The 72,089-nt window shown below is 40.4% G+C and overlaps 5 protein-coding genes and 1 long non-coding RNA gene across 7 annotated transcripts in view; 2 read left to right on the top strand and 4 right to left on the bottom strand.

The window, feature by feature from the left end:
* LOC130242007 (trichohyalin) overlaps positions 1 to 2,207 on the bottom strand; it is a 6,983-nt gene extending 4,776 nt beyond the window's left edge. The window contains exons 1-4 of the mRNA XM_056474029.1: positions 2,198 to 2,207; positions 2,092 to 2,120; positions 1,937 to 1,997; positions 1,772 to 1,843 (exon numbers count right to left, since the gene is read on the bottom strand). Coding sequence (XP_056330004.1) covers positions 1,772 to 1,843; positions 1,937 to 1,997; positions 2,092 to 2,120; positions 2,198 to 2,207 — 172 coding nt within the window. The remainder of the gene's footprint in view (positions 1 to 1,771; positions 1,844 to 1,936; positions 1,998 to 2,091; positions 2,121 to 2,197) is intronic.
* Positions 2,208 to 7,358: 5,151 nt separating this feature from the next.
* Positions 7,359 to 26,960, bottom strand: LOC130241599 (protein Smaug homolog 2). 2 transcript variants are annotated; one of them, XM_056473475.1, is made up of 13 exons: positions 26,864 to 26,960; positions 19,846 to 20,285; positions 19,284 to 19,751; positions 18,634 to 18,876; positions 18,236 to 18,345; positions 16,528 to 16,614; positions 16,176 to 16,446; positions 15,643 to 15,728; positions 13,641 to 13,753; positions 13,000 to 13,207; positions 12,693 to 12,819; positions 11,985 to 12,068; positions 7,359 to 10,985 (listed from the first exon to the last, which is right to left on the bottom strand). In XM_056473475.1, exons 2-13 carry the CDS (start codon positions 20,039 to 20,041, stop codon positions 10,957 to 10,959), a joined length of 2,022 nt encoding a protein of 673 aa, XP_056329450.1. In that variant the 5' UTR covers positions 20,042 to 20,285; positions 26,864 to 26,960; the 3' UTR covers positions 7,359 to 10,956. The 2 variants fall into 2 exon arrangements, with proteins under 2 accessions (XP_056329450.1, XP_056329449.1); XM_056473474.1 differs by lacking the exon at positions 26,864 to 26,960 and adding an exon at positions 26,666 to 26,768.
* A 10,552-nt stretch (positions 26,961 to 37,512) lies between these two features.
* gmfg (glia maturation factor, gamma) lies at positions 37,513 to 39,840 on the top strand. Its single transcript, XM_056473818.1, is given in 8 exon segments — positions 37,513 to 37,637; positions 37,820 to 37,916; positions 38,109 to 38,158; positions 38,238 to 38,287; positions 38,396 to 38,478; positions 38,565 to 38,599; positions 38,601 to 38,639; positions 39,654 to 39,840. Coding segments are annotated over 8 exon segments (429 nt in total). The 5' UTR covers positions 37,513 to 37,634; the 3' UTR covers positions 39,726 to 39,840.
* A 58-nt stretch (positions 39,841 to 39,898) lies between these two features.
* On the bottom strand, positions 39,899 to 53,314 carry paf1 (PAF1 homolog, Paf1/RNA polymerase II complex component). Its single transcript, XM_056473885.1, has 14 exons — positions 53,138 to 53,314; positions 52,941 to 52,970; positions 49,722 to 49,814; positions 49,526 to 49,647; positions 48,992 to 49,058; positions 45,056 to 45,157; positions 44,861 to 44,966; positions 44,712 to 44,780; positions 43,480 to 43,583; positions 42,955 to 43,071; positions 42,608 to 42,736; positions 42,386 to 42,491; positions 42,184 to 42,271; positions 39,899 to 41,705 (listed from the first exon to the last, which is right to left on the bottom strand). The coding sequence occupies exons 1-14, from the start codon at positions 53,182 to 53,184 to the stop codon at positions 41,371 to 41,373; spliced, it is 1,515 nt and encodes a 504-aa protein (XP_056329860.1). The 5' UTR covers positions 53,185 to 53,314; the 3' UTR covers positions 39,899 to 41,370.
* Positions 53,315 to 54,910: 1,596 nt separating this feature from the next.
* Positions 54,911 to 62,540, bottom strand: LOC130242453 (uncharacterized). Its single transcript, XR_008838978.1, has 4 exons — positions 62,347 to 62,540; positions 58,683 to 58,811; positions 57,794 to 57,838; positions 54,911 to 55,293 (listed from the first exon to the last, which is right to left on the bottom strand). It is a non-coding gene; the product is annotated as an uncharacterized LOC130242453 (long non-coding RNA).
* Positions 62,541 to 62,762: 222 nt separating this feature from the next.
* Positions 62,763 to 67,661, top strand: socs9 (suppressor of cytokine signaling 9). The gene is given in 3 exon segments (XM_056473659.1): positions 62,763 to 62,930; positions 65,684 to 65,973; positions 65,975 to 67,661. Coding segments are annotated over 2 exon segments (1,476 nt in total). The 5' UTR covers positions 62,763 to 62,930; positions 65,684 to 65,731; the 3' UTR covers positions 67,209 to 67,661.
* Positions 67,662 to 72,089: the final 4,428 nt, after the last annotated feature.

The raw sequence follows: 72,089 nt of genomic DNA, 5'->3' as shown, positions 1-72,089 counted from the left end.
CAACACTGAACTAAACAGTATTAACACTAAACTGAACAGAATCAACATTAAAGTGAACAGAATCAACACTGAACTGAACAGAATTAACACTAAACTAAACAGAATCAACATTAAACTGAACAGAATCAACACTGAATTGAACAGAATCAACACTGAACTGAACAGAATCAACACTGAACTGAACAGAATCAACACTAAACTGAACAGAATCAACACTGAACTGAACAGAATCAACACTGAACTGAACAGAATCGACACTAAACTGAACAGAATCAACATTAAACTGAACAGTTTTAACACTAAACTGAACAGAATCAACATTAAACTGAACAGAATCAACACTCAACCAAATCAACACTGAACTAAACAGAATCAACACTGAACTGAACAGAATCAACACTGAACTAAACAGAATCAACACTCAACCGAATCAAGACTCAACCGAATCAACACTGAACTAAACAGAATCAACACTCAACCGAATCAACACTGAGCTGAACAGAATTAACACTCAACACTGAACTGAACAGAATCAACACTCAACCGAATCAACACTGAACTAAACAGAATCAACACTCAACCGAATCAACACTGAACTGAACAGAATCAACACTGAACTAAACAGAATCAACACTCAACCGAATCAAGACTCAACCGAATCAACACTGAACTAAACAGAATCAACACTCAACCGAATCAACACTGAACTAAACAGAATCAACACTCAACACTGAACTAAACAGAAACAACACTCAACCGAATCAACACTGAACTAAACAGAATCAACACTCAACCGAATTAACACTGAACTAAACAGAATCAACACTCAACACTGAACTAAACAGAAACAACACTCAACCGAATCAACACTGAACTAAACAGAAACAACACTCAACCGAATCAACATGGAACTAAACTGAATCAACACTCAACCGAATCAACACTGAACTAAACAGAATCAACACTCAACCGAATCAACACTGAACTAAACTGAATCAACACTCAACCGAATCAACACTGAACTAAACAGAAACAACACTCAACCGAATCAACACTGAACTAAACTGAATCAACACTCAACCGAATCAACACTGAACTAAACAGAATCAAGACTCAACCAAATCAACACTGAACTAAACAGAATCAACACTCAACCGAATCAACACTGAGCTGAACAGAATCAGCACTCGACTGTATCAACTCTTAAATAATTCAACACTCAACTAAACTGAACAGAATCAACACTTAACTGAATCAACACTCAGCTGAATTAACACTGAATTGAATCAACGGTAAATAGAACTGAACAAAAACTGGACCAAAATCAACTGACTCAACAATCAACTGAACCAACACAACTAAACTGAATAAACACTGAATCAGCACTACACTGAACTGAAGAGAATCAACACTCCACTGTATGAACTGTTAAATGAATCAACACTCAACTAAACTGAACAGGATCAACAATCAACTGAATCAAGACTGAACTGAATCAAGACTGAATTGAACTCAATCAACAACACTGACTCAACACTTGACTGAATCATCACAACTCAACCGATTCAAAACTGAACTGAACAGAATCAACAATCGATGAATCAAGACTGAACTGAATCTTGAATTGAATGAAAATGAGTAGAAGTGGAGTAATAAAATCAGCACTGTAATATTCACAATTACTGCGAATGATTCATTCACTGCATCCAGAGACAGCAGGCTATGTGTGTGTGTGTGTGTGTGTGTGTGTGTGTGTGTGTGTGTGTCTGACCGTGCTCTGCCAGCTCTTGTAATTCTCTCAGCAGACCCTCATGTCTCTCTCGAGCGTCCACAACATCCTCATCTGAACACAAAAGCAGAACACACACCTCATTATAGAGGAGAAACATTATCACACACCTTCTGATATTGACATAAGTGTGTGTGTGTGACTCACCCGTCTTCTGTCTGTCACAGTCGGCTGCAGTGCCAGAGGCATCAGCACAGTCAGTAGTGGGCTGGTGGACACACACACACACACACGGGTTACTACACACATACACACACACCTCATCATGACAACAGAAAGCTGATGATGAACAGCAGTCTGACCTTCTCATCCGGCAGAGGGAGGCATTGCACTGTAGACAAGAGAAACCATCAGACACTCAAGTAAATCCATGATGATGTCATAAATCAATCAATACTATATCAATACTGATGCTCATATAGTCTCGTGCGCTCTTATTTCCACCATAGAATTAAATCAGCGCTGCAACATTTATCTTGGCGTCTTGGAATAATTTGCGATGTGGGCGTGGCTCTCAAGTGTGGCTTAGAAGACTATGATGACTTGAGAAGAAGTGCACACATACTAACACATGCAGATATCCCAAACTCGCTGAAGATTAACACATTAAAATATACTATAGTACATGCAGGGAGTTCACTGTTCACATTATTATATTAGACTATATTATAATTACATATTAATATGTTTATGCTGAATAAATCAATCAGAAAACAATCAAAGCATTACATACATATAAAAAAGCTAAATAGACTGTTTGTTACTCGCTGCTGGGCAATTCAGAAACTCCACATTAAAAATACTGTAATGTACACTACATCGAGTTTTTGAAGCATACTGTAGTAACGTGCCTGAATTAATCTGCTGTGGTGATTCTACAGTTGCTATGGTAACACAACAACTCTAGTAATTAATCTGCTGTGGTGATTCTATAGTTGCTATGGTAACACAACAACTCTAGTAATTAATCTGCTGTGGTGTTTCTACAGTTGCTATGGTAACAACAACTAAGGTAACTATTCTGCTGAGGTGATTCTTCTGTTGCTACGGTAACACATCAACTAAAGTCATCTGCTGTGGTGGTTCTATAGATGCTATAGTAAACAACAACAACAGTAATCTGCTGTGGTGATTCTACAGCTGCTATGGTAACAACAATTATAGTAATTAATCTGCTGTGGTGATTCTACAGCTGCTACAGTAACAACAACAACAGTAATCTGCTGTGGCGATTCTATGGTTGCTATAGTAACACAAAAGCTGTATTAATTAATGTGCTGTGGTGATCCTACAGCTGCTATGGTAACAACAACAACAACAATCTGCTGTGGTGATTTTACAGTTGCTATGGTAACACAACAACTAAAGTAATTACTCGTTAATAATTATAGTTTTATATGAAGTAATTATTATAACTATTAAAACTAACAGTTGATAATACATAAACAAAGAGTTGTAAATATTATAATATATACAGTGTTTTACATGTTACTGGTTCAAGAACCCTAAAGGTATTTTACTATAAATTACTATAGTGTTTTTCTCATGTCAGATGCTTCAAGAGTGTGAAAAGTGGAAGCCGTTTTTGATTAAATTAAACTCGTTTTCAAGATAATGCGCCTGTTGAATATTAATGAAGATGCTCATCAGTGAAATATGAATATTAATGAGGCCGCTCTGCTGCTGTCTGTAGGGCGTTTATGGGCTCATGTTGTCTTGTGGTTTAATAAAAAGCGTTTTTTCAACGCTCTCATTATACTCGCTATTAAAATTATCATTAGAGATTTCGATGATTTTATACAAATGCGCGTGCATTGGGCAAATGCGCGCACCCGCGGCTCGTTCACGGAGGCCAATAATCCCGCAGATTAACGCAAACAGCGGCTATTCCTGTCTCACCTGTCGAGCTCAGCGCACACACACACACACACACACACAGAGCGTTATATAACAGTCAGATCAATAATAAAAGATGCTGTTTTTACAGTTTACAGACATAAACACACATCAGTGGCGACATCTGCACGAACAGCAGTGCGCATAAACATCAGCAAATTACCATAAATGAACCAGAGTAATTCACATTATTCAGACTGACACTCACCTCCAGCGGAGATAACACACACCGCCGTGCAGAAGAGCAGCACACGCATCATACACACACACTAGAGAGATGATGATGATGATGATGATGATGGTGGTGGAAGATTCAGATCGTCAGATTGAGGAGAGACTACAGGGAGATCCACCTGGAGGACATGATGAGCTCTGCGCGCTCCCGACGCGTGCACGTGTACAGCTAAAACCGGCGTGTGTGCGGGCGCGTGTCCGTGTGATGAGATTAGCCTTTTTTACAAATAAAAGAATCTGAAAAGACCATTTAATTTCACACTGCAACATTTTCTAGGTTAAATATGCAATAATTTATTAGCGAGAAATTATGATTATACGTCCTGACGCATCATTATTTATGAGTAGTGCTTATTTACATTATTTACAATTAATTAGTTAAAGTAATGAAAGCAGATCTGATTTAATTAGCTATAGCAGTCTATAGACCACAGTATAGCAGCAACACTAATATAATAACAACGCACAACAGTAAATATATTTTAAGGCAGTCAATAATCTCTTAAAATATCAAAATATTACAATAAGGTTGAATAACTGGTGCAGGTTTATTTAAAATATTATATTGGGTATACACTGCATTACTGTTATTGGTGTTCTTGATAAGTCTCATACTCGTTAATGTCTACAAATGAATTCTTTCTGTAAATAAACGACGCCGAAGCACAGAGAAGTGTTTATTACTGACAATATTTGATTATTTCCTAATGCATTCATACTTTCATATTTTTATTTCAAGTTAATTCATAGTAATAGTGCATTGTTTATAATGTTCTTATTAATTGTAGATTATTTTATGACAATGAGCTGAAATAAACAGATCTTTTGAGAAATAATCTGAGCATCTGATGTTCACAGCAGACAGTGAGGCACCTGAGGCGATCTCAAACACACAGACATTATCATTATTAATGCACACACACACACACACGCACACACACACACACACACACGCACGCACGCACGCACGCACGCACGCACACCTACCTGCTGGTTAGCTGCTGAAAAGATACACACCCTGAGGAGAAACACACGTTAACAGATCATCACAGCTGACTTCTGCTTCCACATCTCTTTCTAAAATAATTCCCATCACATTTATTCAGTCTAAACACCAGTCACCATTCACTGCCATTATATGAAGCACCACAGATTCAGCTCGAAACATCCAGTCAGCGCAACAGCCTAGAGGTTATTGCGTTGACACATGGTGCAGTAGCACGTCAGGGCGTCACAAGTTCAAATCCCGGCTCGAGGACATTTCCAAACCTACTCCCCCGCTCTCTCTCTCTCTCCAACTTCACTTCCTGTCCAAATACTGTCCTAATTAAGGCAAAACGGGCAAAAATAAAACTCCTCTATTGTTCTACTGAGGGGAAAAACGTGCATAAAAGCTGATAAACTCATGGTGTGGCCTACACCCTGCCCTAACCTCAACCCTATTGAGAACATTTGGAGTTTTAACTTGTCGTTTTAAGATATTTTTGATTAAAATAGTTTTGATTTCAGTAAATTTGATGCTGCAAATCATCAGTTTAGTTCATTCAGAACAGCACATTTAGAGATTTTTAATGTTAAATGAATAATGTTATCACTGGGATGTTCAATACAGCCTTTAACTGTTCTAATGCTGGATGACTAGAAAATCATACTGAGTGTCATTTGCTTCGACTAATTAGGAAAACCTGTATATAATAACATAATTTACATAATAATTAGTAACAGAGCGATTAAACACACTGATGATCCACTAGCAGTGCAGTGGTGTCGCACGGTGGCCTCACAGCAAGAAGGTCTCTGGTTCGAGTCCCGGCTGGGTCAGTGTGCGTTTCTGTGTGGAGTTTGCATGTTCTCCCCGTGTTGGTGTGGGTTTCCTCCGGGTGCTCCGGTTTCCCCCACAGTCCAAACACATGTGCTATAGGGGAACTGATCAACTAAACTGGCCGTAGTGTATGAGTGTGTGTGTGTGTGTGTGAATGAGTGTGTATGGGTGTTTCCCAGTACAGTGTTGCAGCTGGAAGGGCATCCGCTGTGTAAAACATATGGTGGAATAGTTGGTGGTTCATTCCGCTGTGGGGACCCCAGATTAATAAACTAAGCTGAAGAAAATTAATTTAAATTTCATTTTAAATATAATGTCCATATCTGACCCAACATTGGGTTAAAACAACCCAGCATTTTGTGTGTGTAAGCAAGGCATTGGGTTAATTAATAATACACAATCTGAAGCAGAAAGTTCTTGCAAAACAAACTCCACTAATGAGAAATGAAAGCATGCTCTATTAAATGCTGGGTTGTTTTAACCCAACGTTGGGTCAAATATGGAAAAACCCAACACTTTGGGTTTATAAAAAAATCTATTTTCAATGTAATGTGAAAACAATAACCCAATGCAGAGCCTGTCCATATTTAACCCAACATCAAGTTAAAACAACCCAGCATTTTTAGAGTGCAGATTTCTCCAGATTTACAAAATACTGATATTACACGTGGCTAAAGGGGAGGCACAGTGGCTCAGTGGTTAGCACGGTGGCCTCACAGCAAGAAGGTCTCTGGTTCGAGTCCCGGCTGGGTCAGTTGGTGTTTCTGTGTGGAGTTTGCATGTTCTCCCCGTGTTGGTGTGGGTTTCCTCCGGGTGCTCCGGTTTCCCCCACAGTCCAAACACATGCACTATAGGGGAACTGATCAACTAAACTGGCCGTAGTGTATGAGTGTGTGTGAATGAGTGTGTATGGGTGTTTCCCAGTACTGGGTTGCAGCTGGAAGGGCATCGGCTGTGTAAAACACATGCTGGAATAGTTGGCGGTTCATTCCACTGTGGTGACTCCTGATTAATAAAGGGACTAAGCTGAAGGAGAATGAATGAATGAATAATCTATAATTTATATAATAATTAGTAAGACAGTGTAATTAAACACACCAATGACCCACTCAATGACCCCAGAACCCAATCAGAAAAGCTGACCTGGGCTCAAGCGTGCAGCAAGACAACACTGAAAACACTACAGGAATAAAAGAAATCATCATCATAATCAGCACAAGAGTCGAGAACTGCAAAACATGAACAATTTATTACCATCCTGATGTCCATTCAGTTAAGCATGACACAGATATTAGAAGAATTGAACCAAACAGAGCAACACACACAAGTCCCATCACTCCAGATGTCAGTAATAATAATAATATTAATAATAATAATATCTCATGCCAAGCGCCTTTCATCTGTGTCTGATCTCAAGTAGTTGCCCTGCAGACGGCCTGCACCGAGGTTCACAGTCAGAGGTCTCAACGCCAGAGAGAGAGAGAGAGAGAGAGAGAGAGAGAGAGAGAGAGAGAGAGAGAGAGAGAGAGAGAGAGAGAGAGAGAGAGAGAGAGAGAGGAGAGAGAGAGAGAGGAGAGAGAGAGAGAGTGAGAGAGAGAGAGAGAGAGAGAGAGAGTGAGAGAGAGAGAGAGTGAGAGAGAGAGAGAGAGAGAGAGAGAGAGTTCAAGTTGCTTTATTGACAAATGAGAGAGCTACTCAGACATATGGAGAGATATCAGCTGAACTAGGCACAGATACATGTACACATCCTCATAATGAATGATTAATGCACTGCAATTATTTATTAAAATAATCTACAGTGTTTATAATCGTGATTATTCTTATTAATATCAGAGCTATGGTCTGCTTTGGTTCCTTTATTTCTGTGCTTTACTCAATGTTTTATAAGTGCGAGTATATTCCTTATTTCTCTAATAAACATTTAAAATGCTTTGGTGATGCTGTGAATAATAATGCAGCGACAATAAAGCAAAGAGAACCTGGAGAGAGAGAGAGAGAGACATGCAGACACACAGACGGAGAGAGAGAGAGACATGCAGACACACAGACGGAGAGAGAGACGGAGAGATGGCGAGAGAGACAAAAGAGAAAAAGAGTGACAAAACAGATGAAGAGGAAACAAAAAGAAGAGCAAGAGATGGAGAGAGACAGACGGATAGACAAAGACAGACAGATGGAGAGAAAGAAAGACAGACAGACAAAAAGAGAGTAAGACAGAAAAAATAAAGACAGACAGAAAAACAAGAGAAAGAAAGATGGACAGAAAGAAAGAGACAGACAGACAGACTAAGAGAGAGATGGAGAGAAAGACAGATGGATAGACAGACAGATAGATGGATAGACAGATGGAGAGAGAAAAACTGAGACCGACGGACAGACAGATAAAAAGAGATTAAGACTCAATTCAACAGACAGCCACAGAAAAAGAGGGAAGGACAGACACACAGACGAAGAGAAAGAAAAAGAGAGAGAGAGACAGATATCCAGACGTGCAGACAGACAGGTAAACCAGAGGCCAGCGCGTCTGCTGTTAAAGCACATCTTTGGAATGGTTTCCTCCATTAATCAGGAAGCTGCAGTGAGCGTTTCCTCTTCAGGGTCCCGGACCCCGAAAACCAGCCAATGGGGAACCACAGAGACTGAAGGATGAAGCAGCACCAGGCTGATCCACACACACACACACACACACACACACACACACCAGCGACGCCTCTCTTGGTTTGGTCTGCTATCAGCAATGATCCACATCTGAGCCAACGGAAAAACAGGAAACTCTGAGCTGTTGCATAGTGTGATGATGATCCTGAGTGAACACACACACACACACACACGCACGCACACACACACACACACACGCACACACGCACACGCACACACGCACACCAGAACTAACGTCTGACACACCACTAAAAACATGACCATCAAGCACATTACCAGATAAAAACACAGCATCCGCATCTTTAGATTTGATGACTTAAAGTTATTCATCAAATAAATATTATAATGATAATAAATCTGATCTGGAGTTTGCATCAAAGTTATTTTAGTTACTATAATTATTAAACAAAAATATCTACAAAATAACAAAGAAATTCCCGTCTGAATACTACATCTGCACTACTCATGTTCCATTTATCAAATAAAAATACTACTAATAATAAATTAAATCTGGACATTGCATCAGCTTCATTTGTGTTCGAGTTTAGTTCATTTTTAGTCTATAATTATTAAAAAAACAATAATAATTCATCAATATTGGTCTGAATATTGCATCTGCATTATTTATTATAGATTTTAGTCATAATTATTTATCAAAAAATGAATAAATCTGATCTGGACTTTGCATCAGCATTATCTATGTTAGATTTTAGTTACTATAATTATTAAATATATATATATATAATAACAAACAAATTCCCGTCTGAATATTGCATCTGCATTATTTATGTTCGATTTATCAAATAAAAATACTAATATTAATAATGAATCTGATCTGGACATAGAATCAGTATTATGTGTTAGGGTTTAGTAAATGTTTAGTCTATAATTATACAAAATAAATCTTCATTAATTAAAATATTGCATCTGCCTTACTCATGTTAGATCTTAGTCTTTATAATTATTCATCAATAAATAATAGTACAAATAAATCTGATCTGGACAGCATCAGCATTATTTGTGTTAGAGTTTATTATTTTAGCTTATAATTATTAGAAAAAAAACAATAATAATTAATCAATATTGGTCAAAATATTGCATCTGCATTACTCATGTTAGATTTTAGTTATAATTATTCACCCAATATATATATATAGAAAATAAATCTGATCTGGACTTTGCATCAGAATGATCTGTTAGATATTATTGAATATAATTATAAACACTAAAATTAATGAATAAATTCCACTCTAAATACTGCATCTGCATTACTTCTTAGATTTAATTTCATTTATTTAACAAAAATAATAATAATAATAATAATAATAATAATAATAATCATCATATTCTCATCACTGTAGTCAACTTTTAAAAATTAAAAATCTAAATTCAGTGTGTTTTTGCCAATGGAATGTGCTTTACAGTCTCATATATAAATATAAATATCAGGTGTGCATTAATGAAATGACTTGATTACATTATAGAACACAATTTCTCACAGAGTCAATGAAGCCGGTCATTTACCTCTGTGAAAAACGTCTCCTACTGTTGATTTAGTGGCGTTTGGGACGTGTTCTGCACACACACACACACACACACACGGCAGTGACCTGACACACGGACTGAACCATTACACCAATGAAGCAAACAAGCTGGATATCAGTCAATAAAGATTTACTAGACACAGAGCAGCCTCTGAGAGACGTATAAAACAGAAACACACACGCACACACACACACACACACACACACACACACACACACACACACACACACGTACGCGCCGCTCTGATGCTCCGTAAGGCCGAATGGAGATTTCACAGACTGTACCATTCCAGGACAAACACAACAACACAAGTGACGGATCTGAAGCACCGCTCGAACCTCTGGCATGAGAAGGAATCTGATTGGTGGGTTTTTGCATCAGTGAGTCTGTGATTGGCCGTCAGTCGCGGAGGGGAGGGGGGGTTAGGGCGGAGCAAACGCAGCGGATGAGCACAGCTCGATCTCTCTCACACTCTTGGCTTCATAGATCTGCGCATATATAAAAATCATCTGGATAAAGTCTGATTTGCTGCTGTATTTACAGACGCTGGCGGCCGGTAAACATCTGTACGTGGAGATATAAGTGCTAAGAACATCTCTTGTACCTGGACAGAGACAAGAAACCAACCAAAGCCACAGGAGGAAGTCCGTCACCAGAGTTCATGCAGGCAGATGGACACAGGAAGTGATGTAAACGCACATCTAGATGAACGGCCAGGCCCCGGAGCCCTTAATCAGCACCATTCCTCCTCACGGCCAATCAGAACGCTCGCTCGCTCACTCCACTTCCTGCTCTCCCTTCCGTAATATAATAGTTTTCTGTATTTCCTTTATAATAAACTTAGTTAAGTACAATAAAGTAGAAAAATATTAGAGAACATATACACAGTTAGTGGTGTGTGTGTGTGTGTGATCTGTAGTGACTGCTGTGTGTGTGTGTGTGTGTGTGTGCTGGGCTACTGGAGCACGGCCGGATGACGCAGACATCCAGAATCCTCTTCAGCTCTCCATGTTCATATCGTTGACGTTCGGTCCATGCCGTCTGCAGACAGAGGACGAGACCTGTTAATGCTGCGCTCTGATTGGACAATGTGTGCTGTATGGTGATGTGATTGGCTGTGGCAGATGTTCTGTGATTGGCTGTATTGTGTTGTATTGTGATGTGATTGGCCACTGTCTGCTGTGTTATGATTGGCTGCTGATTGCTGAGCTGTGATTGGCCACTGAATGATGTGCTTGGCTCTTGGTACTGAGCTATGATTGGCTGCTGCATGCTGTGCTGGGAATGGCCACCAATTCTTGTGCTGTGATTGGCTGCCGCATGATGTGCTGTGATTAGATGCAGCGTGCTGTGCTGTGATTGGCTGTTGGTGTTGTACTGTGATTTGATTGGCCAATATGTGCTGTGTTGTTGGCTACTGCATGATGTGATTGGCCACTGAATGTTATGTTGTGGTTGTCTGTTGGTGTTGCGCTGTGATTGGATGCTGTGTGCTGTGATTGGCCACTGAATGTTGTGCTGTGATTGGCTGTTGGTGTTGTACTGTGATTTGATTGGCCAATATGTGTTGTGTTGTGATTGGCTGTTAGTGATGTCCTGTGATTAGCCACTGTGAGTTGTGCTGTGATTCGCCAGTGAATGATGAGCTGTGATTGGATGCTGCGTGCTGTGATTGGCTGTTGGCGTTGTACTGTGATTTGATTGGCTGCTGTGTGCTGTGCTGTGATTGGCTACGATGTGTTGTGCTGTGATTGGCTATACCATGCTGTACCGTTATTGGTTTTTGGTGGTGTGCTGGGATTAGCTGCTGCAGGGTTTGTTGTGACTGGTCACTGTATTCTGTGTCGGGGTCACTGCTGTGATTGGCCTCTGCATGCTATGCTGTGCTGTGCTGTGATTGGCTGCTGCATTATGTGGTGTGATTGGCCACTCTGTCATGCTGTGATTGGTCAATGCATTTCATGCTGTGCTGTGATTGGCTGCAGCACCCTGTTGTGTGATTGGCCGCTGTGTGCCATGCTGTGCTGTGATTGGTCGTACCTCCTAAGGCGTGCTCTGTCATGCTGAGGCACAGAGACTCCAGCGTGGGGTTGATCTCCAGATCAGTCCCTGGAACTTGGCATTCTGGGAATGAAAACACGAGCACAGAAATCAGTGGAGAGAGACAGACATTTAGGGACTGCGTCTAATAACACACTAACACACACCCGTCCTGAGGGTCCAAACACACTCCACATTTACATTCAGTCGTTTAGTAGACGCTTTTATCCAAAGCAATTCTTATGTGCATATCATATTTGACACAAATGAGACGATGTGGGGCGGCACTGTGGCTCAGTGGTTAGCACTGTGGCCCCACAGCAAGAAGGTCGCTGGTTTGAGTCCCGGCTGGGTCAGTGTGTGTTTCTGTGTGGAGTTTGCATGTTCTCCCCGTGTTGGTGTGGGTTTCCTCCGGGTGCTCCGGTTTCCCCCACAGTCCAAACACATGCGCTATAGGGGAACTGATCAACTAAACTGGCCGTAGTGTATGAGTGTGTGTGTGAACGAGTGTGTATGGGTGTTTCCCAGTACTGGGTTGCAGCTGGAGGGGGCATCTGCTGTGTAAAACATATGCTGAAATAGCTGGTGGTTCATTCCGCTGTGGTGACCCTGATGAATAAAGGACTAAACTGAAGGAAAATTAATCAATAAATGAGATGCAATGCATGTGTGTGTGTGTGTGTGTGTGTGTGTGTGTGTGTGGGGCACCTTGCTGCTGGAACAGGAGCATGGTCTGAGGAGACGTGTGAACAGGAAGTGAGTGAGTTCTCTGGACTGAACTTCTGCTCTGACTCGGCATGCTGTTGCTGCCGCCGGGATTCCCAAACCACAGGTTCTGAAACACACACACACACACACACACACATATATATATGTATAAGCTGCGTGACACACTTGTCTAAATCTGTCATCTGTAATCATGAGCCCGTTAGAGTCTGTAACAACATACTGAAGTCCTCTAGATGATCAACACGATCGGTTAAATCAGACATGTGTGTGTGTGTGTGTGTCTGACCTGTCGTCCCTGCGTGCTGACAGCAGAGGGGTTGGCGAGTGTGTGTCGCGGGGACGCTCCGCTCAGAGCTCCAGCAGTCATCAGACTGATGCGTCCCGATGGAGGAGCTCCTCGTGGGGGGATCTGGAAGGCTCTTTGCCCTCGCCGGCCCAAACCCGCACTCACAGATCCAGCTGTGGGCAGAGAGTTAGAGCCGTACGCCGGCCACCTGCGCACACACACACACACACACACAGAGCATGTGTTCAATATTTTCTAACAGTATAATCACTCAGTATTCAATCACTACCCTTCATCATAATCAACACAAACATCCTCATATCTGTGTGAACTCCTAACACCAGTGATTTTAATACAATATCCTTCAGCTAAACAGAGCAAACTGAAGTCACATGGGAGCAGAGCTGAGCTGAGCTTCTCCAGGTGAAGGTGTACCCTGGCTCTAGGGGTCAAACAACAGACAACAAGGTCAAGAGTCTCGGGGTGATTCTGGAGTCAGATCTGAGTCTCAGCAGCCTTTTAAAGTCAAAGTGACCGTCGTGATGTGGTCATGTATGCTGACCCATACTCAGAGCTTGTGCTCTGTGTTTAACCCATCCAAGAGCACACACACACACACACACAGCAGTGAGCACACTCACCCTCTCCGGTACACTGCGCTGTCCATCATGGGTTTCCTGGGAAACAGACGGAGCAGCTTCAGCACCTGCTGCTTCCACGACAACAGACGCTTCTTCTGCGTCTCTGTAAACGCCTACAAACACACACACACACACACAGTTACTCAACTATACGGTGTGTGCATGTTTGTGTACCTGTATGAGTTAACTAGTGTATGTTTATGTGTGTGTGTCTGTGTAAATGTGTGTCAGTTTCTGTGTGAGAGTGAGGTAGTGCGTGTGTGTGTGTGTGTGTGTGTGTGTGCGTGTGAAAGAGACAGAGAGAGAGTGTGTCTGTCTCTATATGTATGGTGAAGCCTGGTTTATACTCGACGTATCCACTAGTTCGCTTGAGTGTACGCCACATGTGTCAAAGCCAGTTCCTGGAGGGCCGCAACTCTGCACAGTTTAGTTCCAACCCTAATTAAACACACCTGATCAGACTAATTGAGTGCTTTAGGCTTGTTTGATTCCTACAGATAGGTGTGTGTTGAAGCAGGGCTGGAGCTAAACTCTGCAGGACTCCGGCCCTCCAGGAATTGACTTTGACACCCCTGGTGTACGCGGTGGATGTGACGTCATTGCGGTGTTTGCTGATGTTCGTTTTGGGTGTGCGCGACATGATTTCGGCTGGTAGAGAGTATGTTTTTTTGAGACTCGAGTGAACAGTTCACGCGGCGCACGTTTGAGTTGAGATGAATATGAAACACTCTGAAGAGATTTTGTCTGAAACAGTGCGCCTGGACACACACCTTTATAATCCGTCATCATAGAGATGAACAATAATTCTGGGCTAGAAATGGCAACAGCTGTGGGAAAATATGAGAGATTTTGTTAAAAAGTTTAGAAAACCCTGAGGGATGAGTTTGTTAAAGCCAAAAGAGGCCATGGCAAAAGTGGAGACTCAGGTACACAATTACAGAAATGTGCTTTTCCACCATTTATAGGTTTTACACTGATCTATATGTTATTATTTAGAATTGTTTATAAAACTATTTAATAGTTACAAAACTAAAATTATTTCTTTAATAACTGGAAAAGAATAGATGAACCTATCAGTTTACTGATAGCCTGTTTCTCTGGGCTTTATTGGTCATAATGGTCAGGAATGTTGGATTATTATTGCTTTTTTTGCTTAGGACAGAAACTAGCCAGACAGTGATGTGTGAACTGTGGAGCAGACTTAATCTAATAAAACAAACATCAGTGTAATGAAGTTTACGGCATTCTGGCCGCCTGGAAGGAGGAGGTGGAGAACTGACGACGTTTTAAAATATTTATTAATAAAAGGGACAGCAGGTCCTCACGGAGCCTGCCGTCAAACTGAAAACAAAAGCAAAACAATATGTCTGGGTCCGGTCCCCTCTCTCTCGTCCGGTCTCCCCGGCCCAATCACTAGAGAAAACAGGTGTTATTAATTATTTCTGATTGGGCCACTGACCAGCGGCCGGTGTCTCCACTCGCTCTCACAACTTTCTGGGTGTTCGGCAACGCTCCCTCCACCACAATCGGTATTTTTCTGTAAGTGTACTTTTCTTGTCATAATAAAAAACATATTTGTAGAGCAACTCATGTTCTGCTGTCATTAATATTTTAATACACTTTAATAGGTGAAACTGTCTGAGATATGGACAAAAGCAAGTGATGCATCAAAGTTTGATTAAATAAAATCTTGAATGGTTATAAAAATCCACATAATCATTAAAATAATTAGTTTAAAAATATTGAATGATATGACGTCGTTCCAGAAACTTCCTACTTCTGTTTATTCGTCTGATTTTAAGCTCAGTTTTGAGCGCCCCCTGTCGTTTAAAAAAATATCACAATGGCGAACGCAGCGAGTATAAAAGCCTCGTCTGTTTCGTGAGGTGCGCGCAGTCAGCGGAGGTGCGTGATGCAGCGCCAGGGGAAAGTATAAATCCAACTTGCGTGAGTTTGTGTGTGTGTGTGTGTGTGTGTGTGTGTGTGAGTGTGAGTAAGTCACCTCGTGTGTCAGACATTTCTCTATGAGCTGCAGGTAACAGCTGATGTTCTCCTCATCCGGCCTGGACACCAACAGCTGCGTACACACTGTCCACATACACAAACACACACAAACAGACATGCGCGCACACAAACACACACACACACACACACACAAAAATATCCCAGTTTGAATCTGACCTGCACATATAGTCTAAGACAGCAGTCCTCAAGCTGGAATATGGATCTGATGTTTAAATCTTTATCAAATAGCTTCATTCCTTCAACACTTCCATCATAATAGTTTAGATCCCTGCTTTACTCTGTCTTTGTGATGATGACAGCTCAGAATATTAACTATTTACTAACAGTGACATGTAATGGTGCAGTGTGTATGTTCGCCTAGCGGTTGAAATAGGCATTGCAGTAAAATTATTCATATTAATGAGGTTTCCCCCCCGGCCCCTCCTCTGACAACTCCACACAGGTTTCCAGATTGACAACACAAACAATGAGAGTGTGTGTGTGTGTGTGTGTGTGTGTGTGTGTGTGTACCTTTCCCCATCACGCGTGTGAACTGTCCTGTGATGTCTCCGTCAGCGATGGGTGGAGATGAAGATTCTCCGTCACAAGCTGGGGGATTGTGGGTCTGAAAGCTCTCCGTTTCCTTCTCTTCACCGGGATTGGCTGCCTTCTCCAAAGGTGTAACTCCAGGCTCCACCTCCTTCTGGGCAGCAGTGGGCGGGGCATAGACTTTGATTGGCGTGATGATGATCTGTTGAAGCTCCTGTAAAGCATTCCGGACGTTCCCGCCTTCCAGAATATCCTGAAAGCAACAGAAGCACTGAGTTCAGAGACGTGTGAAGCCACGGCGGAGTTTCAATCCAGCAGAGCCATCAATATTCACCTTTTCTAGAGACCTCAGGACGCTCTGCCGCTCTCGTAGCTTCTGTATGCTCAGAGCGATCTTATGCCGAGCTCCCTTTGTCACGTTCTGCAGAAAACACCAAGCACACAAACAATAAATGCTCTGCTCTGATTGGTCGATGGCATAAAATGATATTTTAGCAATGTTTTTTCCCTAAGAGGGCGGAGCTTTGAAGTGAAACGGGCCAACTAGGGTTGCGTTTAAATGAGCCAATCAGGTGTCAATGAAGGCGGAGTTTAAATTAGCCAATCAGGTGTCATTGAGGGTGGAGCTTTGAGCACAAATGAGCCAATCATTATCAATGAGGGCAAAGTTTAAATGAACTAATCAGGTGTCAATGATGGCGGAGCTTTATATTTGCCAAACAGGTGTTGATGAGGGTGGAGTTTAAATGAACCAATCAGATCTCAAAGAGGGTAGAACACTGAGGTGAAATGAGCTAATCAGATATCAACGAGGGCGGATTTCAAATGAGCCAATCATGTGTCATTGAGGGTGGAACTTTCAGGGCAAATGAGCCAATCAAGTATCAATGAAGGCGGAGCTTTGAGGACAAAAGCCAATTAGGTGTCTATGAAGGCTGAGCTTTGAAGTGAAATGAGCCAATCAGGTATCGATGGGGGTGGGGTTTAAATGAGCCAATAAGATATTGATGAGGGCAGAGCTTTGAGGACAAATGAACAAATCAGGTGTCAATGAAGGCGGAGCGTAAATTAGCCAATCAGGTGTCATTGAGGGTGGAGCTTTGGGGGCAAATTAGCCAATCAGGGCAAAGCTTAAATGAACCAATCAGGTGTCAATGATGGCGATGCTTTAAATGAGTCAATCAGGTGTTGATGAGGGCGGCGCGTTGAAGTGAAATGAGCTAATCAGATGTCAATCAGGGCAGATTTTAAATAGGTCAATCAGGTGTCATTGAGGGTGGAGCTTTGAGGTGAAATATGCTAACCAGGTATCAATGAGGGCGGAGTTTAAATGAACCAATCAGCTATCAGTTGAGGGTGGAACTTTCAAGGCAAGTGAGTAAATTAGGTGTCAATGAGAGCAAAGCTTTAAAGTGAAATGAGCCAATTAGGTATCGATGGGGGTGGGTTTAAATGAGCCAATAAGATGTTGATGAGGGCAGAGCTTTAAGGACAAATTAGCAAATCAGGTGTCAATGAGGGAGGAGTTTAAATGAGCCAATTTGGTTTTGATGAGGGTGGAGCTTAGAGGGCAAATAAGCCAATCAGGTGTCAATGAAAGCAGATTTTTAAATGAACCAATCCGGTGTCATTGAGGGTGGAGCTGAGGAAAAATGAGCAAATCAGGTGTCAATGAGGGCAGATTTTAAATGAACCAATTAGGTGTCATTGAGGGTGGAGCTTTGAGGCCAATCAGATGTGGATGAGGGTGGAATGTTGAGGTGAAATTAGCTAATCATATATCAATGAGGGCGGACTTTTAAATGAGCCAATCAAGTATCATTGAAGGTGGAGCTTTTAGGGCAAATGAGCCAATCAGGTGACAACGAAGGCAGAGCTTTGAAGACAAATGAGCCAATTAGGTGATTATGATGGAGTTTTGAAGTGAAATGAGCCAATCAGGTGTTGATGGGGTGTGGCTTAAATGAGCCAATAAGATGTTGATGAGGGCAGAGCTTTGAGGACAAATGAGCCAATCAGGTGTCAATGAAGTAGGAGCTTACCTGCGACTCCAGGTGCTGCTCTGTGAGAATCATCATTTCTTCGTACGTCATCTGAGAAAAGAGCGATGCATATTTATGCAGACGAAGACTCTTCAGCCAGGCCGGCACATCTGGAAGAACAACACACACAGCGATAAAGAAACATAAACTGATCCATACACAGAGAGCCTTCATGACTGAATGAATGAAATACACTGTATTCTCCACCATGGCAACCTGGTGTACTGAAATATGATTGGCTAAACTGGCAGTGGGCGGAGCTACAAAGATCAAAACAAAGACTTCAGGGTGAGTAATTTATGGGATAATTAAATTTGTGTGTGAACTACTCTGAGTACAGATATCCACTAGCGCACAGCTAAACATCTTAAATATTATAAATATAGTGTGATCTCCACCTTTCATGCCGCTGCCGTCCTCCTGGAAAGTGTTGCGCATGTTGGACTGCTCCTCCGTCTGCTCGCTGCCGGACGACGCCACGCTGCTCTGCGGAGAGAGGGGGGCGTGTTCAGCCCCAGACATGCCCTGACAGACCACGCCCTCATCCTGATTCAGCCAATCAGAGCTGCAGGCTGTTTGATTGGCAGGCGTGAGTGACATCGAGGGCTTCAGCGGGCTCGGCTGCACCTGACCAGGCAGTCCTGTGGAGCAGATATTAACAATTAGTAACAACAAACTGACGAATGTCATCGTCAGATCGTCGAACTCACAAATTATTCACCTGTTTTAATGAACATTTTGGAATATCACATTAAAAATATGCTTAATGATGCACATAATTATAGAAAAGACATTTAGTGAAGACATTTAGCGACTAAAGTCTGTGTATGTGCTTCATCAATTATAATTATCAGTGTGTACTTGGCCTAAAAGACTGAATATATTACTTTACAAACTATATTGTAAATAACTCCTATAAACATCTGCATATTATTCAATAACATTACTGAAATGACTGAATAAATGTCTGCATAAGTAAATAAATAGAGTCAACGATGGGCTAAATCTGTACCTGCTGCACTCCTACAGGTCATGATCAGTGGTTTACCTGTGCTGCTGTTGACAGGTGAGCTGACTCCACCTGCTGTAGGGAAAGGCATGTGTCCGTTGTGTGCGGCCGGCGAGCTGCATGTGGACGGCAGCTTCTCCTGCCAGCTGTAGCCGCTCTCCAGAGCCTCGGCGGAGCAGGGCCACTCGTCCGACCCCTGCCGGCAGTGATGGTATGGCCCGGGGGGCGGCGGCCGCGCAGACAGCTGCTCCTCCAGGTGGTTGAGCCACATGGCCAGCGAGGTGCGGTCCTCCAGCGTGGTGGCCGGGTGGATGAGGGCGTAGGACAGCAGCTGCCGGCTCTCCTCCACAAACAGGCTGCTCTCGATGGTGTGGCTCAGCACCTTCTGCAGCAGATGCATGTACTCGCACTTGGCTTCGCTGTTGCGCGGCTGCAGCAGGGGCAGATGCGACAGCAGCAGAGACACCACCTTCTCCTTGGGCTCCTGCTGCCACTGGCTGACGATGGCTGCATGCAGAAGAGCAACCTTATTATGGGATTTCTGCATAACAGGTCGCCATTAAGCAATAATCAAGTGTTCACATTAGTGTGCTGCTTTTACCTGCATTGTTGGCTTCGGCCTCCAGTATGTGTATCTCTGTGCAGTCGGCCAGCCAGTGGTCCAGACAGATGTGCAGAAACCGGGCCTGGGTCCGAGAAACCCGCTTCAGCAGCGACAGCAGAGCCACCGTCTGCTCGCACTCGTTCCAGCCCTTAAACCAGTCCGTCAAAATGCCCACCTGATCCCGGAACATCATGGCGAGTCTCTTCACGCTCGGGGGCGGGGCTGAAGGGAGGGGCGGGCCTTGTAAAAACTGGGGCGGGGTTACAGGCAGTGCTCCAGTCCACTCACAGATGCATCGGAAAGCCCTCACATGGTTCTGGAGCACAGCGGACACCACCGGGGTTTGGGCTCAGGGTTCGACAGTACAGCGAGACGGTGGTCCCGTGAGGAACACAGGCGTCTCTAATGCATCTTCACTCATACACGGACACCGGCAGCTGTAGACACAGACACACACACACTTCAGATAAACACTAGAGCGGTCTGACACACACACACACACACACACACACACACACACATCTGTCTCAGATTATCACAGAGCCGCACATAATCAGATTCACACCATCCTGCAGACCACAGCAACTCTCAGCGGCGGATTACAGCCATCGCTACAGCTGACCTACACACACACACACACACACACACACACACACACACATCACTGTGCCTTCAGATGATTGCAGATGTAAGGGAAATAAAGTTAGACAGAGGTAAACACAGTCAGAAGGCTGAACGATATTGGGAAAAATCTGACATTGCTATATCTTGTTTTTCCGTGATCTATCTATCTATCCATCCATCCATCCATCTATATATACATATATATATATATATATATATACACACAGTTGAAGTCAGAATTATTAGCCCCCCTGTTTATTTTTTCCCCAATTTCTGTTTAACTGAGAGCAGATTTCTCCAACACATTTCTAATCATAATAGTGTTAATAACTCATTTCTAATGAATTATTTTCTCTTCATCATGATGACAGTAAATAATATTAAACTAGATATTCTTCAAGACACTTCTATACAGCTTAAAGACACATTTAAAGGCTTAACTAGGTTAATTAGGTTAACTAGGCAGGTTAGGGTAATTAGGCAAGTTATTCTATAACAGTGGTTTATTCTGTAGAATATTGAAAACAAATATAGCTTAAAGGGGCTAATAATATTGACCTTAAATGGTGTTTAAAACAATTAAAAACTGCTTTTATTCTAGCCCAAATAAAACAAATAAGACTTTCTCCAGAAGAAAAAATATTATCAGACATACTGTGAATATTTCCTTGCTCTGTTAAGCATAATTTGGGAAATATTTAAAAAGGGGCTAATAATTCTGACTTCCACTGTATATATACACTCATTGCGATATTAATAAAATAACTTGTCGGCGCCAATAGCCTAGTGGTTAAGTGCACCAACATATAGCACCATGGTGCTCACGGCGACCCAAGTTCGATTCCCGGCTCGAAGTCTTATGCCGACCTTTCCCCTCTCTCTGCTCCAAATACTTTCCTGTCTGTCCTCTACTATTCTATCCTAACAAAAGCTAAAAATAATGGATAAATAATTATAAATGGAAACTTAATTCATTTAGATAGATCTGTTTCTATGTAGTCTGTTTAATTATAAATTATAAGCATAAATACAACAGAGATAAAAGTGAAATATGGGTTATTAGGGTTTTCTGGAGAGTCTAACAATATTCATATACAGAAATTGAACACTCGACCATAAAATGACCTGGTCATCGTTGTATAAATTATTTAAAAATAATAATATCTTTATCTTTAATAAATAACTCAATCCTGCGATTATTGCAGATTCACACATTGCCATGTCGATGTTTAAACGATATATTGTGCAGATCTACAGAGAGACGTCACACAAGAGATTACAGTTTTTTACAGACGCTAGGACTCACTTCTCAACACTCAGGTCACTTTTGCAAAACTCTTCACACACTTCTCCTAACCGACTTTCAGCTTGGCAAAGCAGTTCATTTCACATTCAGAATGCACTACAGCTACCAAAACACTTTATTCAGCTCTCCAATAAACTCATTCTTCCAGAACACTAGCAAAGGTTGACAGCCCACAAACACACTTCATCACCACAAAACAATGAAGCTAAACACACTAACAACATGCAGCATTACACTGTGTTTTCTTGTGTAAAACAAGGACACATCTCTGTTTAGAATTGCAATTTATATTATTTATAACTGCAGCATGTGTTACTGGAATGAATCAGACATGATGTAGAATTCCTCAATATTTTATGTCCTTTATTTCGTTTATTTTCTTGCACTAAGTAATTCCAAAACACAAGAATTTGTAAACACACCATCCACTGATTCAGATACAATAGTGATGCTGAGAGATGTAGTCACTGAATGCATTTTGAGCCAAAACAATGAGAATTGATCCAGAGTTTAGCCCAAATAGACCTTTGTTGAGCTCACTGTGTCAAGAGTTTAGTGACCCAAGTACTGAGAAATGTGTCCTAGCATCTGTAACAAAAACTGTAATGCAGTCAGATGAGGATAAATTACAGTCAAAGGATATACAGAATACAATCAGCTGAGTAGTAATAGTCAGATCAGCTGTAAAATCAGTCAAATGAAGGTAAATACAGTCAGATGAGATGTAAATACAGTCAGATAAGGTGTTAAAATCATAGGATGGTATATATAGTCAGATGAGAATACTGTAGGAGTAATTACAGTTTAAAGATATACAGGCTACAATCAGCTAAGGAGTAAAGTCGGATGAGGTGTAAAATCAAACAGTAAAAACAGTCAGGTGAGGTTGAAACGGGAGTGATTACAGTTAAGAGAGGTGTAAAATTAGTCAGAGGAGGGTAAACAGTCAAACAAGGAGTAATACAGTCAGATGAGGAGTAACACAGGCAGAGGGGTAAATACAGTCAGATGAGGATTACTACCTGAGAAGCACTTACATTGAAAAAAGATATACGGAACACAATCAGCTGAAGAGTAATACAGTTAGATGAGTTGTAAAATCAGGAAACTGTAAAAACAGTCAGATGAGGTTTGAAAACGGGAGTGATAACAGCCAAGAGAGGTGTAAAATCAGTCAGAAGAGTGTAAATACAGTCAAACGAGAATACAGGCAGATGAGGTGTAAAAAAAAACACAGAATGGTAAATACAGTCAAATGAGGTGTAAAACAACCTAATACAGTCAGATGAGGATGAATATGAGAGTAATTACAGTCAAAATGAGTCAAAAGAGGTCACAATCAGACAAGGGAAAGAGTCAGACAAGAGTGAGAAATATAGAGAAAGAGGAGTGATTTCAGTCAAAAAAAGATGTAAAATCAGTAAGAGGGAGGGTAATTACAGTCAAACGAGGAGTAATACAATCAGATGAGGTGTAAAATCAGAAAACCGTAAATACAGTCAAATGAGGACAAATACAGGAGGAGTCATTAATTAGTCAAAAGAGACATAAAAATATTAATCTAAGGGTAATTACAGTCAGACGAGGAGTAATTCGTATTCAGATGAAGATACTTATAGTGAGAGAAACTAGTCAAAAGAGGTCAAATCAGACAAGGGAAATACAGTCAGACAAGGTGTAAAATCAGTCAGACGTAGGTAAACACAGCAAGATAGCAAAATCAGAGGATGGTAAATACAGTCAGATGAGGATATAGGTGGAGGAATTACAGTCAAAAGAGGTGGAATAATCAGTCAGAGGGTAAATACAGTCAAACCAGGAGTACTACAGTCAGATTAGGATAAATACAGGAGCAATTACAGTGCAAAGATATGTAAAATCAGTCAGAGAAGAGGAAATACAGTCAGATGAGGATAAATACAGGTGTAATTACAGTCAAAAGATATTTAAAATCAGTCAGAAAAAGGGAAATACAATCAGATGAGGGGTAAATACAGTCGGATCAGATGTAAAATTAGAAGACAGTGAATACAGTCAGATGAGAATAAATATAGGTGAAGGAATTAGTGTCAAAAGAGGTGTAAAAATCAAACGAGAAGTACTACAGTCCAATGAGGATAAATATAGGTGGAGTAATTACAGTTGAAAGACATGTAAAAATCATTCAGAGGAGGGTAAACACAGTCAGATGAGAATAAATATAGGTGAAGGAATTACAGTCAAAAGAGGTGTAAAAATCAGTCAGAGAAGGGTAAATACAGTCAGATGAGAATAAATATAGATGAAGGAATTACAGTCAAAAGAGGTGTAAAAATCTGTCAGATGGTAAATACAGTCAAATGAGGAGTACTACAGTCCAATGAGGATAATATAGGTGAAAGTAATTACAGTTGAAAGACATGTAAAAATCATTCAGAGGAGGGTAAACAGTCAAATGCCGAGTACTACAGGCAGATGAGAATAAATATAGTCAGATGAGGATTATTACATGAGTAATTAGTCCAAATATATGTAAATCAGTCAGAGGAGGAGAAATACAGTCATTCGAAGGGTTATTACAGTCAGATGAGACTAAATATAGGAGTGATTATAGTCAAAGAGGTGTAAAAATCAGTCAGAGGAGGGTAAATACAGTCAGATGAGGGGTAATTACAGTTGGATAAGGTTGTAAAATTAGAGGACCTTAAATACAGTCAGATGACAACAAATATAGATGAAGGAATTACAGTCAAAAGAGGTGTACAAATCAGTCAGAGGAGGGTAAATACAGTCAGATGAGGGGTAATTACAGTCGGATAAGGTGTAAAATTAGGATGGTAAATACAGTCAAACGAGGAGTACAGTCAGATGAGGATAAATATAGGTGGAATAATTACAGTCCAAAGAGGTGTAAAAATCCGTCAGAGAAGGCAAAATACAATCAAACAAAGAATACTACAGTCAGAGTAGTATAAATACAGTCAGATGATGATAAATATAGGTGGAGAAATTATAGTCGAAAGACATGTAAAATAATTTAGAGAAGTGTAAATACAGTCTAACAATGAGTACTAATTACCTTCCAAAGATATGTAAAATCAGCCAGAGGGGAAATACAGTCAGATGAGGGATAATTACAGTCAGATGAGGTTAAACATAGGAGTAATTACATTCCAAAGATATGTAAAATCAGTCAGAGGAGGGAAAATACAGTAAGATGAGGGGTAATTACAGTTGGATGAGGTGTAAAATCAGAGGTCGGTAAATACAATCAGATGAGAATAAATATAGGTGAAGGAATTACAGTCAAAAGAGGTGTAAAAATCAGTCAGATGGTAAATACAGTCAAATGAGGAGTACTACAGTCCAATGAGGATAAATATAGGAGTAATTACAATCCATATATTTTTAAAATCAGGAGAAATAGTCAGTTGAGGGGTAATACAGTCAGATGAGGATAAACATAGGAGTGATTACAGTCAGAGGTATAAAAATCAGTCAGACAAGGGTAAATATATGAGAATATAGGAGTTATTACAGTCAAAAGAGGTGTAAAAATCAACCAAAGAAGGGTAAATACAATAGCAATTATAGTCCAAAGATATGTACAATTTTTCAGAGGGGTAATTACAGTCAGACGAGGACAAATATACAAGCATAAAGTAAAAAGAGGTGTAAAATCAGAAAGGGTAAATAAATCAAAGGAGGGTAAATACAGTCAGACGAGGAGTAATTACAGTCAGAAGAGGTGTACAATCAAATGAGGCTGAATAAAGTTTGTAAAAGTTGTAAAATCAGTTTGTCATGGGTAAATACAGATAGATATGAGGTAAATCAGAGGAAGGCAGATACAGTGAGAGGATACTGAATCAGAAGAGTAGAATAGAGACAGTCAGTAGAAGGTAAATACAGTGAAAAGAGGCTAAAGACAGTGTTAAAATCAGTAAATGATGCCATTGATAAAGAGTCAGGATAAAATCTGCAAGAGAAAGTCCTCAATAGCAATTAAAAAACTATATAATAAACAGGCAGACAAGTGTTAAATCAGGGTAGAATAACTAATGGAGTAAACTCAGATGAGGGTCAAGTCATAAAGAAAACTGAGGTGAAACTCCAGACACAATCTGAACTAAGTCATAATGGAGTAAATCAGTCAGATGTTGGAGTAACATATAAAACACATGAGTAAACAGAAGACGAGTGCATTCTGTCAGATGGAGTAAAATCATTATATATACACAATTAAACCTCTGGACAAATGAACTGTATACAGCCAGAGGAAGAGTCCATTCAGTCAGATCATGGCTAAGTTGAAGCGGAATTCACCAACATGAATGGAAAACAGAGTAAGAATGAGGTAAACCCGTCAGAGGTGTAGAAATCATACAGATGGGGCGTGAATTCAAACAAACCGAGTAAATCAGCAAGACAGAGGAACATTCCGGTAGATTAGGGGTAAAAGCAGACACACAATGGAGAAATCAGACATGTGAAGGCTAAAAGTGGAATCAGCACAGTGTGAGGTGAACATAATTAATAACGTTATATGGATGTGAGGCGGCGGAGTAATCGGTAGCCGCTGCTAGCTTTAAACCACACACACAACACGCACATATATTAACGCCAATACACTATAAAACACACATATAATGAATATAAGTGTTATATAATAACCAGTGGTTTAAAGATAATGATTAAAAACCCCTCAATTAAAGCAGAAATGAAATAAAATGAACACTGACGCGCGGCTAACAGGCCTGATGCTAAAGCTAATGCTAACAGCAATCTGACTGAACACAACAACATACACGCACTCATACATACACACATTCTCTTTCTTTCACACACACATTCATGCGATCTCTCTCTCACACACACCGAATGCAAGGTACATCAATAACAACACACCTGATTCCGCAATAACGCAGAGTTTAAGAGGAGAGCATCGCAAAACACTTACTACAGCACAAGCCCGGCGCTAACACACACACACACACACACACACAGAAGAAACCCATTCACACGCTCTCTCTCTCTCTCTCTCTCTCTCTCTCTCTCTCTCTCTCTCTCTCTCTCTCTCTCTCTCTCTCTCGCACACACACTTACTGATGGTCAGGCGTGTGTAGAGTGTGTAAACCGGCGGTGATGAAGAACAGGCTGGAGTTCAGTGAACAGTGCAGTTCTACAGAAGAACACACACATGGGGAGAGATGACAGACAGGCAGAGGAGAGAGAGAGAGAGAGAGAGAGAGAGAAGAGAGAGATTCACTGAGCTCATCTACCAGTTCAGTTCAGTTATTCAACTCAAATTCAACTAACATTAATTGAATTGAACTGATCATAAATGAAATTAGAATGATTTAAATAAGTGGTGTGTGTGCGTGTGTGTGGTGTGAATGGGAGATTATGTTTAATTCAGTTGTGGTCATTTCATTTTCAATGTGTTTTTGGTTTAGTTCTAGTCACTCACTATCCTCCAGCTTAGTCCCTTTATTCATCACTATTCCAACATATGTTTTACACAGCGGATGCCCTTCCAGCTGCAAACCCATCACAGGGAAAACACCCATACACACTCATTCACATACACACACTACGAATAATTTAGCTTACCCAATTCCCCTATAGCGCATGTGTTTGGAACTGTGAGGGAAACCGGAGCACCCGGAGGAAACCCACACCAACACGGGGAGAACATGCAAACTCCACACAGGAAACACACACACGACCCAGCTGAGGCTTGAACCAGAGACCTGAGTGCTGGTGAGGCGATCATGCTACCCACTGCGGCCACCTATTTACATATCTATACATGTATATATCTATGGTTCAATTCTATTTCAGCTCATTAAGTCCAGTTTAATTAAGTTTGGTTTGGTTAAATGCCATTATTTAAGTTCTGTTAACATCAGTGTACGGTCGATATATTCACTTCAATTCATTTCAGACTGGTTCACGGATGTTTGGTTCTATTCACAATCAGATCAATTAAATCTAATCTATTGGGCCCTTGGTTCAGTCTATTATAAGCTTTGGTTAGGTCAGGTGTGTGTTCAAATCCATTCTGCACTCAGTTCAGTTTAGTTTAGTAAAACCCAATCTCCATTCATATCAATTAAAATATAATTCTGTTCATGTCAGTCTAATTCAGTAATTCCCCCACAGTCCAAACACTGCGCTATAGGGGGAATTGATCAACTAAACTGGCCTTAGTGTATGAGTGTGGTGTGTGAATGAGTGTGTATGGGTGTTTCCCAGTACAAGGTTGCGGCTGGAAGGGCATCCGCTGTGTAAAAACATATGCTGGAATAGTTGGCGGTTCATTGCACTGTTGTGATCCCTGATGAATAAGCTGAAGGAGCATGAATTAATTGAAAAGAACATGACAATGTATGAACTTTATTATATATATGACTATAAAATGAAGCAAGGTTATAGACCATGAGGACTGTTACAGCAGAACGCTGCAGTGCTAAGACCTCAGCTCTGCTGTATTTCTGAACTGTGTGTGTTTATAGATTATCTGCACTGCCACAAAATGTTCTGCAGGTTATCTCAGTGTTATTAACAAAAATTACTCTTAAAATATGAAATTACTTTTCATTTCAGAGTCGCCTGCTCCTGACTGAATTAACATTTCAGTTCAGTTCAGGTCACCTTTATTTGTATAGCGCGTTACAATGTAGATTATGTCAAAGCAGCTTCACATAGAAGATCATAGTGAACTGAATCAGTGTCAGTTCAGTGTTCAGAGTTCAGTTCAGTTCAGTTTTAGTTCAGTTCAGAGTGGTTTAATAATCACTACTGAGAGTCCAAACACTGAAGAGCAAATCCAACGATGAGCAGCTCTACAGATCCTGAACCATGCAAGCCAGTTGGCGACCAGCAGAGAGGGAATAAAGATAAAGAGATAGGCCACGCACTGTATATACTGGTCTTTAGATGATCAGCAGTACAGCAGTGCTTGCCCCCTGCTGGAGGAACAAACACTGCAGATCACACAATAGGATCTGGATGCAGGCACAATACACTCAGCAAGCCAAATCCACATACTCTATCACTCCAGAACTGTGGGGACATTTCAAAGAATTTTCCTTTCATTTACTCTACACTAGAATGATAAACAACACATGTATAATTTACAGTTAAATGAACAATTAAAAATGAAAAATAATGCAAAATGCTTGAATCTTGTGATTAACTGTTATTTAACGTATTGTTAAACTTTTTCAGCTACAAAACAGAGTTGAGGATAACAGAGTTGATGATAACAGAGTTGAGGATAACAGAGTTGAAGATAACAGAGTTGATGATAACAGAGTTGAAGATAAACAGAGTTGATGATAACAGAGTTGATGATAACAGGAGTTGATGGTAACAGAGTTGATGATAACAGAGTTGAAGATAACAGAGTTGAGGATAACAGAGTTGAAGATAACAGAGTTGAGGATAACAGAGTTGATGATAACAGAGTTGAGGATAACAGAGTTGAAGATAACAGAGTTGAAGATAACAGAGTTGATGATAACGGAGTTGATGGTAACAGAGTTGAAGATAACAGAGTTGAGGATAACAGAGTTGAGAATAACAGAGTTGAGGATAACAGAGTTGAAGATAACAGAGTTGATGATAACAGAGTTGAGGATAACAGAGTTGATGATAACAGAGTTGAAGATAACAGAGTTGATGATAACAGAGTTGAGGATAACAGAGTTGATGATAACAGAGTTGAAGATAACAGAGTTGAGGATAACAGAGTCGAGGATAACAGAGTTGAGGATAACAGAGTTGAGGATAACAGAGTTGATGATAACAGGTTGATGGTAACAGAGTTGAAGATAACAGAGTTGAGGATAACAGAGTTGATGATCACAGAGTTGAGGATAAACAGAGTTGAGGATAACAGAGTTGAGGATAACAGAGTTGATGATAACAGAGTTGAAGATAAACAGAGTTGAGGATAACAGAGTTGAGATAACAGAGTGAGGATAACAGAGTTGATGATAACAGAGTGACGCATACCAAGAGTTGACGGAAACAGAGTTGAGGATAACAGAGTTGAAGATAACAGAGTTGAGATTAACAGAGTTGAGGATACAGAGTTGAGGATAACAGATTTGAGGATAACAGAGTTGCGATACAGAGTGAGGATAACAGAGTTGAGGATAACAGGAGTTGAAGATAACAGAGTTGAGGATAACAGAGTTGAGGATAACAGAGTTGAGGATAACAGAGTTGAGGATAACAGAGTTGAAGAAAACAAGTTTGAGGATAACAGAGTGAGGATAACAGAGTGAAGATACAAGAGTTGAGGATAACAGAGTTGAAGATAACAGAGTTGAGGATAACAGAGTTGAGGATAACAGAGTTGAGGATAACAGAGTTGATGATAACAGAGTTGAGGATAACAGAGTTGACGATAACAGAGTTGACGGAAACAGAGTTAGAGATAACAGAGTTGAGGATAACAGAGTTGACGATAACAGAGTGAGGATAACAGAGTTGAGGATAACAGAGTTGAAGATAACAGAGTTGAGGATAACAGAAGTTGAGGAAAACAGAGTTGAGGATAACAGAGTTGAGGATAACAGAGTTGAAGATAACAGAGTTGAGGATAACAGAGTTGAGGATACAGAGTTGAAGATAACAGAGTTGACGATAACAGAGTTGACGGAAAACATAGTTGAAGATAACAGAGTTGAAGATAAACAGAGTTGAAGATAACAGAGTTGAGGATAACAGAGTTGAAGATAACAGAGTGAGGATAACAGAGTTGAGATAACAGAGTTGATGATAACAGAGTTGAAGATAACAAGTTGAGGATAACAGAGTTGAAGATAACAGAGTTGAGGATAACAGAGTTGATGATAACAGAGTTGACGATAACAGAGTTGACGGAAAACATAGTTGAAGATAACAGAGTTGAGGATAACAGAGTTGATGATAACAGAGTTGACGATAACAGAGTTGACGGAAAACAGAGTTGAGGATAACAGAGTTGAAGATAACAGAGTTGAAGATAACAGAGTTGAAGATAACAGAGTTGAGGATAACAGAGTTGAAGATAACAGAGGTTGAGGATAACCGAGTTGAGGATAACAGAGTTGAAGATAACAGAGTTGAGGATAACAGAGTTGAGGATAACAGAGGTTGAGGATAACAGAGTTGACGATAACAGAGTTGAAGATAACAGAGTTGAGGGATAACAGAGTTGAGGATAACCAGAGGTTGACGATAACAGAGTTGAGGATAACAGAGTTGAGGATACAGAGTTGAGGATAACAGAGTTGAGGATAACAGAGTTGACGATAACAGAGTTGAAGATAACAGAGTTGAGGATAACAGAGTTGAGGATAACAGAGTTGACGATAACAGAGTTGACGATAACAGAGTTGAAGATAACAGAGTTGAGGATAACAGAGTTGAGGATAACAGAGTTGAAGATAACAGAGTTGAGATAACAGAGTTGAGGATAACAGAGTTGAGGATAACAGAGTTGAGGATAACAGAGTTGAAGATAACAGAGTTGAGGATAACAGAGTTGAGGATAACAGAGTTGAGGATAACAGAGTTGATGATAACAGAGTTGAAGATAACAGAGTTGAGGATAACAGAGTTGAAGATAACAGAGTTGAGGATAACAGAGTTGAGGATAACAGAGTTGAGGATAACAGAGTTGATGATAACAGAGTTGAAGATAACAGAGTTGAGGAAACAGAGTTGAGGATAACAGAGTGAGGATAACAGAGTTGATGATAACAGAGTTGAAGATAACAGAGTTGATGATAACAGAGTTGAAGATAACAGAGTTGAAGATAACAGAGTTGATTGATAACGGAGTTGATGGTAACAGAGTTGAAGATAACAGAGTTGAGGGTACCAGAGTTGAAGATAACAGAGTTGAGGATAACAGAGTTGAAGATAACAGAGTTGGAGGATAACAGAGTTGAAGATAACAGAGTGCGGATAACAGAGTTGATGATAACGAGGTTGAGGATAACAGAGTTGAGATAACAGAGTTGAGGATAACAGAGTTGAGGATAACAGAGTTGATGATAACAGAGTTGAGGATAACAGAGTGATGATAACAGAGTATGTGGTAACAGAGTTGAAGATAACAGAGGTTGAGGATAACAGAGTTGATGATCACAGAGTTGAGGATAACAAGAGTTGAAGATAACAGAGTTGAGGATAACAGAGTTGATTGATAACAGAGTTGATGGTAACAGAGTTGATGATAACAGAGTTGATGGTAACAGAGTTGAAGATAACAGAGTTGAGGATAACAGATTGGATGATAACAGAGTTGATGGTAACAGAGTTGAAGATAACAGAGTTGAGGATACAGAGTTGATGATCACAGAGTTGAGGATAACAGAGTTGAGGATAACAGAGTTGATGATAACAGAGTTGAAGATACCAGAGTTGAGGATAACAGAGGTTGATGATAACAGAGTTGATGGTAACAGAGTTGAAGATAACAGAGTTGAGGATAACAGAGTTGATGATCACAGAGTTGAGGATAACAGAGTTGAGGATAACAGAGTTGAGGATAACAGAGTTGATGATAACAGAGTTGAAGATAACAGAGTTGAGGATACAGAGTCGAGGATAACAGAGTTGAGGATAACAGAGTTGAGGATAACAGAGTTGATGATAACAGAGTTGACGATACAGAGTTGAGGATAACAGAGTTGAAGATAACAGAGTTGAGGATAACAGAGTTGATGATAACAGAGTTGATGGTAACAGAGTTGTAAGATAACAGAGTTGAGGATAACAGAGTTTGATGATCACAGAGTTGAGGATAACAGAGTTGAAGATAACGAGTTGAGGATAACAGAGTCGAGGATAACAGAGTTGAGGATAACAGAGTTGAGGATAACAGAGTTGATGATAACAGAGTTGACGATAACAGAGTTGACGGAAAACAGAGTTGAAGATAACAGAGTTGAGGATAACAGAGTTGATGATAACAGAGTTTGACGATAACAGAGTTGACGGAAAACAGAGTTGAGATAACAGAGTTGAAGATAACAGAGTTGAAGATAACAGTAGTTGAGGATAACAGAGTTGAGGATAACAGAGTTGAGGATAACCACAGTTGACGATAACAGAGTTGAGGATAACAGAGTTGAGGATAACAGAGTTGAAGATAACAGAGTTGAGGATAAACAGAGTTGAGGATAACAGAGTTGAAGATAACAGAGTTGATGATAACAGAGTTGAAGATAACAGAGTTGAGGATAACAGAGTTGAGGATAACAGAGTTGATGATAACAGAGTTGAAGATAACAGAGTTGAGGATAACAGAGTTGAAGATAACAGAGTTGAGGATAACAGAGTTGAGGATAACAGAGTTGAGGATAACAGAGTTGATGATAACAGAGTTGAGGATAACAGAGTTGACGATAACAGAGATGACGGAAAACAGAGTTAGAGATACAGAGTTGAGGATAACAGAGTTGAGGATAACAGAGTTGAAGATAACAGAGTTTGAAGATAACAGAGTTGAGGATAACAGAGTTGAGGATAACAGAGTTGATGATAACAGAGTTGAAGATAACAGAGTTGAGGATAACAGAGTTGAAGATAACAGAGTTGAGGATAACAGAGTTGAGGATAAACAGGATTGATGATAACAGAGTTGAGGATAACAGAGTTGACGATAACAGAGTTGACGGAAAACAGAGTTAGAGATAACAGAGTTGAGGATAACAGAGTTGAGGATAACAGAGTTGAAGATAACAGAGTTGAGGATAACAGAGTTGAGGATAACAGAGTTGAAGATAACAGAGTTGAGGATAACAGAGTTGAAGATAACAGAGTTGATGATAACAGAGTTGAAGATAACAGAGTTGAGGATAACAGAGTTGAAGATAACAGAGTTGAGGATAACAGAATTGAAGATAACAGAGTTGAGGATAACAGAGTTGAGGATAACAGAGTTGAAGATAACAGAGTTGAGGATAACAGAGTTGAAGATAACAGAGTTGAAGATAACAGAGTTGAGGATAACAGAGTTGAGGATAACAGAGTTGAGGATAACAGAGTTGAAGATAACAGAGTTGAAGATAACATAGTTGAGGATAACAGAGTTGAGGATAACAGAGTTGAGGATAACAGAGTTGAGAATAACATAGTTGAGGATAACATAGTTGAGGATAACATAGTTGATGATAACAGAGTTGAGGATAACAGAGTTGATGATAACAGAGTTGAGGATAACAGAGTTGATGATAACAGAGTTGATGATAACAGAGTTGAAGATAACAGAGTTGAGGATAACAGAGTTGATGATCACAGAGTTGAGGATAACAGAGTTGAGGATAACAGAGTTGATGATAACAGAGTTGAGGATAACAGAGTTGATGATAACAGAGTTGAGGATAACATAGTTGATGATAACAGAGTTGAAGATAACGAGTTTGAGGATAACAGAGTTGAGGATAACAGAGTTGAGGATAACAGAGTTGAGGATAACAGAGTTGAGGATAACAGAGTTGAGGATAACAGAGTTGAGGATAACAGAGTTGAGGATAACAGAGTTGAGGATAACAGAGTTGAAGATAACAGAGTTGAGGATAACAGAGTTGAAGATAACAGAGTTGAGGATAACAGAGTTGAGGATAACAGAGTTGAAGATAACAGAGTTGAGGATAACAGAGTTGAGGATAACAGAGTTGAAGATAACAGAGTTGAAGATAACAGAGTTGAGGATAACAGAGTTGAGGATAACAGAGTTGAGGATAACAGAGTTGAAGATAACAGAGTTGAGGATAACAGAGTTGATGATAACAGAGTTGAGGATAACAGAGTTGAAGATAACAGAGTTGAGGATAACAGAGTTGAGGATAACAGAGTTGAGGATAACAGAGTTGAGGATAACAGAGTTGAGGATAACAGAGTTGAAGATAACAGAGTTGAAGATAACAGAGTTGATGATAACAGAGTTGAGGATAACAGAGTTGAGGATAACAGAGGTTGAGGATAACAGAAGTTGAAGATAACAGAGTTGAGGGATAACAGAGTTGATGATAACAGAGTTGAAGATAACAGAGTTGAAGATAACAGAGTTGAAGAGAACAGAGTCGAGGATAACAGAGTTGAGGATAACAGAGTTGAAGATAACAGAGTTGAAGATAACAGAGTGATGATAAACAGAGTTGAGGATAACAGAGTTGAGGATAACAGAGTTGAGGATAACAGAGTTGAAGATAACAGAGTTGAAGATAACAGAGTTGAAGAGAACAGAGTCGAGGATAACAGAGTTGAGGATAACAGAGTTGAAGATAACAGAGTTTGAAGATAACAGAGTTTGATGATAACAGAGTTTGAGGATAACAGAGTTGAGGATAACAGAGTTGAAGATAACAGAGTTGAAGATAACAGAGTTTGATGATAACAGAGTCGAAGATAACAGAGTAGAGGATAACAGAGTTGAAGATAACAGAGTTGAGGATAACAGAGTTGAAGATAACAGAGTCGAAGATAACAGAGTCGAAGATAACAGAGTCGAGGATAACAGAGTTGAGGATAACAGAGTTGACGATAAACAGAGTTGAGGATAACAGAGTTGAAGATAACAGAGTTGAGGATAACAGAGTTGAGGATAACAGAGTTGAAGATAACAGAGTTGACGATAACAGAGTCGAAGATAACAGAGTCGAAGAGAACAGAGTCGAGGATAACAGAGTTGAGGATAACAGAGTTGACGATAACAGAGTTGAGGATAACAGAGTTTGAAGATAACAGAGTTGAGGATAACAGAGTGAGGATAACAGAGTTGAGGATAACAGAGTTGAAGATAACAGAGTGAAGATAACAGAGTTGAAGATAACAGAGTTGAGGATAACAGAGTGACGATAACAGAGTTGAAGATAACAGAGTTGAGGATAACAGAGTTGAGGATAACAGAGTTGAAGATAACAGAGTTGAGGATAACAGAGTTGAATGATACAGAGTTGAGGATAACGAAGTTGACGATAACAGAGTTGAAGATAACAGAGTTGAGGATAACAGAGTTGAGGATAACAGAGTTGAAGATAACAGAGTTGAGGATAACAGAGTTGAATGATAACAGAGTTGAGGATAACAGAGTTGAAGATAACAGAGTTGAAGATAACAGAGTTGATGATAACAGAGTTGAGGATAACAGAGTTGAAGATAACAGAGTTGAAGATAACAGAGTTGATGATAACAGAGTTGAAGATAACAGAGTTGAAGATAACAGAGTTGATGATAACAGAGTTGAGGATAACAGAGTTGAAGATAACAGAGTTGAAGATAACAGAGTTGAGGATAACAGAGTTGAGGATAACAGAGTTGAGGATAACATAGTTGACGATAACAGAGTTGAAGATAAAGAGTTGAGGATAACAGAGTTGAGGATAACAGAGGTTAGGATAACAGAGTTTGAAGATACAGAGTTGAGGATAACAGAGTTGAAGATAACAGAGTTGAGGATAACAGAGTTGAGGATAACAGAGTTGAGGATAACAGAGTTGAGGGATACACAGAGTTGAAGATAACAGAGTTGAAGATAACAGAGTTGAGGATAACAGAGTTGAAGATAACAGAGTTTGAGGATAACAGAGTTGAAGATAACAGAGTTGAAGATAACAGAGTTGAGGATAACAGAGTTGAAGATAACAGCGTTGAGGATACCAGAGTTGAGGATAACAGAGTTGAGGATAACAGAGTTGATGATAACAGAGTTGAGGATACAAGAGTTGAAGATAACAGAGTTGAGGATAACAGAGTTGAAGATAACAGAGTTGAGGATAACAGAGTTGAGGATAACAGAGTTGAGATAACAGAGTTGAAGATAACAGAGTTGACGATAACAGAGTTGAGGATAACAGAGTTGAGGATAACAGAGTTGAAGATAACAGAGTTGAAGATAACAGAGTTGAGGATACAGAGTTGAGGATAACAGAGTTGAGGATAACAGAGTTGAGGATAACAGAGTTGAGATAACAGAGTTGAAGATAACAGAGTTGAGGATAACAGATTGAGGATAACAGAGTTGAAGATAACAGAGTTGAGGATAACAGAGTTGGAAGATAACAGAGTTGAGGATAACATAGTTGAAGATAACAGAGTTGGAGGATAACAGAGTTGAGGATAACAGAGTTTGAAGATAACAGAGTTGAGGATAACAGAGTTGAGGATAACAGATTTGAGGATAACAGAGTTGAAGATAACAGAGTTTGAAGATAACAGAGTGAAGATAACAGAGTTGATGATAACAGAGTTGAGGATAACAGAGTTGAAGATAACAGGAGTGAGGATAACAGAGTTGAAGATAACAGAGTTGAAAGTAACAGAGTGAGGATAACAGAGTTGAGATAACAGAGTGAAGATAACAGAGGAGTTGAGGATAACAGAGTTGAAGATAACAGAGTTGAAGATAACAGAGTTGAGGATAACAGAGTTGAGGTTCCTTCATTTGGAGACACACTAAATGTTTTTATCAGTGGAATTGAACAGTAATGCAGGAAATTGATGTTTCATGTAAATGTTTATTTAACTCACAGAAAGAAGAGAGCAGACTTAAACTGGCGATAACGAAGCGTGGTGTGTGATCAGGAGGTGGAGACAGTCAGCAATAGAGGACTGAATGATTCATCTTAACACACAGTTGTTTGCTGAACAAGGACCATGTAATGGAATGAAGCAAGAGTTTACCGCAGTAAGTGAGAACTGTGTGTGTGTGTGTTGTGTGTGTGTGTGTTTACAGTGCTGGAGTCACGAGTTTTGACGTCAGACGTCTCAGAGAGTTCGTTCTGCATGTTCAGTATCCTGTCAGAAGAAAGATCAGAAGAACACAGAGAAACACACCGAGGAAACACACACACACACACACAGACTCAGGATGGTAGAGCTCTCGTCGTCTGATGTCTCCAGCGCTGAGTCTGATCTCAGAATCTGCAGCGGCTGAAACACTTTCTGATCTGACTTTGTTAAAACAGGAAGAAGCGAATGTCAGCCATGAGCTGCACTTCCTGTGCTGTGCTGAAACTCACTGGTGTTTCTCTGTGTGTGTGTGTGTGTGTGTAGTCGAGCGCTCTGGTTGTGTGTGAGGTGGACGATGGTCTGCAGGAGAAGCTGAAGAAGTTCAGATTCCGCAAAGAGACCAGCAACGCTGCCATACTGAGTGAGTGTGTGTGTGTGTGTGTGTGTGTGTGAAAGAGTCAGACTCTGACGTGTGTGAGTGTATGTCTGGCTCTCATATGTGTTTGTGTCAGACTCTGATGTGTGTCAGGCTCTAGTGTGTGTGTGTGAGAGAGTGTTCGTGTCAGACTCTGATATGTGTGTGTGTGTGTGTGTGTGTGTGTGTTCTGTACAGTGAAGATCGATATGCAGAAGCAGCTGGTGGTGCTGGAGGAGGAGTATGAGGTCAGTGTGTGTGTGTGTGTGTGTGTTACACTCAAGAGGTCAGAGGTCATCTGTCCCCTCACCTGTGTGTGTGTTTCAGGACATTTCTCTGGATGAGCTGAGAGAGGAGCTTCCCGAGCGTCAGCCACGGTATCCTCCCTGCTGAATAGCACACACACACACACACACGCACACACACACCAGTAATCATGATGTGTGCGTGTTTCTTTAACTCAGGTGTGTGTGTGTGTGTGGCAGGTATATCGTGTACAGTTATAAACTGACTCACGGTGATGGTCGAGTGTCGTACCCACTCTGCTTCATCTTCTGCAGTCCAGTGGGTGAGGACACACACACACACACACACACACACACACACTGCTGCTCTCACACTGCTGTTATTAGAGAGTGTGTGTTTGTGTTTCAGGCTGTAAACCAGAGCAGCAGATGATGTACGCCGGCAAGTAAGAACAGACTGGTGCAGTCAGCGGAGCTCACCAAGGTCAACACACACACGCGCGCACGCACACACACTAACTTCTAGTACACATATTTTACACTCGTACATGAATGCTGGATTCTGATTGGCTGATGGTCACTCTAAGGTGTTCGAATATTGTCAGATAAATACCTAGCTAAAGTAGTTCCGGCAGGTTTAGAGCGCATTACAGCTCCATATCACTGCACTAACGTTATACCACAGCTCTGCTGAATGCTTGATTCTGATTGGCTGCTGGTCTCTCTCAGCTGTTTGTCAGATAAAAGCACAGTTAAAGTAGTTCCGGCAGGTTTAGAGCGGCTCCATATCACTCCGCTGTATGATTAGAGTTATTACACAGCTACAACAGTCAGAAATCACATCAGAACACAACAGGAGGAGGAGATGTGGAGGACACTAGAGCTACACACACATGAGAAATGAACACTATTTTCTAATAATTGACTGGCCCGTCTCCAGTTATTACTTATAAACTATATGAAACTTATAAACGCTGAGAATTTCATGCAGATAATGCGACGTGTCATTTTATTTAGTACGCTTCAGAATATCTGAGACTCCATAAAGACAAACGCTTACAGTAAATATGACTTGCTCTGTCCGCTTGATTTTAATCTGAATTATACTGATATTGGGGTGGTATGGCGTCTCAGTGGGGTTACACTGTGGCCTCATAGCAAGAAGATCCCCAGTTCAAGTCCCAGCTGGGTCAGTGTGTGTTTCTGTGTGGAGTTTGCATGTTCTCCCCCGTGTTGGTGTGGGTATCCTCCGGGTGCTCCGGTTTCCCCCACAGTCCAAACACATGCGCTATAGGGGAACTGATCAACTAAACTGGCCGTAGTGTATGAGTGTGTGTGAATGAGTGTGTATGGGTGTTTCCCAGTACTGAAAAGACATCCGCTGTGTAAAACATATGCTGGAATAGTTGGTGGTTCATTCCGCTGTGGCGACCCTCTGAAATAGAGACTAAGCTGAAGGAATATGATGAATGCTGATATATTTTCTGTATTTCTGCAGATTTTTGAGGTTCGCAACCCAGATGATCTGACTGAGGACTGGCTGAAGCAGAAACTGTCCTTTTTCCGCTAAACTGTGAGCAAACATGATGAAATAAATCAGAAACAGCATGTGAATCTCTGTTCAGCGCTTTTAAATGTTTGATAATTCACTGTTTTCCTGCTCAAAACATTAAATATTGCCTGAAGTCTCGGTGTGTTTCTGCTGATTTTAGTGATGTGGGGAATCTAAAAGAAACGCTGATGTAACAAAATCAGTTTATTTACAATGTTTACACTGTACTGAGAGCAACAACGACAAAGAGACGCTCACTAATAAGCATTTCACTCGCTCGGGCTCCGTCCATAATCAAATAAAACAAGAAGATCAAACAGCAAATGAAAAATCTCAAACTCCAGCAGAAGGGCTGATCCATCCAGCTCAACGTTCACACTCGTCCAGCACTGAAACACTGACGGCTGAAGGGGCAGTTCACACAATAACAACATTTACTCACTGTTCACTTTCCCTTATGTGGATTCACACCCTTCAGGAGTTTCTTCATTCTGTTGAACACAAAAGAAGATATTTTGAAGAATGTTTGAAACCGGTAACCATTGACTTTCATAGCAGGTAAAACACATATTATGGAAGTCAATGGTTACCAGTTTCAGCTTTCTACAGTGTTCAACTGAAAAAAAGAAACTCATCAAGGGAGAGTACATTTAGATATATTTTAAACTGTCCTATAAACGAGAGTGTTGAAGGGATAGTTCACTAAAAATGAAAGTTTAGTCATTATTTACTTATATATACTTCACTTGTCAAAAACCAGCTTGAGTTGCTTTCTTCTGTCTAACACAAATGAACATTTTAAACAATGCTGGAAACCGGTAACCATTGACTGTCATAGTATTTGTTTTTCCTACTATGGAAGTCAATGTTAGAGGGTTCCAGCATGCTTCCAATTATCTTCTTCAGTGTACAACAGAAATAAAACTTTGTTTGAAACCACTGAGGGAGAGTAAACTCTTCTGTTAAAGATTTTAAAATGCTGTAAACCTGTAACCATTGACTTCTATTGTATTTGATTTTCCTACTATGGAAGTCAATGGTTACCGGTTTACAGAATTCTCTAAATAATATCTTATTTTCAGTTAAAGAGAATTTATTCTGTCATTATTTACTTATAATACACCTGTCACAAACCTTTAGGAGTTTCTTTCTTCTGTTGAACACAAAAGAAGATATTCTGAAGAATGCTGGAAACAGGTAACCATTGACCTCCATAGTATTTGTTTTTCCTATAAGGCAAGTCAATAGTTACCGGTTTCCAGCATTCTTTGAAATAACTTAATTTCTGTTTAACAGAACAAAAACATTATTAAACCACTTCAAGTAAATGAGTCAATGTCATTTTTTGGGGTGAACTATCCCTTTAAATAAGAGAGTTAAAGGCATAGTTCACCAAAAATTCAATCAGTATTTACTCATCGTTCACTTCATTTTCTTCTGTTGATCACAAAAGATATTGTGAAGACAGCTGAAAATCGGTAACCACTGATTTACATAGTAAGAAAAGCACTCAATGGTCACAGGTTCATAAACATTCTTCAAAATATCTTCTTTTGTGTTCAACAGAAGAAAGAAACTCATAAATGGGTCAAAATGATTTTTAGGGTGAACTGTCCCCCTGAAGAAGCAACACAGAACTGCTCTGGGGTCAGCAGTGTTGTGTTCAGTCGGAGTCGCTGGCGTCACTGGAGTCGGATGCGCGCTCACTGGCGCTCTGCTGGACGCTGCTGCTGTTGCTCCGCCTCCTGGCTCCACCCTCCTCTTCTTCCTCCTCCTCTTCTTCGCTGTCGTCATCACTGCCGAAGATCTCCTCCTCGTCACGGGCCTGCCGATCATCTCCGCTCTCGCTGCCGCTGCTCTTCCTCTCACGCCGCCGCTTAACGCTCTCCTCATCCTCTTCCTCTTCCTCATCTTCATCAGCAGGACGCTCCTCCTCCTCCTCACGCTCAGACTCACTCTCAGAGTTTTCAGAGTCGCTGGGCTTCTCACGCTCCTCGCCTGAACACAATAACAAACACCCTTAACCATATAGACAACTACACAAACACAGAAACCATGACTGTAACTATATAAACAACTACAACAACTGATTAAAACCACAACTGTAATTACATAGACAACTACAATATCGAATGGAAACCATGACCGGTACTATAATAACTAAGAAAGACCATCAATAAAACTATATACACAACAACAATAATTAACGAAAACCTTGACTGTAAATACACAAACAACAACAAACAAAAAATATGGCTCTAGCTAGCTATATAGACAACTATAACAACTAACAAGAACCATGACTGTAACATTCTGAAATCTACAACGACCAATGAAAACCCTGGCTATATAGAGAAACTGCGCAGACAACTATAATGACTGAAATCACAGATGTTACTATAACAACTAACAAAAACTACAATTGTGACTATATAGACAAATATAACGACTAACAAAAACAGGTAGAATGTGTTACCTGAGTCCTCCTGCATGTCCTTCTCCAGGTCCAGCTCCTCCTCTTCATCCTCCGGCTCGTGGTTCTCCAGCTGAGCCTTGCGAGCCTCCTGCAACACACACACACACACACACACCATTCATTAGTCTGTAAATGAGAGCTGTATATGATCACATAAGCAGTGTGTGTGTGTGTGTGTGTGTGTGTGTGTGTGTGTACTGACCTGAGCCTCCAGCTCCTTCTCATTCATATCTCTGTGTTTACACACCAGCACTGCGTTTGTGGATGACTGAGCTCCAACCTTCGCCCGACGCTTGCTCAGACGCACCCTGAACACACACACAATTACTATCAGACGCGTTCCTCAACACACAGATGAATCGCTCATATACAGTATGTGGTTGTGTTGATGGTGGGCGGGGCCATCAGTGTGATTGACAGGTACCTGGTCTCCAGCTCATTATAATAAACTCCGTCTGCGTCTCTGAAGATGAAGAAGTAGTTCTCCTCGTATCCTTTACTGGCCTTGTTCTTCACGTTCCAGTTATACTCACGAGCAATCTTATATTCATACCTGCACACACACACACGTTACAGACAGTGTGAGACTGCAGTCTGAGAGCCTCACACACGTCATCTCAGTGGATTGTCAGTCATGGACTCCTATTAAACGTTTATGTAGCTTTATGAAAACACTGAACATGAAGCAATAAAACACAGTGACTCTGAATGTGTGTGTGTGTGTGTGCGTGTGTGTGTGTGTGTGTGTGTGTGTGTGAGCGAGAGTCTTACATTTCCTCAGGCATGTAGTCCAGCTCCTCCTCCACGTCTCTCTTGCGTTTGCGCATTGTGTCTTCATTAGGCAGGAAATACGCCACAAACTGATTCCCTTCCTCGTCCATCATACCTCTGAACACACGCACACACACACACACACAACTCATTACATGTGTGCACACACAAATGCATACATGTGCATGCACAAACACACAGATAAACATGCACAAACACAGATATAGACACGCATGTGCACACACGCACGCGCACGCACGCACGCACACACACACACACATTTGATGACCTATTTGGAATGCGTAAGACTGATTAAAACAACATCATCCACACAACCTGTTTGTTGTGCTTCACACTGCAAAGACTGAGCAAACAGATGATACGACTGATATTTTTACACTCTATTATTAATAGATATGACTCTCTCTCTCACACACACACACACACACGTATGCAAATAGGGGTAAAAACACAAAGAGATATACGGGCGCACACAGGCATCATCACACACACACACACACACACCTGATCATGGCCTGTGACATCATGTCCACTCCTGCCGGTGCAGACACATCTTTAGGAGCTGGATCAGAGTCAAAGATGACTTGAGCACACGGATTAATCCACATCTGTAAACCACACACACACACACACACACACACACACACACACAGTGAGCGCTTACACTGATTTACTGACTCGACAGACACACTTTTGGGCTGAATTCTATAAACACGGTCAACATGTCTACTGACACACACACACACACACACACACACACACTTCAGCATTTCAGCACACACCATCTAGACAGGGACAAATCATACACGGTTAATGACGGATCAGTCTTCTTCTATTGTTTAATGACCCCTAATGCCCGATTCACCCGGGGTCAACGGATTCAACAGCGTCAACGCCTGACAGAGGGCGTGTCTGAAGTTGGGGCTGACGCAATCGTCGTAGCAGCGTCAGCCAATGAAATTAGTCCTCAATCGGCCACTGTCTGAGCTGGTGTATTGGCACACAGCGATCTGATTGGCTGACGTCGGTTTCCATCCAATGGATCCACAATGCAGTTCGGCAATGCCTGACGTCACTCACTCACAGTGAATGGGAAGTGTTGAAGCTGACGCCCCGTTACCGCCACACACTCAATTTCACAAACACGACCATCGAGACCGTGCTGCAACTGCCAGTTATTAGACTGTGAAGGGTTTCCCATGTCATTAACCACTGATGGGTCACTCCTGCCTAGATCATGTGTGCTGGACACACACACACACACACACACACACACACACACACACACAACTCTTCATGGAGTCACAGCTAGCCTTATCTTCTTCTGTTAATTCAGACATTTGAACTGGTTTAAGTCCTGTGAGTGTGTGTGTGTGTGTGTGTGTGTGTGTGTGTGTGTATTTGAGAAAGTGAGTGTGTGTTTGTGTGAGTGGAGTGTATGCGAGTGTGTGTGAGAGTATGTTTGTGTGTGCGTATGGGAGCATATGAGTGTGTGTGTGTGAGAGCATGTTTCTGCAAGTATGTGCGTCTGTATGTGAGTGTGAGCATGTGTGTGTGTGTGTGTCTTCGATTGCGTGAGTGTATGGCAGTGTGTTTGAATGTGAGTGTAAGTGTGTGTGAGAGCAAGTGAGTGTAAGAGTACCTGTGTGTGTATGTTTGCAGTGAGCATGTGTGTGAGTGTCTGTGATTGAGTGTTTTTGAATGTGTGTGTGTGTGTGTGTGTGTGTGTGTGTGACCTTGAAGTCAGGGAAGACAGGCAGCACCTCCACCGGTGTGACTCTGGGTTTGCTGTAATGCTGAGAAATCTGAAAGAATCCAAAAGAGAGTGAGTTTAGAGATCAGTGTGTGTGTGTGTGTGTGTGTGTGTGTCTGTGTGTTCTCTCACTGATTTCTGAGCATCTTCGAAGGTCTTCTCGATGGCAGCGATCTGACTGTCTCTGTCTTTATAGATCTCCTCCTCTGTGAACTGCTGCTTCACAGACACACCGATCCTACACACACACACACACACACACATAAATGTGTCACATGACCTGCATGTGATGTCAGAGAGGTCAAAGGTCAGGCAGGTGTCACTCACTTGACTTCCACCTTCTCGTTGGATACGCCGTATCTGTTGAACTCAGTGGAGATGTACTCAGTCTTCCTCATCCACGGCACTACCTTCGCATGCTGCTGCGACCTGAACACACACACACACACACACACACACACACACACACACACACACATTATACAGACCTACATGACATACATCCATTATACAGTAGGGGTGTAAGGGATCACGGTTGGGATTAAAGGTGTTTTTTGTCTTGTTTATCCTGCATTATTGCAGTCAGTGTAAGCTGCATGATTAATCATTAAGAGATCAGGATCTCAACACCCACGCAACATCAGTTATTAATGATGCTGATCTGCATATGTTTATTAATCCGTCCAATCACAGTGTTCATATCTGAAAACACAAAATAATCAAGAGATTCAGTCTCTGTTTTCAGTCCAATAACACAGCAGTACTGGGAGAACAGCTCATAGTTTAGATAAACCACTGATGTTTACGGTGAAGATTAAAATCTCCGTCATGTGCATTTAATGACACTCAAAACTGAAAGTTGTAGGCAGCAGATATATTATTTCACCAGTAGGTGGCGACAACCAGCCATTAAAAATACGCCACTGGATAATTCCTCAAAAATGATCATCTAGCAATGAAACATGAAGATTAATGAGTGAAGAACTGAATCATTTATTGAAGAGGAGAAAATAAATATGGGCTATACAATTTATAATGTCAGACTTCTACATTTACCGTTATCAGCAACAGTAGGAGTGACAGTCAGTTTTTCAGTATTTTACAGATTATTTTTATTCAGCTGATTATTTCTTCATGTTATTTTTAATTAAATTACAGCTTCTCAGTGCAGTGTCCTGCAGTGCTGTTTCTGTAATAAATGCAAATCAAATTACATTTGTCTCCTCTCCTTTTTGGCTGATCTGAAAAATGGTTCGATCCTTGACTAAAAAACCATACTGTGGTCCGAACCGTGAGATCTGTGGTCTGTTACACCACTATTGTACACACAGGCATATTATATCAAAGATTCAGTGTCATTTCACTCGGTGGCCATCTTTGAAACGCCCCTCAGGCAGTATGCTCGAGCATTCTGTTTGAATAGGGAAACATCATATTCTCCAAAATTGCTTGCCAAGCTTACGATTAAATTTCATATTTAATCAGCAATAATTAAACAACAGCTGTCTCTTTAGATTCATTTCTAAACATCCAAATCACACAAAATCTGCAGAAACTCATGTCCGGTCGGAGCCCCTCATCCAGACACTCGTCAGTCTATAGCAATCTCTGACTGGCTCCTGTACTAGAAGGCGGGGCTTCATTCGCCATATTGACTGTTACGCCTGTTTCACACCACTAGCAGAGCGTAAGCAGCGTGTGCATAGCGCACATGGAGAGAAGCAGCACACAGCTCATCAGCAGCTGCTGCACAGATCAATCCATCTATCTATCTATCCATCCATCCATCCATCCATCCATCCATCTATCTATCAATACTTTTTTACTTTTCATCTGCATTAAGGCCCGCAGCAACTTCCTCCTATGCTGTTTCCTTAACCTGCAACTCATTATTTTATAACTGATATAGATCCTGAAGAACTGTCTGCTTCTCACACTCTGAGGAGTGTCCATTATATATTTTAAGGTGCACTCGGTCAGAAGAGAATCTCCTGTGATATCATGTGATTTTGTTTTTGATTGTCAGGATGATGTAGGCTTATAGTTCTAATAATCTATGAAGAGTTCAGATGCAAAAGCCGCTAAATGTCCACTTCTGCCAGAAATGAGCTGATGGCATTGAGTGAATGCTTTAGGCATGTAGTACATGATCAACAAATAGATTTGCTTCAAATCATCTAAATCGCAGCGTCAGCACTTTCAGAAATAACAATTTGTTGGCAAAAGCCGCTAAACGCCACCTGCTTTTGACAGCAAAAGCCGCTATATCCTGAGAACCAATCAGACGGCGTGAATTGAATCATGTGTTCAATGTAGCAGCGCGCTGATACGCCAGCTTTATGAGACGACTGGTTCATTGCACATTCGATTTTAAAAGACGGAGTTTGATGAACTAGATGAGTCTGTCTGACTGTCAGTGAATGACAAATGAAAACGTCTCTTACCCCAAAACTCTGAGCATTATAAGACACAGACAACACACTGTACAGTCGGGAGTGTAGCACGCATTCATAACTTTTGTTTGTGCAGTGACACTACTTTGAATGAGTCTGATTTACTATACATTAAAGGGCAACGGCATTTCACGAAGGACAGAGTTAAGATGCTGTTCTCTTATCCCACGAGGACGCTATGAGGATAAACAAGAGATCAAGACCTTGAGTATGATGAGAATGAATGAATGAAGCTTCTAAAACTGTCTGAGAGGCATCCTCTTTTCACCCAGTAGGCCTAACTTGTGTTTTATCTGCTAATGTAAGCTATTTTTAAAAGATAAATATACAGTATAAAACTCTACATTATTTATATTACTTTATATTACCTATACGTCTGAGAAGCTTATTATATTAATGGACAATGCACAGAGAGTGATGTTTCACAATGTTTTACACTACATTATTTAAATCCACCAAGCTTAGTTTACAGTGTTTACAGTGCTCTACTTACATTAAATCTAAATCTCAAATATCAGAAATGACAACAGATTAAGATTTAATTCATGTCAGTTTTAATGTTATTGATTAATGCACTTGACAGATTTCATTCATTCATTTTCCTCCTGCTTTTCTCCTGGTTTACCACAGTGGAATGAACCGCCACTTACCTGACAGATTTATGTATTTCAGGTGGTGTGTGTAATGTGTTTTATGTTTGGTCAAATAATTTATAATGGCATCTTTAATGATTTTTCGACTAATTACACTGTTTTCTCCCAATAGGTGGATTTAGAGGCTTTTGCAATAAAGCAGACGTGGATTCAGCTGATTTTGATGCAAAAGAAAAAAAAAACAAAAAAAACAAAGAATTGTCTAAAGTGACATTTTTGAAAAAAGGGTATTTTATTTACTAGCTAATAACCTTATCATTACATATAAAACTAAACTTCTGAGCCTAATCAGAGGAGCCTGATAGAAAAAGCTCATTTACAAGAGAAAAGGTGTGATGGATTCAGAGGGGTTCTGCATCTGAACTCTTCATTTATACAATATAGTTCTAATGATATTTAAACATGATCAAACTAGTGTGCAACTTACTAAGCAGATCTCATACTAAAGTTAAACTTGGTTTTGTAGTTCAGGTCTAAATAAAATGTTGCTGTTTTTAATAAGTTAATTTGATTGACGATATGTGTATCAGTGGATATTATTGATGCATTTATTGGGTAAAACTGCTACCTTTTACTGTTGTTCAGTGTGTTATTGGTCATTATCAATGCACTGTCACTTTAACTGAGCGTGAGCAGCGCGGCAAAAATAGACCCAGTGCAGAAACTATCACGCCACTGCTTCTGCGTGCAGTATGAAAGCTTTAATCTGTTAACATGGACATCGAAAAAAACATGCGATGTTCAGACTCTGCTCACACGCTTCTCACACTCTACTCACACTCGCGGTGTGAAACAGGCTTTACCCTTTTCCCTATTCAGAACTACACGAGTGACATGTCTTGTGTATTCTATAGTCTTTGATTATATACATATACACATTATATACACACAATATATATCTACACACACACACGCGCGCAGACTTTGTGCACTCGCACGCATACATAAAAACACACACTGTATACACACAGAAACACATCCAGACAAACACAGACACATCTCACACTCACACAAACACATGAAGATATGCAGAAACACACACACACACACACACGCACACACACACACACACGCACACACACACACGCACGCACACACACACACACGCGCACACACACACAGCGGGTCAAAGATCAGCTGAACATTCTCTACCGTACCTCTTTGAGCTGGACGGAGCCTGGATCTCCTCCTCCAGTAGCTTCTCGTCAGCAGGATCCAGCAGAACTGACACACACACACACACACACACACACAGGTCAACCGCTTTACATATTGCTGAACAGAAAAATTCATGAATTATTACACAACTACTTAATATCAAAAACATTTAGACTTGAAGTTCCATGTAAAAGTGTGTGTGTGTGAGAGAGAGAGAGTGTGTGTTTGAGTAAAAGTGCTTGTCATTGTTTGACAGTGAATATACGTGCATGCATGCATGTATGTGTATCTATATATATATATGTATGTGTGTGTGTGTGTGTGTGTGTGTGTGTGTGTGTAAGAGAGTGTTTTGTAAAGCTGTAATATTGTGTGTGTTATTTTGGTCAGGCATGTGTGAGGATATGTGTGTGTGTGTGTATGAGAGAGAGAGAAGGAGAATTTGTGTGAAATGCTGTAAAATTGTGTGTCTTGCTCTGGTGTGTGTGTGTGTGTGTGTGTGTGCGTGTGTGTGTGTGTGTGTGTGTTCTCACTGTTGGGGTCGATGCGGTATGTGTCAGGGTTGATGAGGTCGATGGTGACGCCCAGATCCGGCTCAGTCAGCAGCTCATGCTTGTGCTGTTTCTCCAGAGATGTGGCTTTATACTGCACAAACCTGAAACACACACACAGTCACTACACAACATCCAGCCCTTCAGAGCGCTGTGTGTGTGTGTGTGTGAACCCTACCTGTGCTGGTCAAATGGATAGGTGATGAACTTGGGGTCAAACGGGATGTCCGGTAGACTGTTTCCATACTTGACTCTGCACACCACACCAGACCTGTAACACACACACACACACACACACAGAAAAATGGGCTGATGGAGGCACCACAGAGCTCTCCCGCAGTCAGTCATTGCCCAGACAGACTGATGGCCCCGCCCCTCTCTCACACTATTGGCTGAGTCAGATGTCAGTCACTCAAACACACAACCCTGCAGCGCATCAAGACATGTTTACATCATAAATCTTTGCAAAAAATCTATAAAATAACATTAAAAAATATTTCTAAATGTTTTAAACCCTTGTGAAATTATGATGTTTCTGTTTCACGCCTAAAATCATAAGATGTATGCGCAGTGTTATCTTTCACATATGGAGACTGGAGGATCTTTATACAGTGTAAATGTGGCATTCAGACTTACTATAAAGGCCTATATATTAAGACTAAATTCCATACCTCATTATTCAAAAACAAAATCATTGGCCAGGCAGGGTGACAGCCCCGCCCCACTCTCACACCATTGGCTGAGTCTGATGTCAGTCACTCAAGCACACATACTTCACTAGACTTTAAAGGTGCTGTATGAGAACGTTTGACTCTTTAAAGGCATAAAAACTCCATATGTGTGCAGATATTTCAGAAACATGCACAGTGAACATTCTCGCTTATCTAAAAACCCGCCCAATGCCAGTTTAGCCAATTATATTTCAGCAGCCCGGGTTGCCAGATGGTGGAAAACAGCGTATTTCATTTGTTCAGTCAGGACGGCTCTCAAAAGTGTGTGTCTGTGACTGAAATGTGACCTCTGGTGGACAGTAGCAGACTCTGAAATGAGATGCAGATTCAGAGTTCCACATGAGGGTATTAATGATCAAATAATATAAATATTACAAATGTAAACGAACGTTTTACGAACATGTCCTAACAGCACGCTACGTGACGAGACAGAGTGATGAGCATTTTAGCTGTTTGCACCAGACGAAACAGGACAGAAATGTAAATCCAGCCATTCAGAAGCACAGAATAGTGCACTCACTGCACTCCAGCAGAATGGTCAGGTTTATAATCTAATCAATACATATTAAAGCTCTTGAACATGACTAAATGTAGATGCTGAATCACTAATATGTGTTGGTTTGAAGTTCTGAAGTTCAGTTTCAGACAGTTTATTTTATTCTCCAGATCTGAGCTGAACTATCTGCTGCTGCTTTCAGTATATGGCAATAAATGTCATGTAAAAGCGCATTCAGACTCACATTGTTAGCATTGAACACTTAAAGCACATGAGCTGTTGCTGAACTGATCATCGTCAGTTTTCTGTTGTTCAGCTGTGAGAAATAGAAGTCATTTCTAATATATACTGTATTTCAGGTGTTGGTTAGGACAAAAACTCCCTTTAATATGGAGAATATTCCTTCTATCGGGTGTCTTTGCTATTATTTATAACATGGTTTAAATCAGCCTTTAGGCTCGATCATCAGACCCGCTCCTTTTTGTCAATCTGGCAACCTGTGCTTGCATTTGTTTTGATACAGGAATGTAGTACCTAGTTCAACCCCTGGGTGTGAAACATACATACTGCACCTTTAAAGTCCACATGAACCAGAAGCTGTGACCTTTTTTTTTGTGTTGTGACCAGGCGGCACCCTCCCGCTCTCGCTCGCGAAGCTATTAAGGAAGTAACTGAAACTGCAATTCATTGAAGTTCCGCTAGTCGTGGCTCCATAATAGAGCAGATTTCTATTGAGCCTGCTGTTAAAATGGCCGACTCTACAGCAGAAAAAAAGGTGTTTATAGTCTGGTACAACGAATGATTTTGGTTCATATACCCGCATAACCCTTCATGACAACTGTGAATACTTTTAAAACTCATTTGTTTCCTTTATATTAAGTCTGCATAATTAAGGGCGTGGCCACTTGAGTGACAGCTAGGTCTCTCTGGTCGCCATCACTTCACCTCAGCTGATTCCGGCTGATTAGCTGCTGAACTCGGCTTATTCAGCGTATTTTTGTTTTGGTTAATGTTTCTTTACTCAGTCAGTTGCCTTTTGGAAATATCTCTTACACTTATCAGATGATATGGCATGCTGTGTGCACTTAATTGTGCTCACAAACCATTCACATGGCCTCCATTTCCCAGCTGAGGGAAATTATATACTTATATACCATCTCTATAAATATATGTGGTTTATTTATGCTAAATTATCATTTATAATGTTCTTTAGACCTGTAAAGCACTCCAGGATCTGCCAGATTAATTAGCTGTAGGCTCTAGATCAGTCATCTGAAGCGTTGTCATACAGTGTTCTGCCTCGATTTCATCAACAGCCTTGCATTTACTAACACAGACAATGTTTAGTGGCATAGTGTATTACAAGAGTGTTTTTAAAAGACTAAACACTTTATAGATATGGTACATGTGGTCTGAACACAAGCGGCTCGCAGGTAATGAAGTATTAAGCATTTCTCCCACAGAAAAGCTTGTCTAAACAAAATGCTAGCAGGTGTTTGTACACGTGGACAAAATGGGATCACTTGCGCTCTTCTGAAACCTATGAGTGACATATGGATACTCCACCCATATCTTTTACAGTCTATAGTTGTGAAGCAAAGAAACAGATTTAATGAGTGGACAGTGGGCGTGGCTTGTTTTTTCTACTGCGAGCTGATTGGATGCAGTAAAGTAGGCTTTTCATTCAGGAAGATGGGGAAAGGGTTTGGGGAGTTATTACAACCTAACAGACTCATGCTCACTATTTCTGTTTGTTGTCACAGTGATAAGTTATTAAGTTACTAACATTATTAACCACGCCCCTCCAACTGTTATCACTGATAACAGTTGGAGGGGCGTGGTTAATAATGTTAGCCCCGCCCAATACCTCAGACTCACGCAATCTGAGAATTAACAGATTTATATCACAAGAGCCATCTATTGTTTGTTTCTTAATGACCTGCACAGAGGAACTGTTCAGCACAGAACTAGCAATGTGAGCGAACAACATCAACATGGCTGGTTTTGATTTCATGACGACTTTAATCGTGAAGTGATCAAAGTTATATGCATATAGAAAAATAAATCAAAGAAAAAACAAACTAAATAAATGAGAGAAACTCAATCTCGCCGTGTATTTCCCCCAATATCACGCAGACTGCATGAGCTGAATAAGCTGTAGTGAGTTTACCTCTCTGGAACAGTCCTGTGTGCTGAACTCCTGCAGAAACACACATGAACACACCATCATCATCATCATCAGGAGACATTAATAACCGCACAGGTCGTCATTACACAGCTCTATATGTGTATGTGTATATCAGTGTATCTGCTCTGCTGATAATAACAGTGCGCGCTCGCGTGTTTATTATGGTTTAGTCCTCTTACCGGTGTCCGTCCTCCCGCTGCGCCTGCGTCTGTATGGTAGGAGCCATGGAGGAGCAAATACACGCGTCCCTTCAGCACTGATGATCGATAAACAGCGAAAACACACACAAAATGAAGACTTCTGATCAGTTTATCGACAATACAGCGGCGCGCGAGTGTGTGTGTCACTTCCGGCCCGCAGACTAGAGCAGTAGCAGGACCCTGAGCGGCTGCCCGATCAACGCCTGAGCAAAACTCACCGCTCCGAGAATCAAAACTAAAGCGATTATCGTGTAATAAAACATTCAAAAACTGTTTTTATGGAGTATAGCCCGTTTTTAATGGTTTATTAAATGATACACGATTGGATTTTCAGTGAGTTTGCGTCAACTAAAACCATATCCCTGTCAAAGTAAACATCATCAAAATGTTGTTATTAAACCGTGGTATTTCATACTTTACTCTCTTTAATAATTAAAAATAAAAATTCTATTTATTCCAATTACATATGAGCCATAATTAAAAAAAACTTTTACAGTATAATCAGTGCTTGAACGTTTACATTTTATTTATAATTTAAGTGTATTATATTATTTACAGCTTTTTCATGTTGTAGTATTAACTATGGTGAACTGATAAACTGTAATAAATATTGTAGTATACTTTAGGTTTTACTTTAGTAAACTGTGGTGTATTGTAGTATAAGATACCCTATAGCTGTAGAAAACTACAGTAATGGCTCATTTGCTTACATCATTCTTGTGTTACCATAGCAACTGTAGAATCACCACAACAGATTAATAACTGTAGTTGTTACCGTAGCAACTGTAGAATCACAACAGATCAATTACTGTAGGTATGTTACCATAGCGACTGTAAAACCACCACAACAGGTCAATTACTGTAGTTTTTGTGTTACCATAGCGACTGTAAAACCATCACAACAGATCAATTACTGTAGTTGTTGTGTTACCATAGCGACTAGAACCACCACAACATATCAATTACTCTGGCTGTTTTGTTACCATAGCAACTGTAGAATCACCACAGATCAATTACTGTAGTTCTTTTGTTACTATAGCGACTGTAGAACCAACACAACAGATTGATTGCTGTAGTTGTTGTGTTACCATAGAAACTGTAGAACCACAACAGAACGATTACTGCAGTTGTTGTGTTACCATAGCAACTGTGTAATCACCACAACAGGTCAAATACTGTAGTTGTTGTGTTACCATAGCGACTGTAGAACCACCACAACAGATCAATTACTGTAGTTGTTGTTACCATAGCAACCGTGGAATCACCACAACAGGTCAAATACTGTAGTTGTTGTGTTACCATAGCGACTGTAGAACCACCACAACAGATCAATTACTGTAGTTGTTGTTACCATAGCAACCATGGAATCACCACAACAGATCAATATTATAGTCGTTGTGTTACCGTAGCAACTGTAGGATCACCACAACAGATTGATTTAAGCACTTTACTGTAGTGTGGTTGAAAAACAGCAGTTTACTATAAATGATTAGAATTGTCTTATATGTGAAAACTGTATATAAACCTAAATAAAAAGAAACTATAATTATTTGAGCATTTTGTTCCTTTGTGGAAAACTGCAGTTTCATCCATTTTTATGAACGCATTCTGGGTCAAAATGAGTTGACTAAGGGTCCAGTGTAAGATTAAAGAGTAAATGATGAATAAAATGTTAAATAAATAAATAAATAAATAAATAAAGTCATTTCATTGAGCTCATGCACGTGCAGAAAAAAGAAACGTTTAAAAAAGTCTGTAAAATGGCTTTTATTACACAACATCATAATGCAAAAACCCCAATCGGTACAAAAATAGAAAAGCAATAAGTAGACAAGGATCTGTTAGTGTTTTAAAGAGTGAAAGTAACAGCCGAATCTCCAACTAGTTTAACAGATTAGACAGATAAACCGTTCACACAGGTCCCCAGTCTGAGTTCAGGACTACAGGATAACATCACGCCCTTATGAAGAGAAAATGCTGTTAGGACGAATGAGCCCATCGGCCTCCTGAAACTCCTCATCGCAGACTAGCGGAGCTCCGCCTCTCACGGCAGCCCCGCCCACATCCTCAGGCCATGCCTTTTCCTCCTGATGACATCACCTCCTCACGTCTGCATGTGCGTCGACAGATCAATCCTGTAACACAGCGAATGTTCTGCAGATCAATAGTGATGATATTTTCAAAGTGTTGAAAAACTCTTGCGAAGTGACGGCATTTCCATTTACCATTGTTTTGTGATTTAATTTGTCAAGAATTTATAAAAAGTCATTGCGAATGACACCTATAGTGATATTTTTAAAGTGTCGATAAAAATACTCTGGCGAAATGACGACATTCGATTGTTTTGTGATTAAATATGCCAGAAATTCGTAAAAGGGCATTCCAAAAAATCCTTGCAAATGAGATCAAGTTTACTCATATCACACTCAATGCTCTATTATTTTATTCCACATACTGAGACTACACAAGCTTTACTCAGATTAAACGAGGCATTTGTACAACCCGATAATAAAAATTCCTATAAAGACCAAATGAACAAAAATTAAGAATAAATTCTGTACCTCATTATTAAACAGGGGCGTAGCAACCGGGGGGATGGGGGACTTTTAGAGACAGCCCATTTAGAAACAGGTGATTAATAATTATATAAACATATGAGCTCATACCGTCCCCCCACTTTTAAAATGTCCACTACGCCCTGTTATTAAAATATAACGTTAGTGCCACATCCATGCAGAAGAATGCGCAAGTAGTCTGACCATGCTCAAAAGTAAAGTTAGCTATAGCTATACAGTGGGTACACAAAGTATTCAGACCTCCTTAAATTTTTCACTCTCTGTTATATTGCAGCCATTTGCTAAAATTCATGTTCATTTTTTCCTCAATGTTCATACCATATAAACAGAAAAAAACACACAAAGGTTGACATTTATGCAGATTTATTAAAAAAAGAAAGACTAGAATATCAAATACAGGGATATCCTGGATGAAAACCTTCTCCAGAGTGCTCAGGACCTCAGACTGGGCCAAAGCTTTACCTTCCAACAAGACAATGACCCTAAACACACAGCTAAAATAATGAAGAAGTGGCTTCACAACAACCTTGTGACGTTTGTTGAATGGCCCAGCCACAGCCCTGACCTAAACCCAATTAAGCATTTCTGGAGAGACCTAAAAATGGCTGTCCACCAATGTTTAACATCTAACCTGACAGAACTGGAGATGATCGGCAAGGAGGAATGGAGGATCTCCATATACAGGAGTGGAAAACTTGATGCATCTTCCCCAAAAAGACTCACGGCTGTATTAGATCGAGAGGTGTTTCTGCTACATACTGAGGAAAGTCTCTGAATACTGAGGAGCAGGTGATATTTCAGCCTTTCTTTTTTTAATAAATCTGCAAAAAGTAAACAATTCTGTGTTGTTCTGTCAACATGGGCTGCTGTGTGTGCATTAATGAGGGAAACAATACACCTAAATGATATTAGTAGATGAATGCAATTTTGAGAAGGTCTGAATACTTTCCGGCCAGCACGGTGGGGCAGTGGGTAGCACAATTGCCTCACAGCAAGAAAGTTGCGGGGTCAAGCCCCAGCCGGGTCAGTGTGGAGTTTGCATGTTTATTTTAATAAATCATTATCCAGAAGGTTAATACAGTTTTATTTCTTCATAAGATATTTTAATGTCTTCTACTGCTGTCAAACAATTAATCCAAAAGAAAAATCATATTGACAAAATATATTTGTGCATACTGTGTATATCTTAGTATATATAAATATATGCATGACTATACTCAATAAATTATTTATAAAACACATTAGATATTAATAAAAATCAATTGTATATTTTTGTATTTTATCTACAGTATGTGTGTATTTACACATGATACATCAATATACACAGTACACATGTGTATCTTACGTAAACACAAACTTTTATCTTATCTAATTCCTTCATCATTGTTTTACAGTAATTCTGTTTGTTTGCATTTCTCTCAACAAAATTGGATTTTATTCTGGCGGTTCATTCTGTGGCGACCCCTGATTAATAAAGGGACTGAGCTGAAAAGAAAGTTATATGATGATGAAAATTGGATTTTGGAATCATATATTGAACACAAAAATGCACAAATTTATTGTCATAATTTTAAAACTGCGCCACAAGAAAATCAAGCAAACCAATGACTTAATATATAGAGATAAAGCTACACATTAACAGTGTAATAGCAGCATGAACTCTTTGTAATGCTCAAAACACATTTATTGCATTGCTAAGCAAAGCATTAATATTCTATATCTATATATATATAGACTTATATTCAGTTTCTATATACTGTATAAATACAGCTCATATGCTTGACTGTGAGCAGAATATATTAGTTTCCATCATCAAGATCATCATTTATTTTATGCAAAAACCAAACCAAAATGAAGTCCCATGCAGTTTCACAAAAATATCCTGTCTCTAATCAGAACAACCCTCTCACATGTGCGCAAACACTTCATGATGCATGCTAGAAACTGACGGACCTCCATTAGTGCACACAAACACCAGACCACAGCAAAGACACATCACTATAACATTAATTAGAGCTAAAACCAGACTAATCAGAGCAAGGAGAGAAATGAGGCTGACCTGCTCAGCACGTAGAGGAACTGATCTGGATCATCTGCAAACCCCCTGCACACACAACCAGATCACAACACAGATATTACACACACATGCTAATAACAGATCTCTGCTTCTAAACCTGTCAGCTATCAACAATATTTCTCAAACGATAGACTTTCAGCGCCACTCTGCCATAAGAAAACTGATTATACTGCTAAATGCTTCAAAATAAAGGGTGGCACGGTGGCGCAGTGGTTCAAGGTCGCTGGTTCGAGTCCCAGCTGGGTCAGTGTGTGTTTCTGTGTGGAGTTTGCATGTTCTCCCCGTGTTGGCATGGGTTTCCTCCAGGTGCTTCGGTTTCCCCCACAGTCCAAACACATGCGCTATAGGGGAATTGATCAACTAAACTGGCCGTAGTGTATGAGTGAGTGTGTGTGTGTGTGTGTGTGTATGTGTGTGAATGAGTGTGTGTGGGTGTTTCCCAATACTGAAAAGGCATCCACTGTGAAAAACATATGCAGGAATAGTCGGTGGTTCATTCCACTGTGGCGACCTCTGAAATAGAAACTAAGCCGAAGGAAAATGAAAGAATACATTTATTTAAAGGGACAGTTCACACAAAATACTTTGAAAAATGTTGTAACCATTGACTACCATAGTCAATAGTGACAGTTTCTAACATTCTACAAAACATCTTCTTTTGTGTTCAACAGATAAAGGAAAGTCATGAATAAACTCACTTGAGGGAGAGTAAAGAGTGAACTGCCCCTTTAAGAAATATACATATGTAAAAGAGGGCGTGGTCTAGTTAGTTTCTGGGCGTGTTTGCCTCAGACGTCAGCATGGTTTGTGGCTCGGTGCAGCAGTAAATGTGTTGATCTGTGGCTTAATTATGGGATGTTGAAGGCCTCACCCTGAGCCCCAGTGATAGAAGACCCGGTCCTGATAGTACAGACACAGAAAGAGCCACACGCTGATGGTCTCCAGCCAGAAGATGACGAAAAGAAACCACACCGAGGACAGAAGCAGCTCACACACCATCCTGAGGAGAACACTACATTATTACACATTACAACACATCTGCTTAAAGGAGACCTGTTATCCTCTTATTATGATGTGAAATGAGTCTCTGCTGTCTCGTGTGTGTGTGTGTGTGTGTTTGAGCTGAGAATAGCACAATCCTAATTGTGGCGTTTTGGTGACTGTCGCTTTAAATTCAAATGAGATTCAGAAAAGGGCGGAGCTACAGACGACTGTGTGATGTAAAACAGCAGTGTGTGTGTTGTCAGCGCTGGTCATGTGTGCTTCAGTGTGAATGTGTGCTTCAGTCTTCTGTCAGTCTATGTCGCTCCTGTCTCTGTTCATCTAAAACTCCACATCTATAATCCTCTTAGTCTATGCTGACATTATCTTCAGCAGCTCAAACACTCTAATGGCTAATGGACAGACGGCTGCTTCTCACTCAGGGCTGCTGTTTATGCTAATGAGATGGAGAGATGGCACTAGTGGGCGGGGCTTTCCCCCTCTGATGACACGTACAAAGAGAGAATGTCAATCAAAGTGTTTCCTTTATTACAAATTCATCTTTACCATCAGATGCTGGAGATATTCACACACTGCTGACACACACACACGCACGCACGCACGCACGCACACACATTTTATATTTAACCATTTAAAGTCCTCATGAAGCGGAAGTTGCTGAGACTTTTATTTTAGTTTGATGATGTATTTCCAGCTGAAACTGAATATTGAGTAGGGGGCGGGGTTTATATTTGAGCTCCTCCTCTAACATTGCACTCTTAACAAAATAACAGATGAAGGGGCGTGGCTAAGCATATGTCGCCCAATCAAGAGTCATCAGAGAAGGACTGCTGTTCCAGATGAGCAGATTTTGATAACAGGGAATAATAGTTCAATTTAAAGGGCACCTATTTCACACCTTTTATGAGATGTAAGATCAGCCTTTGGTGTCTCTAGAATGTGTCTGTAAAGCTCTAAATACATATCAGCTCATTTATTATAGCCTCCAGAATCTGCCCATTTTGCTGTCTGGGTACAGTGTAGCTCTTTTTGTAGGCTGTGGCTTTAAATGCAAATGAACTGCTTCTCCCCGCCCACTGCTCATCTGCTTCTCCTGCATTACATCAGATAAACAGCAGTCAGTGACAGAGACAGACCAGGATGAAGCTGAAATACAGCTCACTAGTCAGAAATACCAATTAAGGTTATATGATGTGTTTGTAGTGGAGTTTATTCAAGCCAGAAATGATGGGTTACACTCAAATGCCCTTTGCAGTACACACACACACACACACACACACACACACACACACGCACGCACGCACGCACGCACACACACGCACACACACGCACACACACGCACACACACACGCACACACACGCACACACACACACACACACACACACACATATATATATTCATGTTTACTGACACCATGCGGCTGTGGTGATTATAGCGGTGAAGAATTACAGTGATTTTACTGTCTTTATAGACCCTTTTCACATTTCTGGGTTTCTCAATAGCGGAAGTCGTCATAGTTGGGAAACTTAGAGCGCAGTGAATAGGAGAGTATAACAAATCATTTATTTACTAACTTATTTGCGTAAATAATAAAGGGAAAAACTCTACGATGATGTTATAAAGATGTTCAGAAAAGCAAAAAAAATTGTGTGAGACTTGTAGTAATAATAAAAATATTAATAATAATAATAATACATTTAATAATACATTTTATTTGTAATGTGCTTTTCTCAAGCTCAAAACGCATACAAGGCAAAAAACAATAACAATAAAAAGAGTTTGTTTTTTGTCATTTGAAGCGAAGATTATATAATGCGCGCAGAAATCCACTGATTTTTAGCCCATCATTGAGTCTGTGTATTCACTTGTGTCAATGTGTGTACATTTATATTTATTCAGTTTTTAAATTCATTTCACTAATATTATTGTAATATAATAATAATAATATTAAAATGTTCATATGATTTATTTACAGGACAGTGTGTACAGTAATATTCTGTCTTTTAGTAGAGATATTATATGAGAGACTTGCTTTGTTTACCAATTAAGTGGATCTAATTGGATTTGCATTTTAAACATTAAATAAAAGAATTAAAATGTATTATTCATTATTTAATATATGACGTTTTTAGTTATGATACTCCTAAAATCATTCTGAAAATATGGTTTTTACTAAATTCTCCGCAGAAATAGCAAAAAATGTCTGCAGATTCTGTCTGGCCCTACTCATACGTTTATTTAAAAATCTAAATATTAAAAACTTTCAAGGATTTAAGTTGCTGATGAGTGTTAAACGCGTCATAACAGGCTTGTGAAAAGGGTCCATTACAAACACACACTGTTTTAAAAACATTTTAAACTTATAATATTCATTGTTGAGCTGCAGCTGATGACAGAGAGCTGAACAGATGTTTTAATCTTAGTGTCTTTGCACAAAATGTTCTGTGGACACGTGTGTACATGTTATTACGGAGACATGGTGACTGTCAATCAGTTCGGTGGGTGGGGAAACTGCACTCCCACATTGTGGTGGGCCTCAGAATCACTGTGGTTTGGGTCCTATTTTAACATCAGGAAATTTAAAAAAAGATAGTTGTCTGCCCAATCCCAATTTTACTCCTTATTTAGCTATCTATAATCCATAATAATAACTCCTGTACAGCAGTCCCACAACATTCTGGGGTACAAAACAGAATTGGGCCATTGTGTTTCTGTCACTCCAATATGACTGTGGACACACTGTCCTTGCACATGGTTCTGTCCAAACACAATGATTTTAATATCATAGGAGCCCTTTAAACCTAACAATGTGCGCTAAACACATTTGGCTGTTAACAGAAATTTATGATGAATAGAGTTTGCATCAAAAATGTATAATAATTGTGCCCTTTATTATGAAAATCAACACACACACACACACACACACATACATACATACATACATATATATGCCATTTAATTAGAAAAGTGGCAATTTCATTTATTTAATACATGAAAACAAAAATTGTACTTTAACATATAAAGTGGCAGTAAACAGGTTTTGTTGAGCCTATTTAGCTCATTCAGAGCTCAAATGACTATGACTATTAAATTATTACTTAGAAATACTTTAGGGTTATATATATATTATTGTTATTTTCTTTCTCATATGGAGTTGAGCCTAAGCCCCCTAAATGAAAATCCTGAAATCGCCCCTGGCACTATTTTAATGGAAAAACAGTTAATAAAAATAGAATATATATAATAGCAGAACAAAAACATATTGTTTTATTATTTTTTCATAAAGTTTTTACAACTTTCCTTCGTTAAATGTGACCTTTCTCTTCACCAACAATCCCAAAACTACCGTTAACAGAGTCTTACCTCAATAATACTGCACTAAATCAAAACCTGTCCCACTTGAATGTCTACATCTCTGTTTTAAACGCTTTGAATTGAACAAGCCTTTCCTTCCCTGTCATATTCTATTAGGAATATCATCATCATCTTCATCAATAATCGATCGATCAGTTGTTTGTGTTTACACACTGACCTGTCCGCGCGTCGAGTGAATCCTAAATCAGTTAGTAAATCATCTGAATCGGTACCAATCGAGTCTTGGAGTCGAACACTGCTGTGAAGATCGATCAAATCGATCGATTAACTTGATAAACACATTTAATGCTGAAGGAACGCAGTTTACATTTAATCTGATCACGCTGAAGATCTTCTTCCGGGCATGCGCACTTGAATCTCCGGATAAAAGTCCTCATGAGCGACTCGCTTATGAAAGGATTAACTAATAACAGAACCCATAATATACAGCAAAACCACAGTGTAAATGTAAAAACAGATGTATTATATTAATCAACACGACTTTAAAAGTTTAACGATAAATAATAGTATTATTTTGACAAAAACAATTTAACAAATCCGCCGGAAATGCCTCCGCAATGTGCCGGAAGTGAAGTCATCGCTACTGTAAGCCAGGGTGGGTGTGAGTTAGCTCGAGTTAAAGCGACTTTTTCCGATTAAAGTTCAGTTATTAAAGAATACATCATTTATTAAAGCCATAATTACGGCTCTGAAGTGACGCCACGTCACCGGGAGCGAGCTGGCGCGTTTCCGGCGGTGCAGGTTCGTGTTTGTGACTAATATTCTCATTATTATGTTGATCATAATTACAGTGAGCAGTGTTTCTCTGTCATCATCAACACAGAGCTCATTACAGACAGCGAGCAATACACATACTGTATTACATATGATACAGGAGCGTGACAGTAACATGTGCACTTGTTTTCGCCGGGTTATTATAGTTTATATGTTATTAATAACCCAAAACCTTCACATGTGTCTCTGACAGTGTATTTAGAAATGATTATGTGAAGATTGATTAATTGTGTGTGTGTTTTTATTGATTACACAATGGTATTTTAGACTTACTCGACATGATTAAAGTATTTATTATTCAATTTATTTTAGGTTTAATGTTTTGTTTAGTAATATTTTTAGAGATTATTTGATTTATTCGCCGAGGTTGTGTAGTCTTTAGGCAAATGTTCTTCATCTTAATATTTATATTTCATATTTAATAGTTTTATTTAAAAGGTCAGTTCACACAAAACATTGTGAATGTTGTAAACTGGTTACCATTGACTGCTATGGTATTTGTTTTTCTTATTATGGAGGTCAAACTTTTATGGAGTTTCTTTGTTCTGTTTCTTTAAATTATCTCCATTTGTGTTCAACAGAACAAAGAAACTCCATAAAAGTTTGAAAACACTTGCGGGAGAGTAAATAGTGAGTAAACTTTAGTTTTTGAGTGAACTGACTCTTTAAAGGTGCCATATACTGCATTGGTTTAATAAGTTAAATCGTTCTCTGATATCTACATAGTAGGTGTATGGCTTTGGTAAGTTCAAACAATCCCCAGAAATGGTTTTATGTGCTCATTTATTACCCAGTGAAATACCCCTACAACCAAAAGCTCCTTATTGACCATATTTGGAATGGTCATGAGTATTAATGAGCTCTCAGTGAGTGCTCTCTCTTAAATTCAATTCAATTCAATAATCGCTGTATTGGCATGACAAATGTTATGAATGTATTGCCAAAGCATTTATAAAGTTTACATTAAAAAATTAAAGAACATGCATATATAATGAAAAACACAGTAAATAGTAGTAGCATTCAATATATCATCTTATTATTCAACATATCATCTTATTCATATATATATATATATATATATATATATATATATATATATATATATATATATATATATATATATATATATCAATTAAAAATAATAATAGACCACAATAAACTGTACATTTAACAATCAACATGTTTGGATAAAACATTGAAGTTCTCAGTTCAGCATGTAGTGAGTGAGATATCTGACATAAACCGCCAGACAGAGTTTCCTATTTTACTCCTGAGTTGTGTTGTGGATATTAAAGGCTAAATTATAATTAAACCTGAAAAAAGAGACTGACAGAGATGTACGATGTTGTATTTTTAGGCTATAATGTCAAAGAAAACACAGCCAGGGATTAATATCAGTCTTGACGTTTAATAAAGTGTATTTCTGTTCTTTCACTTCAGAAAAATGGCAGTAGGAGCTGAGTGATTCAACACTATTATCAAATTTATACTAACTGCACACTAATACTCAGCTGTCTGTGTTTGTTGATTTATTAGAAACATACATGGCAAACTTCATAATAAACATGAAAAGTTAATAAAATATGCAGTTGAACACACATCATGCCTCTTTGAGGTGGAGCTGAATAACTGTATAATCCGTATATCCAGCATTTTACATCCTGATACGCATGTAAACTAATAGCTCACGAAGTCATTGCATAGTAACGCATAGAAAACTATCTTGATAATAATTTTGACCACAAAAAAATGTAAAACTTATTTTATATTTGCCGAAATAAAACAATTAAGACTTTCTCCAGAAGAAAAAATATTATCAGACATACTGTGAAAATTTCCTTGCTCTGTTAAACATCATTCGGGAAATATTTAAAAAAGAAAACAAATCTAATGAGGGCTAATAATTCTGACTTCAGCTGTATATTCCAACATCTGATCTGACGACAGAGAGAATGTTTTTCTCCCACACTTGATCCGCCTCTGATAGAAGTATAACAGCTTTAACACTTAAAACGGTATTGACACCCATTTTCCCACTGAGATGTACCAGTTGTAAACAGAAGTTCTAAGCATCCTACTAGAAGACGCTAGTCACCATGTTACACTCCACACCCTTAGAAAAAGGTCTATAGAATGTGACCGAAAATACGGTAAAGTCTAGATAGGATACGCAGCCGGCCGGAAGTACGATATGCACAACAATATAGCAGCACTTTTATGATACTGTATAACAATAATTAATATTCTAACAGTACTGTGACGGTTGGGTTTAGGGTTAGGGTGGCGGTATACATTAATAAAATACAGTAAGTGGGAAATTTAATAAATAATATAAATAATTTTCGTTTGCTTCTGGCCGCAACCGTTTCTGATCTAGCAACAGCCCTAAAATACATGCAAATCCTGAAGGCGTGGCCTGTGAGCAACGCAACAGTCTGCTTTGTGTTCTGATTGGCCACCAGTTTTTTACACTCATGTAATTTACATGAGAACGAGGAAACAGTGGTGTCTGATGCTCACAGTGTCTTCATTTCCATATACTGATCTCTCATTAATCCACTATGCCTAGGTATACACAGATTTACTTTATGAGCACCTTCGACTAATAAACGAGTTTGCTGCCTAAGAAGTGCACACTAAATTAATGATCAGTGTGTGTTTGATTTACTCACCTGTGCATGAGCTTCTCACTCAGTTTGGTCTGTATTTATCTTCATCAGGATGATGATCATTGGCTGGACTGAGTGAGCGTGGTCTGAAGCCTCATCATGTCTCTGCCGGAGGACACAGGGGATCGTGGGAAGGAGCGGGAGCGCGGCGCGCGGCCCAAAGTGCGGCAGAGTCGCTCTGAGGAGAGGCGAGATGGAGGACGGAGAAAACCTGGTCGAGGGAAGAAGAAGAGCCACCCGTCCCAGGATCTGCGCCCTCTGAGTGATGGGTTCGAGTATGGAGATCTGCTGAGCGGGGATCTGCTGTCCGGCGAGGGGGGCAGCTCTATCCCAGCCAGCTTCCAGCAGACCCCCGCTGACCCCAGACCCCAGCACCGGGCGCACGCTCCGACAGAAGATCCAGGACGCAGTGGGACAGTGCTTCCCCATCAAAACACACAGCATGAGTCCTGCGCCGGCCCCGTCACGCAGGAAGATCCACCTCAGCGAGCTCATGCTGGACCGCTGCCCCTTCCCCGCCGGCTCCGACCTGGCCCAGAAGTGGTACTTGATAAAGCAGCACACCGCGCCGTTGGAGTGTGTGAACACACCAGTACTGGAGTGTGTGAGTGCACCGCTCGAGTGTGTGAGTGCACCTCTGGATTGTGTGAGCACGCCGGTGCTGGAGTGTGTGAGCGCGCCGGTGCTAGAGTGTGTGAGCGCGCCACTGGAGGATGAGGAGGACCGGCTACGTGAGCGGCGCAGGATTAGCATTGAGCAGGGCGTGGAGCCGCCGCCGAACGCTCAGATACACACCTTCGAGGTCACCGCACAAATAAACCCTCTGTACAAACTGGGCCCCAAACTAGCGCACGGTATGAATGAGCTAGCGGGAGACGAGCGCGCTACGCTACACCAGCTGCTCCTGCAGACCTGTCTGGACACGCTGGACGAAGTGGCGGCGTCTGCCCCCGTTTCTGCCTCCGCTGTTCCGGACGTGGAGATCTGCACTGCGGCTCCGTCCGTCATCCAATCAGAGAGTCCCAAAACACAGGATTACCAGCACCGCGTTCACACACAGATCGACTATATCCACTGCCTCGTTCCTGACTTGCTTGAGATCACGAATCTGTCGTGCTACTGGGGCGTGATGGACCGCTACGAGGCCGAGACTCTTCTGGAGGGGAAACCCGAGGGCACGTTCCTGCTGCGCGACTCTGCCCAGGAGGATTATCTGTTCTCGGTGAGCTTCCGCAGGTACGGCCGGTCTCTTCACGCGCGCATCGAGCAGTGGAACCATAACTTCAGCTTCGACGTGCACGACCCCAGCGTGTTCCACGCGCCCACCGTCACCGGCCTGCTGGAGCACTACAAGGACCCGAACTCCTGCATGTTCTTCGAGCCGCTGCTGTCGAACCCGATCCACCGCACGCAGCCGTTCAGCCTCCAGCGCATCTGCCGCGCCGTCATCAGCAGCCGCAGCTCGTACGACGGGATCGGGACGCTACCGCTGCCCGCCACGCTCAAGGAGCACCTGAAGGAGTACCACTACAAGCAGCGGGTGCGCATCCGCAGACTGGACACCTGGTGGGAGTGACGGCGCTCAGGGCCAGAGCACCAGTGCCTTTACATCAGATCACAGCACACCGTCACCACTGCAGTTTAATAATAACCCTCCTGTCCATCAGAACACAGCACACCATCACCACTCAAGCAGAATAATCCTCCTGGAGATCCGCCTTCTGCAGAGTTCAGCTCCAACACACCTGCAGGTGCTGTCTCGGTCCTGATTACCTGCTTCAGGTGTGTTTGATCAGGGTTGGAGCTGAACTCTGCTGGACAGTGGATCTCCCTGCTGCTCTATTGTGAGTTTCTTGAGTGTGTTGAGCAAAAAAAGAAGATATTTTGAAGAATGCTGGGAATAAACTGACAGTACTGTAGCAGTCAGTGAGTACCGGTGTGCTTCTCATCTGCAGAATCCTCTTCTTTAGTGTTCAACAGTACAAAGAAACTCTAAATGAAGGAAGAATAAACGATGACCGAAAGCTTATCTTTGGGTCAGCTGTTCCTTTAATAGTTACTCTCCCTCAAGTGTTTCTAAACCTTTAGGAGTTTCTGTTGGACACAAAACAAGATGTTGACATATTGACAAAGGCAAGGGGGTTCTGGAGTTTTTCTGGAAAGCCCCGTTCACACATCCATTCCAGCGTACCAGTAAATTCTGACATCATTAATCAGAAATGAGCTCTAAATAGCTGCGCTTGTGTTTGTGAACACATGAAGGGGTTAGACTTGTGCTGATGGTTTTACTTCTATTAAACTTTAGCTTATCATCAGCTGCATTTGACCCAGAGACCGACCAAAATACTATAAGGAAGAAGTCACTAGCATCTGAAGGCAGCTGTAAACAGCTTTGTTTACTCATTTGACAGCATTACAAACTCTGTGGATGGGAAGAATAGTAATGTTAGTAAACAAATGAACTAATGGACCATTATTCTAAAGCAGGGGTGCCTAAACTCGATCCTGGAGGACCGGTGTCCTGCATATTTCAGGTCCAACCCCAATTCTCTAGGTATACTAGAGTCTTCCAGGCAGGTGTGTTGAAGGAAGATGGAGCTGGCCCTCCAGGACTGAGTTTGGACACCAATGATCTAAAGTGTTTCCAAACCTCTTCTTTCGTGTTCAACAGAGGCTCCAACAGGTTTCAGAACTGAACGGTGGATAAATATTAGCGTTTGGCTGAGCGTTCCCTTTACATGCTCTGTGTTTGGTGTGATTAGAGGATGATCAGATGCTGGTCTTCATTGCGGTGATGCTCTCCAGTGTTTCTGAGCTCTTCTGCAGGTAGATGTAGTCGCTGCATGCAGATCTGATACTCTCCACATGCATGTTTGCTCATTTAAGACATGGTTAAAGCGGACGCGCTGCTGCCCTGTGCTGCTGTGTATTCATCAACACATAATCAGATCTGCAGCTCATCTGAGAGTACAGCTCAGCTTTAGCATCCGTCAGCGCTCATTCCCTGTGTTCAGAGCTGGGGTTTATGATTGTTGAATGTCTGAAAGGTAATGTGTGTTCCTCAGAGCTGGAGAAGCCTTATAAACACACATTCACCTGCTTATTCAGTCATAAATCACTGTACACAAGTGAACAGTTGACTCAACTTAAAATCGTATGGCAGCTTGCTGCATGGGTTTTTTTTTTGAGTTGACTCAACTTTTAACCCCAAGTACTGTAGTTAACTGGATTTAACCCATGTGTGCTGTTGGGTCGTTTTCATCCAGTCTGGGCTGATTTTGAGTCTTAATTTGGCCTCATCTTTCTCTGTTTCAGCAAATGTGATGATATTTGCTGACTAATCTTATCTTGACACAGATTTATCAGAAACTCAACAGTACACTCTTCAGATTGACTCTCCTTTGGTGATGTTGGTGCTGTTTTTGCTCAATTGACTTCCATTATAATCACATTTATTGATTGTAAAGCCATGACAGCAGATAATCATGCATTCTTGATTTTTGCTGGTGTTCCCTGTTGGGATTAAGAGGTAAAACATGTAATATTTACTGTTAATCATCAGTTACACTGCAAATAAAGCTTATAATCTGCTGTTTTACTCCACTGAACTCCATATTAAAGACTGAAAGTCTTCAGCACAGGCTGATCTAAAGGGTTAATGCTGACAACCAATGATCAACAGTAAATATTACATGTTTTACCAATAATCCCAACAGGGAAGCCAGCAAAAACTAAGAATGCATGATGATAATAATAATAATAATTTATTCTTATATAGCGCCTTTAACTTAATTCCCAAAGCGCTTTACATTAAAAAGACACGGATATGAAACGGTTTAGAAGAGCAGTGAAATAAATCATTCAGGCTAAAACATTCACAATTAATAAAACATTCAAACATCTAAACTGCAGACCTCACAAAGGATTGAGCGTGTCTCATGTCATGGGGGAGAGAGTTCCAGAGCCTCGGAGCCAGAGATGCGAAAGCCCGGTCACCCATAGAGCGCAGACGAGTGGAGGGAACTGTTAAAAGACCAGAGTCAGAGGAACGGAGGTCACGTGAAGGGGGGTACCAAGTTAAGAGTTCAGACAGATCGTGTGGAGCCAAACCATGCAGGGCCTTGTATGTCAGCAGGATTTTACAATCAATATGAAATCTGACTGTAATGGAGAGATGTGAAAACAGGAGCAATGTGTTCTCGTATTTTAGTCCCTGTCAGAATCCTGGCCGCTGAGTTTTGGACATACTGTAGTTTATTGATGTTACGTTTGGAAACGCCAGCTAGTAAGGCATTGCAATAATCTGAGCGGGAATAAATGAAAGTATTGATCAGTGTTTCTGCCACAGAAAAGGACAGCATGGGGCGGATTCCTGAAGTGTTTTTGAGATGAACAAAATGTAGTCTTTACAGTAGACAGCATGTGGAGGTCAAATGCTAGATTTTTGTCTAATATTACCCCTAAGTTCTTTAGTTTGGCCTGGACCTCCACAGCCGAGCCGTCTAGGTTCATATTAAGAGGTTTAGTTGTACTTGGATGGTTGGTTGGAAGAACCACTCAACATAACCTCTGTCTTGTTCATGTGCAGGCACAGAAAATTTGGGGACATCCATTTTTTATCTCTAAAATACAATGTGTAACGGCTGAAAGACCACCAGCTCTGGTGTGAATGATTATCTGATGTCAGCTTTACAATCAATAAATGTGATTATAATGGAAGTCAATGGAGGAAAAACAGCATCAACAGCACCAAAGGAGAGTCAATCTGAGTAGCACACAAGGGTTAAATTGAGTCAACTCAATAAAAGCTCCACAGCGAGTTTCCTTAGTTTGAAGATGAGTCTATGTTGTTTTTATTTCAGTCATTCATTCATTCATTCATTCATTCATTCATTCATTCATTCATTCATTCATTCATTCATTCATTCATTCATTCCACTGCAGTATATCCTTTTTTAAAGGGGTCTTGAACTGAGCATCTGTCCACACTCCTGTCTCAGCCACGTTCAGCGTGTTCACTGCGTTTGGTCTCGGTGTTCTGAGGCGCAGCTCATTTATTAGAGGAGAACAAACAGCACAGTGGAGAATCCCATCTCCCCTTCTCTCAGTGATGTCTGCAGGTTTCTGCTCTTCTGTTTCTCATTGGGTGGAAGCGCTGATTTATTCGCAAATGTTTTATGAAATATTCCAGATTTGCATATTGCGCATCTTTGAATGGAGGGTTTATGATGTAATAAGGATGATAAGCTCCGCCTCTGAAGTAGACCACCTCCCACTTTTTGTCTATATTTAGAAGTGACCTCTTAATATGCAAATCTGACAGCCAATAAGAGCAGTCTAAGTCTACAAATGACCACGCCCATCCTCACAGTGTGCTGAGGAGGCTCGTAGACATTTATTTCTGAATGATGCTTATTTGTAATGTAAACCCCCTGATCAGTGGAGCAGCTCATGACCCCTTTACTGCTCTTTCACTGTATGCATCGTGGCTCCTCTCTGATCATGCAGCCGGTGTGTATATGAATGTAAATCCGCCGGGGCATGCTTTAGTGGTGTGTGTGTGTGTGTTATGTCATCTCCACATCTTTTACACGAGCAGTGTGAAGCACACGTGTCGATCAGGACTGATATAAAGGGGCCAACTTTATGATCAACACCCTCCGCTGGAGCTGTGTGGTTCTCCATGATGATCACGTTTATACCTGCTGTTTCTGAAGAGTCTTTTATACGCGTGTGTCGCCTTGCTGGTCAAGTCTGGATTGATGTGAAAAACACTGTTGGTTTTGTTGTGGAGGGTTTACCGTGATTTCCAGAGGACCATCGTGAATGTTTTTAAAGCAGCTTGCCTCTTTTTTTTACACTGATGTTTATTTATTTTCTATTTAAAGCTTGCCTAATGTGCTCAACAGTTTTCACATGTGTTTCTGATATATAAAATAGCCAAGAGTGAGTAGTTTTATTGGTGTGTATGATGTAATAAAGCACATATTAATAAACTAATCTGTGTCTTTGATGAGTTATGGAACAAAATCAGTGCCAAAAGTATTGAATTAAAAACGAACTGAAAGAAATAATACACTGTATTAACAAGCTCTTGCATTTTAATGACTTGAGTTGCAGGGTTTGTATTTTTAGGTCCTGAAATTTAACAAATCTGTTTATTTAAGCTGTTATTATTTCAACTAAAAATATTTCAAACACGTTTTCGTACTTATAAATTCAATAATTCACATTCAATTTCCAGATTTCACTTACAAAATGTGCAAAACCCTTTAAAAATACGATGTATAATATCCAAAGGGTAATTTTCAGGTCATTTTATTTCAGTTCAAATATTCACTTCCATGAATTCAGTGGCTTAAATTGGACTGTTAGAATTCGACATTACATCCGGGAACTGCAGAAAGAGCAATAGAGTGCAGACTGAAGATCGCCAGCTGCTTTTCCACCAGCAGGT

The sequence above is a fragment of the Danio aesculapii genome, chromosome 15 (genome assembly GCF_903798145.1).
Source record: "Danio aesculapii chromosome 15, fDanAes4.1, whole genome shotgun sequence".
In the NCBI taxonomy this organism is placed as follows: domain Eukaryota; kingdom Metazoa; phylum Chordata; class Actinopteri; order Cypriniformes; family Danionidae; genus Danio; species Danio aesculapii.
The sequence above is the reverse complement of the archived record's forward strand: the minus strand, read 5'-3'. Positions and strand labels throughout refer to the sequence as shown.

Excerpts from the sequence above, each read along its gene's own strand:
- paf1 (XM_056473885.1), bottom strand. The coding sequence starts at position 53,184 with ATGGCTCCTACCATACAGACGCAGGCGCAGCGGGAGGACGGACACCG. Across the intron at positions 52,971-53,137 it reads CAGCGGGAGGACGGACACCG|GAGTTCAGCACACAGGACTG; the intron begins GTAAGAGGACTA and ends GTGTTTCTGCAG. Across the intron at positions 49,648-49,721 it reads TATCCATTTGACCAGCACAG|GTTTGTGCAGTATAAAGCCA; the intron begins GTAGGGTTCACA and ends TGTGTGTTTCAG.
- LOC130241599 (XM_056473475.1), bottom strand. The coding sequence starts at position 20,041 with ATGATGTTCCGGGATCAGGTGGGCATTTTGACGGACTGGTTTAAGGGC. Across the intron at positions 19,752-19,845 it reads GGCCGAAGCCAACAATGCAG|CCATCGTCAGCCAGTGGCAG; the intron begins GTAAAAGCAGCA and ends TTCTGCATGCAG. Across the intron at positions 18,346-18,633 it reads GGACGGCAGCGGCATGAAAG|ATGTGCCGGCCTGGCTGAAG; the intron begins GTGGAGATCACA and ends TTGTTCTTCCAG.